Raw genomic sequence first — 72089 nt, 5'->3', positions numbered from 1 at the left:
CCCACCCGGCCCGAGGCACTTAGTCAGACCCTAGGACTCTTGTTTCGTCCTAGTGTAGGAAGGTGGATATCTGACTATGGTTACCCCAAAATTTTTGCCTAGTGTCTAGCTGGTTTTTCGACTTAGTTGGCCTGAGATCCTGCTATTCAGGATCTCAGCCTGGATGTTCTTCTCTTTAAAATGGACTCCATGTACCCTAGGTACATACCCAATTGGTTGGATCACCCTGTCAGCCCCTGTACCAGTGTACACTAGGTACCCAGGGCATTGGTGTACCCAAGGCCTGCCAGGGGCTGAAGCATGTATTATGCCTCCCCCGGCTTGGCCTAACAAACTGACACAACTGGCTGATCACTCAGCTGGGGTAAGTTGGTGTAATCACCTCTTGCTTAGGTGTAGTATACCTATACCTAACCTTAAATGGGACACCTGGTAACCTATAAGTCACTCCTATGGCAGGCCTTAACAATCCTGAAGGCAGAGTGCTTGGTTCCATGTGAGATGGTGCTCTGGCATGAGCTGAGCCTGTCTGCAGTGGTCGGAACAACTTCCTTCTACTGTTTCCAGCTATCGTCATACCATATACTCTTAAGTGCATTATGAACCTCGCGGTTAAATGCTATCTTTGGTTTGGCTTTATCAAAACATGTCGAGTAAGGTGTCATACAAATTGGAATACTAACCCCTCGCCAATTCTGGCGACGGGGTTAGCATTCCACCCTTCTAGAGGGACACGACATGTACAGTACCTGAAACCCGGGTAAAATCAGACATAGCCTCAGCTCCACAGAATGGATGCTGCCACCACAGACACAAGTCTGCCCTCCTGCTGCTGGGAGTCCTTCCAGCTTGGGAGGTGTGGACAAAGGGTTTCCTGCCAGGGGAGGTGCATGCACCACCCCAGACAGGATTTTGTGTATTGGTCAGGTAGGGCTTGAAAGAAACCAGACATGCCTGTGGCTCACAAGGAGCCTCGGTGCATATGCCAGTTCAAACCGGTCCTGGGGCACACCAGTCCCGGGCCTGGGGCGAGCTGGACAAAGGATTGGGGGTGTAACCACCCCCCTTCCTGGTCCCACCCTTAGGGAGGGACCTAGCAGGTAGTCCGGCCCCTAGAATCCGCTTAAAGGTAGGAGCTGTGTCCTAAGACTTCAGACATCCTGGAATCAACTTGAAACTAAGAAGAAGACGGGAACTTCGACATTCTGCTGCACAGAAGACTGAAGGAAATCTCCCCTGTGGTCAGGGAGTGACCACCTTGCTAACGCAAGCACCATCCAGCGAATCAACGTCTGCTTTGCCGCCGCCTCCCGCCGGAGCCCGAGCCCAGAGACTGACAAGACCTGGACCTCCAGACCTCTCACCGCCCGATCCACAGTCCCTGAAAAGAGGAGACCCGTGGAGGCCCCGAGACACGTGGAGCCAGCCATCTTGAAACGACCACGACAAGCTGACAAGTGCAACAACCGAGGCTCCCTCCAAGTTGTGCTTTGGGATCTGAAAAGCCCAACCCTCGAGCAGCATCTGCACCAAAGGTGAGCCCTCCAGCATCTCCACGATCTGCGTGGGGCCCTTCTGCATTTTGCCACTCGACGCGCCTAACCGGTTGCTGGCCCGCTGGCTAGTAGCCATCTTGGCGACGAACTTCACAAAATACACCGCTGGTCTGGCTGCTCAAGACTGGCCCTTGCTCCCCTCCAAAGGAGCAGTCCCTCTGACCTTGCTGGTCAGAACCATCAGCTTATTTCATCTCCTACAACAATTGCTTTTGCCAAGGCTTGTTTGCTTCGATCAAGTCGCCGACACCGCCGACAGCGAGAGCCTGCGTGGGACAGCTCGTGAACCGACTCCTGGACATCGTTGACCTCCAGGGACCACGTGGCTGCAGAGACAAGCTACACCTTTCTTCCTGTTTGCACCCGACATTGCCTGGTACCCACCTGGTGCCACGCTGGTCACTGGCTAGTGACTGTGAACACTGTCCCCTCTGCTTACAGGTCTTCAACATCTCCGATCCACTCTTGGATCCACCGCATCTCTCCCGGACCGACCGCCTGCAGCATCTTTGTCTTCAGGCTCCACGGAACAGATAGAAGAAACCCGACGCACTTCGAGGCCTATGCACCCGCTTCCTGTGGGTGAGGTAAAGCTGGGACTCTGGTGCCCAAGTGTAGTATTACATCTCTAGTGCCTGTGTTCCAAATCTTGAGTTCCTAGTCCATCCGGAAGATCCTCTTTGCAGTAACTTTGTACTTTTTACGCACCCATTGAAACCTATGGGAGCACGCGTGTGACTATTTGCTCTGCACACGCCACCCGTGGACCTCCTGGTCACTAACTGAAGTTAGCTCCTTGTAGGCCCAGCGATTCTAGAGGCCCTAGGCCTTTTCCCTTTTCTGTTCGTGGTACTTATACCACTATTTTAGTATATGGTTCGAGCGGCCACCAGGGCCTATCCATATAAAGTGCAACTTCTGTGTATTCTACTGTAATCTTGTTTGACGATTTGTGCTCCTGTGCTCATAAAGAGACTAGGGGTTACTTTGAGAAATAAATACATATATATTTTGAATATATATCTGTGTGGTGTCCTTTCATTGGTATAAAAGGGGGTTGCATTTGGTAAAACAGCTGGCTTAACACGCTTCACGAGTTTAGCCTCAAAGACTGCTTAGCCTACGCTACCACTAGGGCAGCTAGTCCGAAAAGGTTGACTTACAACCACACCATAAGGGTTGCTTGGCATGGTACAAGGTGATCACTTTAACTAGTGAGCATCATATACCAGGCCAACTTCTCACATTGGTGAGCAGCGGTTGGATTTGAGCTTGCTGTGTTTTACCATTGTAATCTCTTGGTTACCAATTGAAAGATCACATAGGTACCTGTAGGTACATATAAAACAAGATTAGATATACATAAGTTCTACTGAACTTAGTTGTTGTAGAGCAAAGGGAGTAGCACACCCTGACTACAACTACTAGATAGGTTTAGTAGGTAAACCCAAGTGTAGGTAGATTGCAACACATCCACCCACACTTAAGAGCAATGGCTGGGGCAGAGGGGTCCAATGTACCTATCTCTGTTGAGAGTGACCCCCAGAGGGCACCATCCATCTTTGCTACCCTTAATCAGAATGAGCTCAGGCATTTGGCAACTCTTAGAGGCCTTAAACAGCCCAAGAACCCTACCTCTGCTGAGCTCAGAGAACTCTTGCAAAATGATGAAAATCAGAGAGAGCTCAAGAAAGCTTCCCAGTTAGCCCCCTTAGGGTCAGGAACAGGAGGCCCCCCTTCTGAAGATGCTACAGAAGTACCCCTTTCCAATAGCCATCCCTTAGATGAGAACCATACTACAGAGGAGGAAAGTGGAGAGGATACAGAGAGTAGTGATGATGAAGGGAGAACCAGCCCAGTGCCAAGTGTTATACTTGGCCCAGCTAAACTAAGGCTATTGGGGACTGACAATGGGATCATCCCATTGGATCTCCCCAGTGGACTTAACCAGGGGCTTGGGAGGCAAAGGAATCGCTCAGGTGACTCTAATGCTTCTCATGCCTCTAGAGGCTCTCAAGGTCACTCCAGGAATAGGATGACCACCCCTCAGAGGAGGGAACATGAGGCCAGAATGCAGGAAGCCCAGCTGAGGATCAGGAAGCAGGAGCTAGAAGTAGCCCTGATGGAAGAAAAACTGAGGAAGGCTAGGCAACCTAGAGAGAGTGGGTCTATACCCACTGGTGGCAGCATTGTCCCTAAGGACAAAGATAGGGTCTTTGATAATAGGAACCTGTCTAAGGTCGTGCCCCCCTACAAAAGTGGGGATGATATCCACAAATGGATAACTGCTCTTGAGAGAGCCTGCAAAGTACAGCAGGTTCCTGAAGACCAGTGGGCAGCAATCCTCTGGCTCTCCTTTGAAGGAAGAGGCAGAGACAGACTCCTCACTGTTAGGGAGGAGGATGTCAGAAACTACAGAGTCCTGAAGAGTGTTCTGATTGATGGGTTAGGCTTAACCACTGAACAGTACAGGTTAATGTTCAGAGACACCCAGAAGACACAGACTCAGGACTGGTCTGAATATGTTGAATGTGCCACTAAGGCTTTGGAGGGTTGTTTGCTGGGAAGTAAGGTATCTGATTATACAGGATTGTACAATTTGATGATGAGAGAACAGATTTTAAGTAACTGTCAAAACCAGCTCCTCCATCAACACCTGGTAGACTCAGATTTGACCTCTCCCCAAGAATTGGGAAAGAGGGCAGATAAATGGGTCAGGACCAGGATCAGGCCTAAGAATCAGGGTGGTGACCAAAAGAAAGATACCACCAAACCTCAAGAGAAGGGTGGGGATAAAGCAAAAGAGAAATCTTCCTCAGGGCCCCAAAACTCCACACAGGGTGGTGGGTCCCAAGCTCCCTCCTCTACCACAGGTAAAAAGCCTTACTGCCATGAGTGTAAAACTCCTGGGCATTGGAAAACTGACAGCAGTTGCCCAAGGGCTACAAACAAAACTGTTCCTCCAATTACTCCTGTCACACCACCTATTACTGTCAGCAGTAATCCCCCAGGTGGTGGGAGTGCCCCCAAAAATTTGGGTGGGTTTACTTGGGAAACACAGGGGGACCCTGGCTTAGCCAATTCCCCTGCAGCAGATACTCTTGTCTGTGATGGTGGCATGGGGTTTGCCAACTTCACTGCCTGTCCCAACACTTTGGGTAGGTACAGACAGGAGCCCTACATCAATGGTACAAAAGCTGAGGCCTACAGAGACACTGGAGCTAGCATCACAATGGTGGCCCATTGGCTAGTTCCCTCTGAGCAGCTTTTGCCTGGTTTTTCCTACCAGGTGACCAACATTGATGGCAAACAGAACAGTCATCCCATGGCAGAGGTATGTCTCAGCTGGGGAGGTGTCACTGGCCCTAAAAGGGTGGCAGTGTCCCCAACCTTGCCTGTAGACTGCTTACTGGGGAATGACTTAGAACTCTCAGCTTGGGCTGGAGTTGAACAAGACACCCATTCTAAAATGGTAGGCCTTTCACAAAAGGGTAGTGGGGTTGTGCCATTCACAACCCCTGTCCAAATAGATTTCCTCCCTGGAAAGGTTGGAAGGGCAGTGGTAGCCACAGCCCAGGCACAGACAGACTTCCCTGTAGAGACTGGCAGAGCTGTGACAGTCACAGCTCAAACCCAAACTGAGTGCCTCCCTGAAAAGGTTGGCAAGGCTGTAATGGTCTCAGCCTATACTCAGACTGACATAGGTGTAGTGAAGCCTGAAACTATGGATCACTCCACACAAACAGAGAGTAGTGGGGAGGAAGAAAAGTCTCCCTCTCCCCAGACATTAGGAAAAAGTCAGCCTCCTCAGGGAGCTGACCTCACCCCTTGTGAAGGAACTACCCCAGAGGTAGCCAGGCCTGGCCTGGCAGAGCCTCTGATGTCAGTGGCCCCTTCCAAGGTGGGACCCAGTCTGGTGCAGGTAGCCTGCCTCTCTCTACCCTGCCTCAGTCAGCCCAGGGCTGCAGAGGTCAGGGAGGCCAGTGGACCCCAAGAGGGCCCCTGTCCACAAGAACCCCCCCATCAAAAGAATGAGGATTGCCTGGCTAGTAGCCCTAGTCAGGTGATGGGTAAAAACATTCCTGAGGGATCTCCTTTACAGGTAGTTAGGGACCTCCCCCAGAGGGATTCTGTTGGGCACAGGCAAACATGGGACCTTAGGGCCCCAAACCTGACCTGTCCCTCCAGTAAGCCCACAAAAGGGACCCAGCCTCCAGCTTTAGGTAGCCAGAGGCTGACCCTGAGAGCACAGTGCAACTCAGTTAAGGAAAGAAAGGCATCCATGGTGGAGAATGATTGGAGGAAGCTGAGACCTCACTTTGAGGAGACTCACTTCAGTACTCCATCTCAACACCAGCCTTTTACTTTGCCAAGACACACCAAAGGCAGAGATTCCCTATGGTGGAGACCCTCTGATACCCTTAGGGTGAGGGATTGCTTAGTGGACCATGAGACAGGGGGTAACCATGCCAGTGCTGGTTCCTCCTTATATGGCCACTTGGGCAATATAGGCTTACCTGGTCAAGGTCAGCCTTATCTCCCTTCGTTTGGGGGGGGGTTGTGTAGGAAGGTGGATATCTGACTATGGTTACCCCCAAATTTTTGCCTAGTGTCTAGCTGGTTTTTCGACTTAGTTGGCCTGAGATCCTGCTATTCAGGATCTCGGCCTGGCTGTTCTCTCTTTAAAATGGACTCCATGTACCCTAGGTACATACCCAATTGGTTGGATCACCCTGTCAGCCCCTGTACCAGTGTACACTAGGTACCCAGGGCATTGGTGTACCCAAGGCCTGCCAGGGGCTGAAGCATGTATTATGCCACCCCCGGCTTGGCCTAACAAACTGACACAACTGGCTGATCACTCAGCTGGGGTAAGTTGGTGTAATCACCTCTTGCTTAGGTGTAGTATACCTATACCTAACCTTAAATGGGACACCTGGTAACCTATAAGTCACTCCTATGGCAGGCCTTAACAATCCTGAAGGCAGAGTGCTTGGTTCCATGTGAGATGGTGCTCTGGCATGAGCTGAGCCTGTCTGCTGTGGTCGGAACAACTTCCTTCTACTGTTTCCAGATATCGTCATACCATATACTCTTAAGTGCATTATGAACCTCGCGGTTAAATGCTATCTTTGGTTTGGCTTTATCAAAACATGTCGAGTAAGGTGTCATACGAATTGGAATACTAACCCCTCGCCAATTCTGGCGACGGGGTTAGCATTCCACCCTTCTAGAGGGACACGACATGTACAGTACCTGTAACCCGGGTAAAATCAGACATAGCCTCAGCTTCACAAAATGGATGCTGCCACCACAGACACAAGTCTGCCCTCCTGCTGCTGGGAGTCCTTCCAGCTTGGGAGGTGTGGACAAAGGGTTTCCTGCCAGGGGAGGTGCATGCACCACCCCAGACAGGATTTTGTGTATTGGTCAGGTAGGGCTTGAAAGAAACCAGACATGCCTGTGGCTCACAAGGAGCCTCGGTGCATATGCCAGTTCAAACCGGTCCTGGGGCACACCAGTCCCGGGCCTGGGGCGAGCTGGACAAAGGATTGGGGGTGTAACCACCCCCCTTCCTGGTCCCACCCTTAGGGAGGGACCTAGCAGGTAGTCCGGTCCCTAGAATCCGCTTAAAGGTAGGAGCTGTGTCCTAAGACTTCAGACATCCTGGAATCAACTTGAAACTAAGAAGAAGACGGGAACTTCGACATTCTGCTGCACAGAAGACTGAAGGAAATCTCCCCTGTGGTCAGGGAGTGACCACCTTGCTAACGCAAGCACCATCCAGCGAATCAACGTCTGCTTTGCCGCCGCCTCCCGCCGGAGCCCGAGCCCAGAGACTGACAAGACCTGGACCTCCAGACCTCTCACCGCCCGATCCACAGTCCCTGAAAAGAAGAGACCCGTGGAGGCCCCGAGACACGTGGAGCCAGCCATCTTGAAACGACCACGACAAGCTGACAAGTGCAACAACCGAGGCTCCCTCCAAGTTGTGCTTTGGGATCTGAGAATCCCAACCCTCGAGCAGCATCTGCACCAAAGGTGAGCCCTCCAGCATCTCCACAATCTGCGTGGGGCCCTTCTGCATTTTGCCACTTGACGCGCCTAACCGGTTGCTGGCCCGCTGGCTAGTAGCCATCTTGGCGACGAACTTCATGAAATACACCGCTGGTCTGGTTGCTCCAGACTGGCCCTTGCTCCCCTCCAAAGGAGCAGTCCCTCTGACCTTGCTGGTCAGAACCATCAGCTTATTTCATCTCCTACAACAATTGCTTTTGCCAAGGCTTGTTTGCTTCGATCAAGTCGCCGACACCGCCGACAGCGAGAGCCTGCGTGGGACAGCTCGTGAACCAACTCCTGGACGTCGTCGACCTCCAGGGACCACGTGGCTGCAGAGACAAGCTACACCTTTCTTCCTGTTTGCACCCGACATTGCCTGGTACCCACCTGGTGCCACGCTGGTCACTGGCTAGTGACTGTGAACACTGTCCCCTCTGCTTACAGGTCTTCAACATCTCCGATCCACTCTTGGATCCACCGCATCTCTCCCGGACCGACCGCCTGCAGCATCTTTGTCTTCAGGCTCCACGGAACAGATAGAAGAAACCCGACGCACTTCGAGGCCTATGCACCCGCTTCCTGTGGGTGAGGTAAAGCTGGCACTCCGGTGCCCAAGTGTAGTATTACATCTCTAGTGCCTGTGTTCCAAATCTTGAGTTCCTAGTCCATCCGGAAGATCCTCTTTGCAGTAACTTTGTACTTTTTACGCACCCATTGAAACCTATGGGAGCACGCATGTGACTATTTGCTCTGCACACGCCACCCGTGGACCTCCTGGTCACTAACTGAAGTTAGCTCCTTGTAGGCCCAGCGATTCTAGAGGCCCTAGGCCTTTTCCCTTTTCTGTTCGTGGTACTTATACCACTATTTTAGTATATGGTTCGAGCGGCCACCAGGGCCTATCCATATAAAGTGCAACTTCTGTGTATTCTACTGTAATCTTGTTTGACGATTTGTGCTCCTGTGCTCATAAAGAGACTAGGGGTTACTTTGAGAAATAAATACATATATATTTTGAATATATATCTGTGTGGTGTCCTTTCATTGGTATAAAAGGGGGTTGCATTTGGTAAAACAGCTGGCTTAACACGCTTCACGAGTTTAGCCTCAAAGACTGCTTAGCCTACGCTACCACTAGGGCAGCTAGTCCGAAAAGGTTGACTTACAACCACACCATAAGGGTTGCTTGGCATGGTACAAGGTGATCACTTTAACTAGTGAGCATCATATACCATGTCAACTTCTCACACCTAGTAATTCCGACATCTCAGGCCCCGTCCCACAGTTGTGTCCTTAATTCTTCACAAGGCTTCTCCACCTGACGTTTTGTAATGGGGACTGTGATTCCTATTTTTCAGTATTTTATTTCTCCTTTTAGTTAGGTCTGCAGGGATTTCCAATATTTAGTCTCATGAAATGTAGGGGTCTCAAACTGGGTCTGCCCGATGTTTAATCTCAGCAGTCGGGGTCTGAAAGGCAAGAGAGGGTGATTTATTTGGCTGGCATGGTAGTCTACTGCATCCGCTCTTTACATCTAGGAGGAGATTTCCTCCACCTCTCCTCTGTCTTATTCCCTGCACACATCTGCGGGAATTGCCTTAACTGAAAGGGAACAGGACCCGTGGCCAGGCTGACGCACTGGGCCTTGCAGCTCGGACCACCCCAAACCTGTCCACCTCATATGCCAGAGGATGGAACCCTTCGCCCTCCCACTTCTGGTCTGAACACCGTGGACTGCTGAAGGAAGACAAGACCTATGCCCAATGTTTGTGTCCACTGGTTGTGGTAGGCGCTTGTTTGTAGTTCACACCTACCCTGTCAAAAATACATTCTTGATTCCTTGTCAACATCTAATCTCTCTTCACTGGGAGCTGGGAGGTGGGCTTTGGGTATGAGATTGTGTTTTTTATTGTTGATAAAAAAACTAAAATAACTTTATTTAAGTTTTTTGCTGGGCAAATTACAGGGTTTACCTCACGATAAGAGCAATATGATGAGAAAACCATTTTTGCATTCTTCATTCCCCCAGTTCTCCTCTTGCTGTCTGTGGGATGAGAGTCTCCTTTTGTTTCCTCCTGCATCTTTTCCACCGCTGACCAACAGGCGCAGGACCAGGATGCTTGGAAGCGGAGAGATTCAAGACCCGATGTTTCCCAATTATGAAGGGGAGAGATACAAAGAGTCAATATTGAACTATATTGAACTATGTTAAAAACAGAACAACCTTCTACCCTCCCCCACACAAGCCACTGTACCTGCCAGAGTAGCCCCCGGAACAGCTGCTTTTGGCACCGATGAATGCGGCAAACGTCACCTGGAAAAAGATTATCTGGAGTCAAATTCTCCTTCAAGGTAAGAATCGTGATGTACCCCATCCCACTTTTCCTAACTCAGGCAGTGAGAATTGATCTGTCCCGCACAGACAGATGACAAAGCTTTGGGCTCCATCACAGAATATATTTCTGTTGCTGGAGGCAGGGACTGAAATGTGAACGCAGTGTCACTTACTCTTCTATGGGCATCTTCTAGTTACAGCAACGCTTCTAATCCCTTGCAATTGGTATCAGTGGTGGCTGTGCATTGTGTCTGTGAAGAACTTTGTTCTACAGCAAATTCGTCCTCGAATTGGTTTTATCCTGCAAATGTATTCATATATGTGGACTAAATTTGACGTATTTTTAGAAGTTTTATATAGCGCTCGTTAGGCCCGTGGGTATCTGAGCGCTTTACAACATGAATGAATAGAGTAGTGAAAAACATGGTATAGGATACAAGATGAGATATGCATAAAAAAATAAACATTTTGAGACAATACATTAGAGGGGTGAGTCAAGAGGTGGCTTAGGTAGGTGAAACTGTCAGACAAACCACCAATCCTTGACGGTCAAGGTAGTAAGGATAGTCAACTGGGTTGTCGGAATCTGGTTCAGTTGGCTTGTCTGTAAAGTATTTGTCAAGGAGATGGAGTTTCAGATCCCTTTTGAAGCAGGAGAAGATGGGGTTGCATCTGAGTTCAATAGGGAGAGCGTTCCACAGCCTGGGTACATTACCCGAAAAGAATCGGGACTGGGTGGATTTTTTTTCAATTTCGGAGGGATGAGAAGAAGTGAGTTAGAGCTTCTCAGAGTTCTGGCTCGTCCTGCTTTTACGATTCTGCTGTTTAGGTAGTTGCGGGGATGAGTGTGAAGGGTTTTGTGCATGATACATGCCGACTTGTAGATACATCTACCTTCAATAGGAAGCCAGCTGAGTGATTTAAGAGTTGGTGTGATGTGTTCAAACCGTTTCATGCATGTGACGAGTCGGGCTGCCATGTTGAGGGCTGACCTTAGTGGGGCTAGGTGGGATTTCGGTGCCCCTGTTAGGGTGGCGTTCCCATAGTCCAGTCTAGAGAGGACTAGGGATTGAACTATTGTTTTGAAATCATCATGAGGATGAAAGATTTAATTTTCTTTAGGTGTTTCAGGGAGTACAGTGCACCTTTAGCAGATTGTTTGATGTGAACTTTCATTGACAAGTTCTTATCCAGGGAAATGCTTAGTGATTTTACAGAATCGGAGAGGATGAGGGAGCAATTTGAAGCATCCAGGTTCTTGAGCCAATCTTGTATTGGTAGGTGGTTATTTTTTGGTGAGAACAATATTAATGCAGTTTTGTCCAGGTTCAGTTTTAGGTGGTTTGAGCAAAACCATAATTGTATCTTGGTTAGAGTGTCATTGAGGTGTCGGATGTCACTGGCAAGTTTGATTTTGAAGTAGAGTTGTGTGTCATCTGCATATAGGCGATATTTAACTCCAGTTTGCTTTAGTATGCTTGTGATTGGTTCCATGAAGAGATTAGAAATAGGTCTGAGGTTGTTTAGATTGTTAGGGTTAGTCCCTGTTTTTTTTTAGAATAGGTGTGACTTGTCCAAGTTGGAGGGAGTCAGGTACGCAGCCTGAGGTGAGAGAGGAGTTAATGATTTTTGTCCAAAAGGGGGCGATGATGTGGTTGAGATTTTGTACTATTGTGGAAGGGGGAGGGTCAGTGGTGTGGAAAGTGGGCTTCAGGCTCGCAATTATGTTGAAGACTTCTATTTTGGACATGGTTTTGAATTCCAGCCAGTTGGCATCATTTTTCGTATGGGTGGGTGTATGGTTATCCTTGGCATGAATTGGTTCCGTTTGGTCTGAGTCGAGCATGGAGGGGCAGGATCGGGGGGAGGTAGGTTCGGGCGTTGGAGGAAGGATTGATCAATTTTTGTGATCTTCTCTGTGAAGAATCTGGCCATTTCTTCACAGAGTTCATTGGTGGATTTTAATTCCTGCAAAGGTGCGTGGTTAGTTTGTCTTTTAAAAATGTTGAAGAATTCCCTGGGTCTATTCTTAGCCTGGTCAAGCTGGCTGTGAAAAAAGGATGCCTTTTCTCTGAAGATGTGTGTTTTATATGACACCCGGGCGGCTCTAAGTAGATCGAGGTGTATAGTCGAGGGGTTTTGTCTCCAAGACCTTTCTGCCTGCTGGAGTTGTTGTCTTTCATATTGAGAACCTTGTTGAACCAAGAGTTAGATTTGATGGATCTCGGTTGTTTGAGTTTGAGTGGAGCACCTTGATCTAACACTTTAGCCATTGTTGTGTTAAAATGACAGTGAGGTCCGCGGCTGTGTTGGTAGGGGTGTGGAGTTGTAGTTGGGCATGAAGCTTGGATTCTAGTTCCGTGATGGGGACTTTTTTGATGTTCCTGGTCCAATGTTTAGGTTTGGCAAACCGTGTTGGCTTGATTCTAGCGTGTGAATCGATATTAAATAATGTGAGGTGGTGATCGGACCAGTCAATGGGAGAAATCGATCTTAGAGATACCAGCTCATTTCTCGTGATGATCGCATCTAGAGTGGTTCCTTTGATGTGGGTTGGTTCATTGCAAAGTTGTTTAAAGTCATTGATTTCCAGCAAGTTGGAAAGGTTATGGGCTGTTAAGAAATAACCTGATATAACCTTACTCTTCGCTACAGGTGCATCTACAAAGATTTTTACAAATCTATTTTTGGGTTGTATTCTTTCCTCGCTGATTTTGTGACTCAGATATGTCACACTTTTTTCCACAAACCTATTGTTTGGAAAACTCCCTTCTGCAAAATTACTAATACTTCCTCCTGTCTTTGAACATGCTCTTCCGTGGTGGATCCCATTAGTAAAATATAATCTTGAAAGTATATTATACCTCTCGTTCTCTATAAAAACATATGAATCAACCGTTGTAAAACAGCTGCTTTGGACACCAGTCAGAAGTGCATCCACCTAAACAGAAAGACTCATTGCTGTGATAAATGTTGCTAGCTGCTTGCACTGCAGTAATTTCTGATAAGCTCTGATAAATCTAGGGTGGTAATCAACTCACCCCATAGATCAATATCATTGAATCACCTATATTTGATGAAGATAATCTATCATTCAGTATGCCGCTCTTTAAGTCTCTTAGGTCGATACCCACAATCTCAAGATTTCTAATGGCCCACCTGACTTCTACCAGTGGGGCCAACTACGGAGGCGGTTATATAGGCTCAATCGTGGCTTCCTTTTCTAGTTTTTCCTACTCCACCAGCAATTCATCTCTAACAATTATCCGAATGCCTCTTGCTTTGTGCACCTTAGGAATGACACCTTCCTTTAGAACTGTTTTGTGCATAAAACCTTTCAACCTTCAAATCTGTGCACTAAAATCTTTGAGAATTTTCTTCAGCTTTCTGTTTCCCATTTGCTCACTATCCCAATTAGTAAAATCTGCTGCTGACTGTTGGGATCTAAACCCATATAGAGCTTTCTATGATCCTTCCACCCTAATACAACGAATCCTTTTTGTTTTGCTATGTTATGTTATGTTAATACAGTTTGCTATAGCATGCAGATCACCCCTGAAGAGGTATCTCGGCACTGAACGATGGACACAGGCATACCAGGCAGCAAGATTAGAAAAGATTTTACTTAAGCTGTTTCGTGAATTTAACATAGTCAGGACAAGCATGGATATGATAAGGCAGGTTATTCCAGCAAAACAGAGCCAGATAGGTGAAGGATCTGCCACCTCATCTTATCAGTCGAATGCGAGGAACAGTTAATAGAGCTTTATCCTTAGAATGCAGGTCCTTAACAGAGCAAACATTTTTAAGTTTCTGTGCAGATTCTAAAAAGGTTATCGTAAGCCACACGCTTTGCAGAATGATTTCATTTTCAAAAAAGTATTACCGTCTCTGCGTTTATTTAAAGCAACGCCGTTTAACTACGAAAGGTAAAGATCGTCAGTCTTTCCTTCTTCGTTGTTTGACTAAGGCATTTATTGATATGGGAGATTGAGGCAATGTTATTTTTTGCCCACAGTTGTACAGTCCTATACAGCAATATTGGATTCATTTCCATTTGGATAACATCTGCAACTTTACATGTAAGTGAACAGCTAACGGGTTTAAATCAGTCTAACCCCTCATCTTGCCTCCTCCTTTTCTCTCGTTTCTTTCTTCCTCAATCACAATTTATTTCTCTTTTTTTTTTTTTTAAACACAGCGTATGAAGAGTTCTCCCTTGAGAAATCTCTTCTTTTCAGGCTTTTTCCTGAAAGAGTTGTTCTTTTCTGATTTTGCAGACAGAGTTGGTAGTTGTTATCTGCCCAGCACGATTTTTACGAGGTTTTCCCCGCGTTAAGAGGTGAGTTTGCAGGCGCTTGAGGTGTTCTGTTTGGTTATCAATGCTGTCAGTAACTTTGAAAAAATAAGCAAGTAATGGTCAGTCAATAAGGTTTTGTTGTTTGTCTTTACAGTTATCTTGGTCCTGAAGAGAGGCCCATTTCAAGTGGGATCGAAACGTGTCGACCTTATGTATTGTTCACCAGACAATCTTAGGGCTAATGTATATACCAGTTTTGTATATTATGATTTATAGTGAATAAATTGACGTTTATGTGATTTGTGCATTATAACGGATTATTGTTTGTATTAGGTGATGTTTGGTGTTGACCCCTGGCATTTGAATTTGAAAAATATTGTGGCCAGGCTTTTTTCTGCTTTTTTCTGAGTGTGACTGTAGTTTAGTATGGGTTATAAATGTGGATTGATTGTGACATGAAAGTAGGAAGTGAGACTGTCGGAATGAGTGTAGTGATTTGATGAATTTTTTGAGTGGTTTTTATAGATATTGGTTTGATGTTTTTCAAATAATGAAGTAATTTGGAACCTCAAATTGTTAAATTAGTTTGAATAAAATTAAAATTAAGCAAAAGATCGCTCAAGGTTGCTGTAGATTTGTTCTAGGCACTAACTAAAGTAAAAACTAAATGGATTATCAGTATTGGCACTTCCTTGTTGTTTTTGTTTGAATAGGCTCTGCCTTACTGATTGGAGCCTGGATCCTGTATATGTTTCTTTTTTATATGTAAGGCAGCAGATTTTAAAATTAGCCCTTTCCCTAATTAGCAGCCAGTGTAGAGCTCTCAACAGAGGTTTGGATGCAGACCCAGCAGGAAGATTGCAAGCAAGCCACGCGGCCATGTTTTGTACCACTTGCAGATTAGCCAATAAAGCCTCATTTGTTGAGGCAAGTAATGCATTGCCATAGTCCAATTTTCTGATAATCAAAGCCTGGACAAGAGTTTTCCTGGCAGAGGGTGGAAGGTAAGGAAGAGCTTTCATCAGCATATGCATCATATTAAAACAACTGCCGCTAATGGTGGTGATGTGGTCTTTCATAGATAAAGACTGATCAGTTTTCAGACGAAGATTCTTAACTACCTGCTTGGGCATAGGAGCAGGAGCTAATTCTATAAACCACCCTTCTGGGGTCAAGAGTTGCTGAGCTTTGCCAAATAAGATGATCTCAGCTTTGTCAGCATTCAGTTGTAGACAATTTGTAGGCATCCATTCTGCGACAGCTTTCACGCCGTTGGAAAACTGATCCTTAGTTTCCTCCAGATCTTCATAATAAGCTTTCACCAGTTGAATATCGTCAGCATAAGAAGTAATTTCAAAACCAAAAGCTATGGTGATGGCAGCAAGGGGGGTTACATAGATGTTAAATAATGTGGGGTTAAACAAGAGTCTTGCAGCAACCCCTTGTCAATCACAGTGCGAGACCTGAAGGAGCCCAAATCAATAGTCTGAGTTCTGTTTTAAAAAAAAATCTAGAAACCATTGCAAGGCAGTGCCATGAATCAACCTAGAGTGGGACAAGGCTTCAAAGACTGCAGATAGATCCAATAACACCAGAATAGATGGAATACCTTTGTCCAAAGAGAGTCTTATACAATCAGTAACCGCAACCAAGCAGTCTCTGTACGATGAGAGGATCTGAACCCAGACTGAGATGGGTCCAGAATTTTATTTTCTTCAAGATAGGCTGAGAAATGAGTATTTATTAAGCCTTCCAGTGATTGGGCCAGGAGCGGAAGCAACGAGATGGGGCAGTAGTTTGCTAAGTTGCTAGGATGGGCATTGGCCTTTTTTGCAAAGGTTTTACCTGTGCAAATTTCCAGGGATACTTCCCGTGTCCAAAAATAGATTAAACAGTGCCCGCACAGCGGGTGCCAACTGGCTTGAAAGTTAGGCTGTAATCTCTGGAGGTCAAAGATTCAAAATGGAGCAAGATTTTGCTTTTCCTAGGGTCTTTTGAATCGGTTCAAGAGAGAAGGGAGCAATCTTTTCTAAACTACAGGCATTGTTAAGAGGAGGGGTGCTATAGTTTGGCACCTCATCAAATTGGTCTGCAGAAGTGTTGAATTTCAAATAGATTTGGTTGATTTTGTCCGTAAAACATCAGCTAAGGAATTACACAGGTCTTGTGAAGCTGGAATAGCCTGGGAACAGGTGGAAGGATGTACCTAATCAATGAGGATTTTGAATAATAGTTTAAAAGAGTTACCAGTAACATACAATAAATGTGTGTTATGATACTAGTAGAGTAATAAAGGCCAGCAAGATAGGTTTAATCCTGTAATTATTTAGAACATGTAGTTCAACGCTGGATAATTGAATCATACTCTTAGGTATTTACCTTTAATGTGCTAGATTATATCTCACATGATCTTTAATGCTACAATCTATGTGGCATTCCTCGCACTTTCTACTCCTAAAGATACATTACTTTTATTATATCTGATGTGTGGAACTCTAATGTATGCATATGGCATGACTTAAAATGTGAATGCATCTATCGTGTATTATAATGATTGCAGGCTTCTTTTAGGCAGTCACACACCTGCCTAATTTTATTTTTAAACATTGGGTGTTTTCTTGACTATTGTGCACTCGGTCCTTTGGTGGTTATAGGAATTTCATCACACTTGAATCTATCTTTTTATTAATTTTAAGCTACACAGTTCTGGTCACACGGGCTTCAACTTACCTACTGTATTTTGAGATAAATCAGTTAAATGATAAAGAATTTCAAAAAAAAAATCTATCAAGTGCAGGCCTACAAATACTGTATCTATATGTCTTTTTTGCCTTTTTTGTCCTTTGTAGCGACTCAAGTGACGGCCCTCTGATGAAGGCATTCCCGCCGAAACATGCGTAGTGTCTATACACCATCAGTCTTTGTGCCTATATATTGTCAACTTGCTCAGATATCTAAATCCATCAAATTTGATTAATGTATTGGCGTATTTTGCATTGAGCTAGATGTGCATAAAATGAATATGTGAAGTAAGATTTAATGATGGATAATGATCTTATAATACAAATGAACAACTCTTGTATTGACTACTGTACAGGATATTAAAAATGTGAATTATGTTTTTAATGGAAGTGAAGATTTCTGTTAATTTGGTATATAAAAAGATTAAAAATACTGTGTAATAATAATATAAGCAGTACTTCAAGTCATTTAATTAATTTTAATTGCCTGCTGTCTGTAAATCAATATGTTGTATGCCTGCACATATTTCTGTATATTGTTTTTTGCCCACATTTGTTTCTAAATTATTATTTAGAACATGTACATATCTTGCAACATCTTATGAACATCAATCATATTTTAGCAACTCAATGCTTTCAGTTCATTTGTGAGCATAAACTCCTGCTTTTATCTTTCGTTTTTAAAACGATAGGTTTCTTTAAATGCACAAAGTTCTAAAAGATGGGAAATATTTTATTTACTTAATCAAGTTCTAGCTGTTTAATCGTTGATCGCACTGAGAGTAGATTGGCATTTGTATATTTACTATTTTCACAAGAAGTTAAACATTTTTCAGAGTATCAGAAATAAAACGTCTTTATTTGTGTGCTGTCCTCAGACTTTATCTTCACGGGTTTTAACCTCTGTTATTAGAATTAAGGTTCTACAATGTCTTTCTCCGGAATGCAATCATTGTGTGTGCTGGTTTTGGTTAGCACAGTATAGGTGGTAATGTTTGGTCCAATGGTTAGAGGTTGTGTTACAGTAGAGTGTGATTTGTGCTATAAATGTATGTGGATATCTGGTCAAAGTCTTGTTTTTTCATAGTGCAAGCCATTCCAGATGTGCTTTGCTTCACCAGAATATGGAATTAAATTCCGGTTTGGCAAGGAAGAAGACTCGCCAGTCTGGATGCACACTCTGGCATCGTTGAATCCAGGAAGCCATACAAGAAACTGTGGAAAGAACCGAAAACCACTCCAAGCTGCCTAGAAGATGTGCCAGTGTGGAAATTACTACCGCTTGACATATACGTGTTCTAACGCATTTCATTGTAATTGTTAACAGAGCCAGTCAACTACTAGAATGAAGTCCACAAGTTTATTTTTTTAAGTATCAGCATATTTATGGTTGAGCGAAGGATATTTGACATGATTTATGGAGTACCTCATGGCCTGACTTGGGATAAAGAAGATGCTGCTGCACCCAGTGTCTCCTGACTACATCTGTGAAAGCCCTCCTTTCAGCTCTATCAGACAGCTTCGGCTGACACACAGCTAAGGAGCGCTTCACTCCTTCCTGTCCTCATATCACAAACAACTCCGTAAGCATTGATGCCTTTGTATTGAGAGCCTCATTTTTGAAAAGTGAAGCATCGCTGTGCAAAAACAGCAATGCGTCACTTCTCATACCGCCACCCTTACGACACCATGGATGCGCCGTACTTGCAGTACGCGCTCCATGGCGCAAGGATTTACAGATACGTCAGGAATTCTGACGTATCTGGTGGTGCAAGAATGACGCATTGCTGGAGTGTGTCAGAAAACTGACGCAACTTCAGTAATGTGTCATAACCCATCGGCGAGTCCCATGTGAAAAGACATGTGTCAATCCTCAAACATTCTTACTAAAAGGAGCTCTTATGGGCCTCCAACTACGACCTGGGCATGACATTGGGCACAGAGCAAGAAATATGTCACAGGGTTCATGACAAAAAACATGCAGGCATATTTATAAGCCCCTATCGCCACCACAACGTCACTTTTCAGGACACTGTAGTGGCGATAGAGGCTTTGCCTTGTTTACAAGGCAGCGTTAAGCCACTTAACATCGCCTAACGCTGTCTTGTAAATAAGGCACCCTTTCACGCATTGATTTTGACGCTGCCCCATATATTTGGCGCAGCGCCAAAATTAAGACCAGGGAAAATCTGGTCTTACCCTGGCGAAACAAGGATAAATGTTTAATTTCTCCTCGTTTTTGCTGTTTCCATGCGTGCTGCGTTGTGCAGCACACATGGAAACAGCAAAACGCCAATGATTGTTTATGTGCTGAAAGGAGGCAATCTTTAAATGGCGTATTGTAACTTCTATGTGTGCTGCTCAATGCAGCACACATAGAAGTTGCATAACGTCATTTTTTTTTTAAATGAGTGTTTATGTGCAGAAAAGGAACACCTTCCTGCACATAAACAATCATTAAAAAAATGACGTTTTGCAACTTCTATGTGTGCTGCATTGAGCAGCACGCATAGAAGTTACAAAACGCCATTTAAAGATTGTTTATGTGCAGGAAGGGACACCTTCCTGCACATAAACAATCTTCCCCTGCAACCAAGACACCCTTGCACTATGGTGCAAGGGTGCCTGCGTTGGCACTAGGCAGCTAAATTTAGCGCCAATGCAGGGGCAAAGGCAGGGTTGCACCGTGTTCTTGTAAATATGGTGCCGCCCTGCGTTTCTAAAGTGACGGAGCGTGTCGTTAGCCTTCTTGGCTTAAGGACATGCTTTCCACGTTACTAGTAAATATGCCCCACAGTGTTTAAACCAAGAAAATGTGAAGTGTATTTGGCAGGAAACAAACTGCAAACGTCAGGGGAAGAAACATGATACAGTGCTAAGGGAAGAGCAAAGCATGCTCCATTCAAGGAACAGAAGACAAGATTCTTGGTAAAATAAATGTTAATTATAATGCAGGCTTAATGGCAAGAAGCAAGATACAGAGATCAGATCAGGACACAATTACAGGGCCGAGCAAGAAACAACTTCAGACCTAGGGTATAGGACAATGGAAGATACACAATTGATGACTTCTTTTGTTATGGGTTTTTTATCACAAGTGTAGGCCCCGGGGCAATGAACCCAGCCTTTTAGCCCACGCAGCCATTTAAATACAAGGGGTTTGCTTCTTTAGCCCTGCCTGGCGATTCTGGTCTCAGGCAGAGATTTGCACCCCCGAGCCCCTGACCTGGCCTCAGTGGCAGAAGATCTTCATTTGGGCAAACCCTGGGTCAGCAAATACCCAGCTGGACTTAAAACGTCCTGCTGGGGTAAGACTGCCCCCCCCCCCCCTGTTTGTGACTCCTAGTCCCCTTACTACAAGCCGTAGCCCTAATTCTGAAGACCGGAACCCCATGCCATATTTGAATCCAGTGCATTTCATTTTAATATTTGTCGAGAAATGCCAGTGGAGGCTAAGAAAACATGTTTAATGTAGGCAAGAAGGATAAACCATGTCATGCAGCAGAAAATAACCTTGTTTCCATTGCTTTTGCAAAGATTCCAGAACATTTATATATTTTTCCTGTTGCAGTTGCATCCCAATTCATTGCTGAATGATTTAAACTGAAGCTCGTGTATCTAGAAGAGAAATAAAAAGTGAATGCCGTCGGCAGCGCTCTCAGGTGGCCAAGAAAACGGAGCTGAGAGAACAATGGTGAGGTGACTTCCAAGCAGGCGCCGCCTCGTTATCCCGCGTGAGCCACAGGCCTCGGCTGCGCCTGGCTGACAGGATCAAATGTGTCAAAATGCGCCATTCCCGGCCCCGGCAGCGCAGCCGCAGCGCCGCGTCTCTCCCCGCCCTCCTCGGCTCAGCATGGAACCGCAATATCGAGTTTCAACCATCATGCTACAAAAATGTTGCATCACGAATATCGACAACGAAAATATCATGGAGGGCAGCATGTGTAGGTGTACTCCACTTAACTCCACGTATATTTTTCTTGAAGATATATATCCACAAAGTACGCAGATGCGGAGCTAAGATTAGGAACAGTAAATCCACCGATACATGTTTACCTCCAATATATCGGGTGTCTATATCTTTTCTACAGTTTTCTTGCAGTTCCACATTTCTGTAGTCAATACTGTGACATGCCACCCTCCCTCAGACTTCACCGCCGTCGAGACGGTGATAAAACGATACAACCACAGAGGCAAAGGCCGCAGAGGCACGACCTCCGCCCACTTCGCCGCTCTGGCATCACCCGTCTCCTTGAAAACGAAAAGAAGGGCGGGCGGAAGGACCTCATGACAGACAGCCTAGTGTCTCAGGTGCAGCCTGCTCTATTCTTAGCACTAGGGCTCTTCTGCAGAGCAACCTGTTCACTGTGGGAATAAGAGCGCCAATTAAAGGGGCCTGTGATTTATAGCGCGCCGCCTGCAGGCCTCATCACAGGGCCCAGGAGCTGTGCGGGGCTTGCATCTGGCGTGCACCGCATAATAGGCATCCACAGCAAGTCTAGAACTCTGTGGTAATTCACCGTGGCACTCTTTGTTCATTACGTCACACCCTATAGCAGTCAGTCAGTGGCGGCTGGTGACATTTGAAAATGGTAGGGCGTAAAAGTTTTGTATTAGAGCCCGGAGGCGAGGGAGTGTAGCGAGCAAGTACAGCCACCATATGGTGGGGTTCAGGGAGATACGGGGGAAAAAAGAGCAGACAAATGGTGCATTTAAGCAAATTTAAGGCGTAAAAGTTTTGTATTAGAGCCCGGAGGCGAGGGAGTGTAGCGAGCAAGTACAGCCACCATATGGTGGGGTTCAGGGAGATACGGGGGAAAAAAGAGCAGACAAATGGTGCATTTAAGCAAATTTAAGGAAGCAAGATAGTTGATAAAGCAATTGTGAAAGTGTAGTTATGAAATAAAGAGATTTCATATGATAATGGTGTAGGTAGCATAAAAAAAAGCACGCACTTTTAATTCCAGCCACGTGCACATCATGTTTTTCCACTTAAACAAGCCTGTTTTACTTTCAAGATGCCCGCGCGTTCCCTTGTGTGCAAGGAATGGGTGCTTCTTTCTCGCACATAGAATATAGATGGCATCACTCTACTAGAGAGTGGTGGGTGAGAGGAGAGAGAATGTAGATCTAGGAAAGGGGAGCTGGGTGGACAGAGACTTAGCACCAGTGTTTCTTCGGGTCTCAGAGAGATTGCACAGGGGAGGGGGCAATATGAGGGGGTGAATGTTATGTGATTTATGTGCCACGTAAATCCCCCCCTAGATTATTTCATAAAGCCCTCTTCTTCCTGCCTCCAGCTCTGCTCCGTCGGAGCGGCCCATTTCCCTTACCATAAAGGTATGGAGAGCCACCGGCTTCAATCTTTTTGTCTGGGGGTGGGGGAGATCTGAAATAAAAATGTCTGAACTCCTCTGTTGTAAACAGTGGCGTAACAATAACCCACGCAGCCCCCCTCAAGTTTCGTTACGCCATAGGTTGTATAGGGTACAGTGCCGTGCCACATTCACAGTATAGTAGAATCACACACACGCACAAACCACAATGCATCTGTGTTGAGGACGCTAAAGAAAATTCCATAATGGCGGATGCTTACTATGGAAAACCTCTGTGAAGCCCTAATCTCCTATCTGGATATTATAAAACATGTTACTATAGAGTAAATGAAAGTAGAGCGGCAACACGCCCTGCCTTCCTAAACATTGGTCACGTTCGCGCTTAGTTTGTATAAATACATTTAAAGCACAAAGCCAGCATATTCAGAAACCACCCTGGTTTTATGAAAGAGAGTCCATTTGGTGCAGTGTTAATAAATTAGGACTTTTCTCCAATAACAATGCCAACAATGTATTCTTTGTGAGCCCGCATCTGAATGTGTACAATGCAACCGCTGAAGAGCCTGGGGGGGGGGATCTGAAGGGTCTTTCATTAGTGACAGCGATTAGCACAGCGGCGGCCGGCATGCTCGAGGGAGGGGAGGGGGGGGCCGCGGGGGGGGGGATAAACTAACGAATTGAAATCTAACATTAAACCTACCTGAGTGAGTACCGCACAGCCTCCGCTCCAGGACGGTCACTGGTGAGTCCTCGTGTTCCTGCTGCAGGAAGCAGGCAGCTTCCTGCTTCCCTATCCCTCCCCTACGCAACGCACTACGCACACGCACCAATCTAAGCGCTGGTAGGCGCAGCAAGCGAGCGCCCCGGCCGGGACATTTTCTCTGCATAGAGAAACACAGAGAGTGGGCGGTCCTGCTCGAAGGCAGGGGGGAGTGGCTTACCCACTATTGTGGGTATTGACTGTTTAGTCGGCTCAAGGCCGACGGCCAAACAGTCAATACCCACAACAGTGGGTAATCCACTCCCCCCCTGCCCTCGAGCAGGACCGCCCACCCTCCCGCCCCCAACCAAGCACAGAGGCACTGCACTTCTGCTTTCTCGCAATGCGAGAAGGCAGAAACATAAATGGTCATTTTTATTACCATTTATGTTTCTGCCTTCTCGCACCGCAAGAAAGCAGTGGGGCAACGCCCCAACGCCCTAATGGGGGAGCCGCCACTGATCACAGTGCTGTGGTACCGTCCCTGTGCTTGAATATCGTTTCTAGCAGTAGATAGAGTACTGTGCAGAAGCCCAATCAGTGTTTCAAGATGTCTGCGTAGCAGTGTAGTAAAAGTGCTGCAGTGTAGCCTGTGCTACTATACAGTGTGTGCCATCCATCTGTACCATCACACACACAGTATCAAATCAAATCAGGGACATTGTTCAGCGCACATATCACTCGGAAGTCTCATGGCGCTTGCAGACAGCTCTGAAAGATTGCTTGATTAGTTGTCAAACAGCCATGGCTTTAATTTCTTGCGAAAGCAGTTGTGATCTGTGATAGTGCGTAGGTTTAAGGGCAGTTTGTTCCAAGAAGCAGGGGCAAGAAAAGGAGGTAAGGAGGAGTAAAGGGGCACATCAGCCGAATGACCTCGCTGACCGTTCTACACCACATTCATCAGATCAGAGCAACGTGCAAGCGTGTGTTAGGACATTCTGAAAGATCCTCATTGGCTTTGTGTCCAGTCACTCGCATTCTCTTGCTTTCTAACCTCAAGCTTTATTTGTTTTAGCTCGTCCAGCTTGTGTTTGTCCCTACCATGGACCATAGCCTCTTTAATTTCTGCCTAATTCGCTCTGTCTGTGCTGCCACCAGTGTCTACTTTTTGAGAACTATTTTTTTCTTTTCCAGGAAACACTCATAGAGGGTTCATGTGATTTCCAGCTGTCTCCTTTGTGGCCTTCTCTTCCCACCCCCAGTGCTCCAGGCAGTGGTCGAAGTGGGGGGAAAAAAGTAGGGGAACTGTGGGCAGAGAATTAGAGGGCGGGAATAACCCAAGGATTTAATCAGTGGGCAGAGCCAGAGGTGTGGCCAGAATGCGCAAACATCTCAATTTTTAGTATCTCTTTGGCATTTCACTGCCCAGTTTAATCAACCAATGGATACACATGCTTATTTAAGGTTATAATGAGTTATTGACATTAAAATACATTCACAAAGTGGGATATGCTTCTAATCACAGAATGTCCCAAATACAATAAAATGTGGAAGCACATGCCATCTGTCGCCGAGCCATGGAGTTTCTGTCATCAGCACTACTCCTTTTTTCAACAACAGCAGTGCAAAAATGAATGCGAAATATCCTAGTTTGAAAAACGTTTTCTATATAATTATGGCTCTGCCATATTTGCCTCATAATGCAAGATCTGCTGCATGATTTGACCATTTAAACTAATAAATTGTTTGTAGCTCAAACGTATCAAAAGTTAATAAAAAATGGGGGCAGCTGAAGCGCCAGAGCAGAAGTGGACACTGTCTTTGTCTTCTCTGGACAAGAAAAAACAGACAGAGTCCTGTTACTTCTCTGCCGCCCCGCCCGTCACGATCGCCAGGAACGCCGAGCTTTACTTATAGGCGATGGCGATTTCTTGCATCCTGGGACGCATTTTCAAAATAAATAAGTAGGGGAACGGAATCCTTGGAATTAAAGAAGTAGGGGCACGCTGTGCCCTGCCGATCCCGCCCACTTCGACCACTGGCTCCAGGTTATTTCCTCTGCTGTCCCACTTCCCACACTCCACATTGTTGTCTCTCACCCGAGTCTTTCTCCCACCCGACCCATGTGTTTCTATACAATGCTACACATTCCCTCCTCCCTACATTAAGCATCTAACCTATCCGGTCCCACCCTCCCGCCGTTGTCGGTGTTGTTTTTTCCTGCCCACCCTACCTCCGTTGCCACTGTTGCTTAGTTTCCGCACACCCTCCTTCCGTTGCTGCTGTTGTTTCTGTCCGCCTACCAACTGTCCATTCCCTCCATTGCCATTGCCACTTTTCCCCTGCCCGCCCTCCCTCTGTTGCCGCTAAGTGCCTGCCCTTCCTCCCTCCCTCTATTGTCGGTTAGCGTTTATGCACTCTTCCTCTGTTGCAGTTTAGTGCCCACCCATCCACCCTCCCACCATTGCTTTTCCCAGCCCATCCTCTGTTGCCACTTTTCCCTCGGCCCACCCACCCTCTCTTGTTGCTTCCTCTCCTGCCTGCCTCCCCTCAGTTGTTGCTTTCCTCACACTTCCATATTTAGGTTGCGCCTACTAGACAGCTCAAACGCGAGGCATATTGTGGGTTACCATGAACATAGAGGAGTCTGGAGCCCGCCCATTGCTTACCAAGGGTTGGATTTCCTTGTCACTCTCATTTGCCTGCTTCTTATTCATGTCTTAACTTCTCGACCTTGTGTTTATCCCTCCCATGTAGCATTGCCTCTTTATCATGTGTGTGTTTGTCTTGTGTCTTTGCTTGATGTTAGGGAACTACTTTTTACTTTTTGTCTAAGCATGAACAGAGAGTGTATGTGTTTTTGAGCCGTCTCCCTTGTGTTCCTCTCTTCCCCCTTGTGCTGCTGCCAGTCACTGTGTGCTTCTCCCTGCTGCTCTCCCTATTGTGCTCACCTAGGTGCTTCTCTGTGTTGCATACCCCACCTTCCACTGTGTTGTTTTTGTGTCCCTCTGCCATCCCCGTGTTGCCCCGTGTTGTGATTCCTTGACCTCTTGGTCCAAGGCTAGCACTCTTCCCAGCAGCTCTGCCGTACAGCCGGACCACTCCAGCATAGAGTCCTCTCCCAGCAGGGTTCAAGCTGGCAGTCCGTCCCTGCACTGCAGGTTCTCCTTTGCGTCTCAGTGAATATTTGTCCTTAATTGTATTAATCTGGATTTCTTGACTGTTGCTCATTGTTTTATTATGTTTTATTGTATTTACTGTGTTTTTTTTTCCCCCGCGTCACCTGGTCATACCTTTCCCGCCACTGCTGCCCCTACGGCCCCGCCCCCCGATCCAGCCCCGCTCCCGCCTCCCTTCCTCTGCTCCCGCCCACCTCCCCTATATATGGCACGCCTAAGGCAAGCCCGTCTGCGCCCGTCTGCGACCCGACCATGACCCGACCACGACCCGACCACGACCAGCACCAGGAACCCCGGTTCTCCTAGACTGCACCGCTACGACCCAACCACCTCCACGCACTCAACCCCGGAAGACACGCCGACTGCGCAAGATCCTTGCTTAACACCACCCACGGGTAGTTCTCATGCAAACCCTGCTGCAGATCTTTCACCACCGACAAAGCTCCCATGACCGCCTAATGCACACCGGATGCCCGCACCACCGAGTTGCATCCTTCTCAACTTGCGCTCCCTGCACCGACACGCTGTAGAGATCTGGGACCTGATCGACACCCTCTCGCCTGACGTTGCCTTCTTGACGGAGACCTGGACCAACACCACCTCCGGCCCCGCCATCACCACCACCATCCCCGACAGCTACAAGATCCAGAGAAAGGACCACCCGCACCGCCCAGGAGGGGGACTCGCCATCACACACAAGACCCCCCTCCGACTCTCCACCTCCAGCACGAGTGATCACCAGTCCAACACAGAACACCTCCACTTCCAGATCCAGACCAGCCCCAGGACCACGCTATGCGGCACCCTCATCTACAGACTGCCAGGACCTCACATCCAGCCCGCAACGACCATCGCCGAGCTCACCGCACCCCATGCCATCACCTCAACGGACTACATTCTACTCGGGGACCTGAACTTCCACCTCAGCAACGACCCCGACTCTCCTCGACAACCTCGTCAACCTAGGACTTAAGCAGCTTGTCAACACACCCACCCACAGAGCAGGTCACACCCTCGACCCCATCTTCACGGGAGGAACAAACATCCGATTCAGCCACACCACTGCATCCACTTCACCGTCAACACCACCACCGCACACAAGCCCGCCCCACGCCTGCTACAACGGAACTGGAGCAAGGTCACAGAAGAACTCCTCAACACCACCCTCCGTCAAAACCCCCCCCGCCGCTACGACCGACACCAACACCACAGCCAGGGATTTTTACCGCTGGGTCTCCTGCTGCGCGGACAAGCTCGCACCGCTCCACCTCCCTGCCAAACAACACCATCTGAAGGCCGCCTGGTTCACCACAGAACTCCAAGAAGCCAGACACTCCTGCAGACGCCTAGAAAAAACCTGGCGAAACCAGAAAACTACGGAAGCACGGAACAACCACAAGAGCGCCCTGAAGGAATACCACCAGCGCATAAGAGACACCGAACAGACCTTCATAAAAGACAAAGTCCAGACCAACGCGACCAACGCCAAGGAACTGTTCAACTTCATACAGCAGTTCGCAAATCCCGCCTGCGAAGGCACGGACATCACACCTTCCCATGAACTCCGCGACAAGCTCAGCTCCTACTTCCATCGGAAGATCAAGGACCTCTACGACAACTTCAGCAAACCAGCTCCAGACACCACCCCCCTACCCACCACCACCGACAACCCGACCGTCACGTCTTGGGATCCCGCTACCGTCGAACTCATCACCACGACCATGAAGAAAACTCGCTCAGGAGCACCAACGGACCCCTGCCCACCGCACATATTCCACAGGGCCGCCGCCGTCATAGCACCCGAACTAGGACGTACCATCAACGCCTCCCTCAGATCCAGCATCTGCCCAGATGACTGGAAACGGGCGGAGGTGAAACCCCTCCTCAAGAAACCAACGGCCAACCCCACAGACCTGAAAAACTGCCAGCTCATCTCTCTCCTCTCCTTTGCGGCCAAAGTCACCGAGAGACTCGTAAACACCCAGCTGACGGCCTTCATCGACGATAACTCAATCCTAGACGCCTCCCAGTTTGGACTCCGCAGCAACCACGGCACCAAGACTGCCCTCCTCGTCGCCACTGACGACATCCGCATGCCACTGGACCAGGGACACACGGCGGTCCTCATCCTGCTAGACCTCTCTGCAGCCTTCGACACCGTTCCACATCGCACGCTCACAGCCAGACTTCACGACGCGGGGATACAAGGAGCCGCCCTCGACTGGATCCAATCCTTCCTCTCCGGTAGAACCTAGAGGATTCAACTCCCCCCCTTCCTCTCCGAACCCACGGAAATCAACTGCAGAGTACCCCAGGGATCATCTCTCAGCCCCACGCTCTTCAACATCTACATAGCCCCCCTCGCCGCCATCGTCAGACAGCATGGGGTCAGCATCGTATCCCACGCCGACGACACACAGCTCATCCTCTCACTCACGAAGAATCCCGAAGACACCAGACTCTGCTTCCAGGAAGGAATGAAGAACGTGGCAGTCTGGATGAAAGACAGCTGTTTGAAGCTCAACTCAGAGAAAACCGAGGTCCTCATCCTCGGACCCTTGTGGAAATATGGAATTTTATGATCAGTTATGTCCCCTATCTTGGACCCCAACGGTTTCATGTATAAATCACAAGTACATGTATGTTCCCTCCAGTTCCAGTTATGAAGACGCAAACACATGTGCGTCCACCGCCAACATGTCCTCTTTCAGATCCGCCATGAATGGGCCGGATATTCCATTCCTGAGTACGAAAGGCCACCGGCTTTATATGGTTCACTTATGACATTTTACAGTCCAGGCAAGTAGGCCCTGAGTCTGCCATCAAGCCTTTTCCTGCCTTCTGCCTCTGAAAGCTCCAGTCTGAGCTCGCATCTGTATCCATGAACTTTGCCCTACTCTCTGCGCAGCTAACGGTGCCTGACATCAGCCTGTTGCCTGCCAAAAACTGTATTTCACCTTCGAAATTATCTGCTCCGCTCCCTACCCAATGCATTCCTGTCTAGTAGTTTAAGTAAACATTCTTCCAGCTACCGAGCAAAAGGCCCGGCTTCTCTGTCTTTATGCAAGTAATTCATAGCCCTGTTACTATGGAGGATTTCTGCCCCCGCATATTATGTAGACACTTAGACGCTTGTACACGCACTAACAGTCAGTATAGTCAGTATAGAATAAGATTCTACTCTAAGAGACCTCTCTTTTGGATAACATAGTTCTCTAAACATAGGATGTTAGATATGATTTGGGATTAGGTTGACTTGACCCTCCAGACTTCTGTCGCCACATGTAGAGCTAAATGTCAAGTCCCCTTCACCCCCTAGTTGCACGTCAATCACACGTCATGCTGCTGCGCGCGCATTTCTGCCAAGTATTTCTGCTGACATTGCGAAATTCTTTCATGGAACCACCCTATTATGACATCATACCTGATGACGTTCTTTAGTTACGCCCAGTTACACCCACTCTAGCTACGCATGTATGTTTTATCTTTACTATCAATTGTTACGCCTCCTGCATTTGCTTCACTGTAATGCCCATTGTATAAAAATGATTACTTGTCAATAAAGTAACGTCTTCACTTCCTGAACCTTCGTGGTGATGGAATATGGAGCGCCAATTTAAATTGATTCTGGAATAAAGCCCGTTCCGAACCTCTAATACCACGGATTCTGCCTCTTATTTTACTGAGCTATTGTTATAGATTTTCCGCATCAAATTAAGTCCCGGTAATTAAATTATTTACCACATAAATGGCGCCCGAACAGGGACACTTTCTCATCTCACGCGCCGGCGGTGCGTTGCAGGCCCGGTCTCCTGTCACAGCTGGACGGACAACAACGCGTACCCACAGGATTTCCTGTATCTCCCTCCTGCCGAGCGGGGGTAACTGAGGCTGCGATCAACACCCAGACGAGGCGGTGAGAAGTGCGAAGTATCCCGACCAGAGCCTAGCTGAGAGAGCAAGATCCGAGGTATACAGAGGCCCACCAGTTTCCGAAGTTTCCAAAGTTCCGAGTCGAGTCCAGTCCGGTTCAAGTTCAGTTCAGTTCCGAGGCCTTCCGTTCCGAGCTACCCGGTGAGTACCATTATCGGGGAGGCGTTCTGACGTGCACATAGGTTGTGCCGGTCAAGACGGGTTTGGGTACACAAATCCGGTCTGCACTGTTTCAGCAGTGTATCTGTACTGTTTAGCAGTATATCAAGTATGTCTAGTATATAATTCAGATTTACCTAGTTAGTATCGAGTATTATGCTTAGTGACTAGTTCCCTAAATGACCATCATTGTTTATTCATTAAATGTTAAATGTTAAAATGTTTTAAATACGTTCTGTATACTGTGGTGTGAATGACTGTTCATTATTGTGTTTTATGGTATTAAACGTGTTCAAAATTAGGTATCAGATCAGTTCTCAATATGCCGCTCTTTTCGAAATTAAGACAGATCAAAACCAGAAAAGGGGTACTCGAAGAAGCTGTTCCCATTCCTCCTAGGGACACTCCAGGGTACTTCATGTATCATAAACATGGCCTAGACGCCATATTATTTCTTGATCTATGGGTAGACTACACCAAGGAATTACCAGAAAGTCAGAGGTGGCCCGCAGCTGGGACCTGGGATGCAGGTTGCATTATGAAAGTAGAAGAAGAATTATGGAAAAGGAAAGCTAGACAGTCACAGAAAGATGCCATTGAATTATGGCGTAAAGAATCATACAGACGTACAGAAAAAGCGCTCAGACAGGAAGAGAAAAGTAAGGAAAATTCAAATAAAGTTCGAGAAAGTGTATTAATTGAAGAAGGTACTCGAGTGAAGTCAGAACAAACAGACAGACAAAGAAATGCCCTTGTGAATGGTATGTATCCTCTTCTGGCCGAAGGATTACCTAAGGCCATTCCGGAGATACCAAAAGACTTGCCACCCCCATTGTTTCCGATAAAAGTACATCCCAAAGGGCATCCCAGAACCGCAGAAGATGTTTTTCTTTCCTCTTATTTAGACGACGCAGCTCCCGAGTATGCTAATGCTGCGCCACATAGACCGTCTGCCGTGGGGGTCCATGCCAAGACCCTCCTCCGTCTGTACCTCTGCAACAGCAAACCCCGACACAAGTTCCGGCAAGCACATCTGTTTCTACATCCGCATCCACACCTATGGTTGCTATATCCCGTTCAACGAATCCTTTCACATCCAGCACCCCAGGTGGTGCTACCGGAGGTACATCAAACATTGTTTCAGCCACATATAGAAATCAGACGTTGTAGTACATTGAATCCTGCCACACTGTTACCTGTAAATGGAACAGACCCACTAGCACATGATTGTATTGAAGTTATCACTATCACGACGAAACCCAGACAAGATTTGACAGACGTCCCATTGTCAGACCCAGACCTGACGTTGTATGTAGATGGTTCATGTATGAGAACAGGTACAGGAGAGCTAGTGGCCACTTACGCAGTCACAACAGACACTGAAATCATTGAAACAAATTGCATAAATACCTTGTCCGCTCAAGCAGCAGAGCTCATCGCTCTGACACAAGCCTGTATTCAAGCAACAAATAAAAAAGTCAACATATACACTGATTCACGTTATGCATTCGGAGTTGTACATGACTTCGGCATGCTGTGGCGAGAGAGAGGTTATTTAACTTCTCACGGTGCCCACATTCAGCACGGACCCCTTATTCATGCCTTATTAGATGCAATACATCTACCCACTGCAATATCAATTATGAAATGTAAAGCTCATACGAAAGTTACTGATATCATTTCTCAAGGCAATGATCTAGCTGACAGAACAGCTAAACAGACTGCTCAAACTCAAACATCCGACATGACAAAGACAATAGTCCCGACACCAACACATTGCATGATGGTTAAGGATCCCGCTCTTGACGTAATCGACATACAGACACATGCTACACCAGACGAAATAAAGAAATGGACTGAATTAGGAGGGATCCAAACGGATCAAGGATGGATGACGAAGGAAAAATATGTGTGGTTCCTTCCTGATTCAATGGTCCAAGTCGTTATTAACACTGTACATAGTCCAGCACATCTAGGAGAAAAAGCTATGCTAGACAGCATCCAACACATTTGGTTCAACCAACATTTACGAGCAGCAGCTAAACAAAAAGTCCGTACCTGTATGATCTGTTGTCAGTTTAACCCAGGTAAAAGCATTCCCGTAGAACAGGGTGGATTTCAGCCTCCTGATCACCCTTTTGAAGTCCTCCAGATGGATTATATCCAGATGGAACGATGTCGAGGATTCAAATATGTTCTCGTAGTTGTCTGTGCTCTTTCCCGTTGGACAGAGGCATACCCGGTTTCAGATTACACTGCCCCGACTACTGCCAAACAGTTAGTTCGAGAATTCTTCCCACGGTACGGTTTACCACGTGTTGTCTACTCAGATAACGGCCAGCCGTTCGCATCCGAATTAATGAAACACGTTTCACTTTTGTTAGGCTATCAGTGGAAATTTCACTGTGTCCGACACCCCGAGGCAGCAGGTCTCGTGGAAAGACATAATCAGACCCTGAAAATTAGATTGTCCAAAATATGCAGAGAGAAAGGTGTCGACTGGGTAGTAGCCTTACCCGTTGCACTCTTTTACATGAGAATGGTAGCACACTCTCGAACAGGGCTATCCCCGTATGAGGTGATCTTCGGTAGACCACCAAATATGTGGGGGACGCCTATACCACGCAAAATAACTGATATTGACTGTAATATGCTGACAGATTACTTGGCTTCCTTGATGTCTGCACTACAATCTTGTCGTTCACAGGTAACTGCAGCCTTTCCTGACAACACCGAGGTGAAACCCCATGACGTAATTCCAGGGGATTTAGTTCTAGTGAGGAACTTTGATCGGAAGTCTCAGCTGGATCCTAGGTGGAAGTCGCCTCAACTCGTATTGCTAACGACGAGGACAGCCGTAAAGATCGAAGGACGAAAAGGCTGGATACATTCAAGTCATATCAAGAAATTTCATGGACTACCGTCAGACGTAAACGACACACCTTGCGTGTCTTCCCCGATTGACTCTAAACTTCCTTTGGTTGAACTGACTAACCATGAACAATATAAACTAAAACTTAGGTCTAACCAGTCAGGCAATTTGATTGTTTAAGTCCTCTCCAAGGTGAAGCGGTCGAATTTGTCTCTGACATGTACCCCTTAGACCTGTATAGAGAACGAAACAGAAGGATAAAGTTGAAACGACATGCGTACTGTAAATCACTGCGTAGTCATTGCACAGTGACGTTATTAATTTTGTTTTTCCTAAGTCTTTTAATAATTACTGCAAGTATATTGTTGCACACATATTATCCTATTTCTAGACATGTTTACAATGTTACTGCTGAACATTCTTTTAGTGAATTACCTCCGCATGAATTGTCTTATAGATTTGCGCTGCGCAATAACACTTTTATTAGTATGTTACATCATTCCCATCAGGTTAGCAATGCTACAAATTGTTGGATATGTGGCCGACTCCCTCCCTATCAGAACTATAAAGGAATTCTACCTCTCTTTCCATACCCGTTCACACACAACGGCTCCTGTGGAGCATGGTTTAGTTTAATTAATTCCCTAGATTCGAATTCTGCAGTTTACCAGAATAACTGGGTATGGGGAAATCTGAACTTAGTTTTACTCAAAGTCTGCCACCCCAACAAGGAGGGACTTCCCAAAAGAACAGGAACTGATCTAGAAAATGAAGTGTATGGATTAGGTAATTTTACGCTTAATCTCATGATCCTGAATGTCGAATCCGAAGCTACTCCAATTTTGCCCGCCATGTCAGTATTTCCAGTTAAAGGTGAATTATGTGTAAGAAAGAATGGTTCCATACATATGGGCCATAGTAGATGCACCACTGTAATAGAATTTAGTGATCAAGGCAAGTCTACATTTAGAGCTTCCCGCCATTCCTACTTCATATGTGGTCAGACGGCATACATACGTTTGCCACTAGATTGGGATGGTACCTGCTACATCGGATTCCTTTTGCCACCTGTTTTCCTAGCTCCTCCTGATTATCACAGAAATACTCATTTAGTACACAATAGAGAAAGGAGAGATCTCCCAATAGTCGATTACACTGAGACAGCATGGGAAAAATACACAGATTTCAATAAAGGTCTCTTTCCCTATATAGGTACAGTTACCAATAGTAAGCTGATACGTAGATTAACTAGAACCCTTGAAGCAGTAGTGAACGAAACTATTTCCGCCTTAGGCAATTTAACAGAAGAGCAGTCTGCTATGCGGATTGTTGTGCTTCAAAATCGTCTTGTCCTTGACGTCATCCTGGCCGATAGGGGCGGAGCTTGTAGGGTCATCGGATCAAGTTGTTGCATTTTCATACCAGAAAATTCGCCATCTGTATATAAAGCCATAACTCGCCTTCATAAGATTGTAAGCCAGATACACCAGAATCCAGGCACCTGGACTTGGTCCGGTTGGTTTTGGAGTGTATTATCTACCTTTGGATGGAAGGTCCTATCCTTCCTAGGTATTGGCTTTCTCATACTATTCAGTTGCTGTCTATGTCTACAATGTGGACCAGCGATCTGTGGTCTGTGTGCCACATCGTGTATTCCACCACCAAGATTTCATTCATCACGGAAGAAGAAAGAAGAACAAATGATGCTATATGAACAGATCGATGGATTGATGAAGATTGATATCTCTTAACGGGCAAGTAGGGGACAAGGAGGGAATGTGGAAATATGGAATTTTATGATCAGTTATGTCCCCTATCTTGGACCCCAACGGTTTCATGTATAAATCACAAGTACATGTATGTTCCCTCCAGTTCCAGTTATGAAGACGCAAACACATGTGCGTCCACCGCCAACATGTCCTCTTTCAGATCCGCCATGAATGGGCCGGATATTCCATTCCTGAGTACGAAAGGCCACCGGCTTTATATGGTTCACTTATGACATTTTACAGTCCAGGCAAGTAGGCCCTGAGTCTGCCATCAAGCCTTTTCCTGCCTTCTGCCTCTGAAAGCTCTAGTCTGAGCTCGCATCTGTATCCATGAACTTTGCCCTACTCTCTGCGCAGCTAACGGTGCCTGACATCAGCCTGTTGCCTGCCAAAAACTGTATTTCACCTTCGAAATTATCTGCTCCGCTCCCTACCCAATGCATTCCTGTCTAGTAGTTTAAGTAAACATTCTTCCAGCTACCGAGCAAAAGGCCCGGCTTCTCTGTCTTTATGCAAGTAATTCATAGCCCTGTTACTATGGAGGATTTCTGCCCCCGCATATTATGTAGACACTTAGACGCTTGTACACGCACTAACAGTCAGTATAGTCAGTATAGAATAAGATTCTACTCTAAGAGACCTCTCTTTTGGATAACATAGTTCTCTAAACATAGGATGTTAGATATGATTTGGGATTAGGTTGACTTGACCCTCCAGACTTCTGTCGCCACATGTAGAGCTAAATGTCAAGTCCCCTTCACCCCCTAGTTGCACGTCAATCACACGTCATGCTGCTGCGCGCGCATTTCTGCCAAGTATTTCTGCTGACATTGCGAAATTCTTTCATGGAACCACCCTATTATGACATCATACCTGATGACGTTCTTTAGTTACGCCCAGTTACACCCACTCTAGCTACGCATGTATGTTTTATCTTTACTATCAATTGTTACGCCTCCTGCATTTGCTTCACTGTAATGCCCATTGTATAAAAATGATTACTTGTCAATAAAGTAACGTCTTCACTTCCTGAACCTTCGTGGTGATGGAATATGGAGCGCCAATTTAAATTGATTCTGGAATAAAGCCCGTTCCGAACCTCTAATACCACGGATTCTGCCTCTTATTTTACTGAGCTATTGTTATAGATTTTCCGCATCAAATTAAGTCCCGGTAATTAAATTATTTACCACACCCTGCACCGCCACCTGGGACAACACCTGGTGGCCATCTGCCCTCGGGAGCCCACCCACCCCCACAGACAATGCCTGGAACCTCGGCATCATCCTCGACTCCTCCCTCTCCATGAACCGCCAGATCAACGCCGTCGCCTCCACCAGTTTTAACTGCCTCTGCATCCTCCGTAAGACCTTCAAATGGATCCCCGCTGACTGCAGAAGGACCGTCACCCACACACTCATAACCAGCAGACTTGACTATGGCAACGCCCTCTACGCCGGAATCAACAGAACCCTTCTACACAGGCTCCAACCCATCCAAAAGGCCGCAGCCAGACTCATCCTCGGGACTCCGCGGCACGAGCACATGATCCAACACCTACGCGGCCTCCACTGGCTCCCCGTCGAGAAGAGGGTCACTTTCATACTCCTCATCCATGCCTACAAAGCCCTCAACAACATCGGACCTAAATACCTCAACGAGAGAGTTTCCTTCCACGTACCCAAGGGAAACCTCTGCTCCGCCGACCTCGTCCTGGCAGAGGCCCCCGTATCCGCAGAAACAAAACTGGAGGAAGAGCCTTCTCCTACATTGCAGCCAAGACCTGAAACGAGCTCCCTGTGAACATCAGACGCTCCACACGTTCAGGAAGGACCCCAAGACCTGGCTTTTCGACTGATCCGGAGCCGCTTCCCCCCCCCCCCCCAGCACCTTGAGACCCTCACAGGTGCGGAGCGCGCTATATAAAATTGTTAGCTAGTTAGAAAAGGAAGGTCCACAGGTAGAGAATTGTAAGCTGTTTTCCTTTATTTTAATACCAGCAGAATGATCGTGACAAAGTCTATGGGGAATATTGCCTCTTATTCTCACATATACAGCTTCCTTGTTCTATATAGTCCAGTCTGAAGGTCCTTTCCGATTTCTGCTGGTCCCTTGAGACTCCGGGTTCCCTCGAGAAAACAAAACAAACATACCGCGTTGGTTAAAAGCTTTTATATGACCCCACCGTCACCCAAGGAAAAAGGAGTGAGGGGGCACCCGGTGCAAACAAAATATGCGACATCTTGGGAAAGGTGAATACGGAGGGTGATTTGGGGAATTAGGACGTGCGGAGAGATCTTAACAACGTTCAGTGCCCTTCTCCCGCCTCCCGGTCCACCCCGCTAATTTCGCACGTTTCATGCGAAAGCCACGCTCCTCCGAGAGCGTGGCGGGACACAAAGCGGGATCGTGGGTCTTCTATCTTCTCTTGGGCTTCGTTTCGCTCATCCGCGGCCATTAGGAGGAACACCCTGTCGTCTTCCTTCACCACTCCGGTCTCGAACATCCGGACTCTGCTTCCCGCATTTCCGTCTTCCTCCTGGCGTCTTCCGGGATTCTCTCCCTCAGCTTCAGTTCCTCCCCTTTCAGTGGGAGTGGGAGTGATGACGTGTCTCCTGGGGGCGGAGTCCTCCAAGCATTGTTCCCAGTTAAAGGGGTCCGACCTGACGATAGGCATATATACTTCCTCATCTGGCTCCGATGACGTAAACCAATCCGAGGAGTCTCCTGGCTGGGGAAAAAGGAGAGGATCCTATCGGTCAGGTACACACCACCAGTCTTGTGTTGCTATAGTGGAGGTCGGGTCCCTGTGACAAAAACCCTGATTGATTGTTTCCCCCATGCCCTCCAATTTTGCTTCCATATCCCTCACACTCCCCTTGTTTCTTGTGACTCCCCCATTGCTTCGGTCCCCCTTTCATCCCCCAACCACTTACAAAAAACACCCCAAAACATTTTTTAGTCACTTATCTGACCCGGATCAGTAAATAAAAACAAAAAAAAGCAGCAACGTAATTTTGTAGGTGCACACAAATGTGGTACGCGTGCCAACAAAATGACGTAGGTGGCCGCTTAGAAGTCTTTTTTTTTTTTACTTTACCCATACTTCACAGCATCAAGAATGCTGTGCAGCGTGGCTAAAAACCACTGGTACAGTCGCTAGGTCACAAAGTTGAAACCAATTAGCTTTGCCAATGCTTCTATTTTTTCTGATGCAGCCACTTCATATCAGCACATTGAACTACACAACAGGACTCGTATTGTAGTCTGACATAGCAATTGGCTGTAGTACTCTGAAATATTCAGTGAAATTGCAGCAGTCCATATCAAGAGGATGTGTGGCTGTGCGCAGAAAAGGCAGTTTCAGAATTTAAATTATTCAGTATTTGCTCCCCATGGAGTGGCACTCCAGTGGATTCTGCTGTTTGCAGGCTTCCCATCACAATCCTTTAGCTGTTTTCTCAATATCTAGGGCACTATCACTTTGCAGGTAAGCAATGTTATGAAACAGGGATTTGTGTAGCGCTGCATTGGGTATTTGAACACAGGTTGTAAATTTTGGGAGACGGAAATACTGGGAAAAAAATCGTGATACAAAAATATTGTGAAGTAGGAATATCGTTGTCAAGCATATTGTTGTTGATAATATCGTTTTCAATAATATAGTTGTAAAGAATATCGTTTTTGAATTATTTGCATGTATTTTAGTATATACATTCATTTTATGTTACTATTGTTTGTATAATTGTTATAAATCTTTTTAATATAGTTTGTAATTTTAAGTGATTTAGAATTTGTTATTTAATTGCTTATAGTAATTTATAGTGTTGTAGCAGGTTGGTGGGTTTGTAGGGGAATAGGATGAGAAGTTAATTTAGCAACAATTAGGTATTAACTAATACAAAAATGTAAAGTAAGTATGTGATTGATATTAATGATGTATATTATGTCACACTGATTTATTTTCCTTATATTTTAGGTGCAGGTTGCTACGTTTGTATGGGTGTAAGGTGGGAAATTATTTAGGTAATTATTAATTAACAAGTCATTTATATGTATTATTTAATTGATTATTTATTATGTAAAATGTTGTAATGATCATATATTTACTTATATTTTAGGTGTGGGCTGCTGGGTTTGTAGGGGCATAGGGTGGGAAGTTATTTAAGTAATAATTAATTAACAGTTAATTATTGATTTATTATTAATGATTAGTTGATTATTAATCATGTCATTATGTAATATCAATTTATTTTAATTATATTTTAGTTGTGGGCTGCTAGGTTTGTGGGGGTATAGGGTGGGAAGCTGATTAAGTAATAATTAAAAAAATATTATTATTGATGCATCATTAAATATTTAATTGATTAATAATCATGTAAATTGTGTAATATTTATATATTTTCATTATATGTTAGGTGTGGGCAGGTGGGTTTATAGGGTTGTAGATGTTTCCTTTTAATGGTTTCACAAAAAAGTGTGCTAAAGTATTGGAAAGAGGATGCAACCCTCCGATGATTGGGGACCGTGATAAGCCCTTTTGTGATATTGCATTAAAACCGGCATGCCGTGTGATCAGACCTTGTTAGGAGAGATTGAAAATTTTATATGGTTGCGCTTAACTTTGCACAGATCCCATTGAGGATGGATCTGTTTGGACATAGCCTTGAAAAAGTCCCATTGTAGGGACAAAACACATGTCGGCTGAAATCGTCTATTAAGCAACAAACACTGTCAATACATCTGTAGTTTTTGTGAAAAATTGTAACCATAGCAGTGATATTGTTTGTATCCTTGTGTGAAACCATTAATAAGTAAAAATGTTTTTACTACAATATTTTCAAGTTTCTGATAAATTTCATGAGTATCCAATCAAATTGGTATTAAACATGCCTTAAACATTATACTAATTGTACCTAGACTAATAAGCTTAATATCACATACACCATAAAAGTGTTCATTTCTTTATAATTTTGATTTTATACTATTTGTTTATAGTTTTATTTGTTTCTTTCTTTATTTGAGCTTTCGAAACGTGTCAGGCAAACCTACACGGAGGCTGTTGATGGCTGCAAGCGGTATCCGTCCATACCATGGAAAGAGAGTTCTCTTGCTGCTGCTGGCCGAGTGCAGCTCAACTGATGGACACATCTGAGCTGAATTTATTCACGGCCGTCCTGCCGCGAATAAACTGGGGGCCACTCGACAAGGTATTCACCAAATCGATTATGTGGGCCAACAGCAGAGGATTTAGGACGGACCCGCTTGCGGGGTCCATGTGACTTATTAATAACAGAGTATAATATGTGCATCCATTTGGGGGATGATCGATTACGAACTATACTTCCCATAATGCACAGTTCCATATGACCATCCCATAGGAGGGAGTGCCGTATTTAAATGGGAACGTCATATGCACACATCCTTTCCGTGAAAGCCTCTGAAGAGAAAGCTGAGGAGCTTTCAAAACGCGTCAGGCAAACCTACACGGAGGCTGTTGATGGCTGCAAGCGGTATCTGTCCATACCATGGAAAGAGAGTTCTCTTGCTGCTGCTGGCCGAGTGCAACTCAACTGATGGACACATCTGAGCTGAATATATATATATATATATATATTTTTTTTACAAATCACACATTATATATATATATATTAAGTATGTTTACAATTTTATAATTGGTGCACAAATACCCTCATATTGTATATGTATTTGCATTATGCTGCTAAAGGGCACAAAAGAAGACATCTGAATAGTCTGTCTTCACAGTCGTTCATTTGCACTAGCACATTAAAAAGGGAGAAATGGAGGATGTCATGTCATGTGATCAAGGGCGTTTGAGCCCGAAACGCGTCATGGCGGCATTTTGCACTGAATAAACAGCAATAGCACTAATGAATGGGTGTCCGTTTCCTGCTTGAAAGCTTCGTGCAACCAGAGACTTTCAACAAGTTGGAGATTTGCTTTAATATATTCCAAGGTGGCTTACTTGGATCAACGGACCCCCTCTCGATTTGGGTAACGGGACGCGAAGCCGAATCCGATCTTGAACCTGAAGTAACTCCTTTCCGTGAGGAAAAGGTCCTGTAACCCCCAGACGGCAGAACAACCAACTGATTGCGGTGAAGAGGAACCGGCCGGGTCGAAGGACACGTACGTGTCCGAGAAGCACTGCAACAGGTAGGAGACGCCGAGATTGTCTGGTGAGAGGTGTGCTGCGAGCAGGTTAATTTACCGAAACTCACGCATAATTTGAACTGCAAATAAAAATGTCAGCCGACATGTTGCGATGCAGGGAGGAAGCAGCGGATGTAATGTTCACTGAGAGCCCCAGTTCCCAGGTACAAATGCAAGTAACAAATACGGGAACGCGCAGTCAGCCCTCAAGTCTAAAAGATCTGTACAAACAATTGGAAAAGCTCATGAAAACAGAACAAGCGAAATGGTGGGAGCATAGGTCACTATTAAAATACTTGGAAGTAGGCAAAATCCCGCAAGGTCTCCGCATTATGCTCGCTCCAAGTTATGAAAACCCGAATCCGAGCATGCTGCAGGAGTGGGCGGAAAGCAATTTGGAAGCTTCTAAGAACCTGATGTGCATTCTCATCAAATACGCTGATAGCGACAGAGTGGAATTACAAAACAAAATCGATGAGATCAATGAACAGATTGTGGCTTTGGAAACCAGCACTGGTTTATCAAAATTAAGAGAAGAAATGAGTATGAGACTCAAGAAAGAAGAGGACATAATAAAAAAACGAAAAACATATAAATTTCAACGTGGTAAACTAGACTATGAAAGAGGACAAATTTTTACATGTGCTCGCAAATATGATGTTGTCAAAACTACTCGCAAAGCAGTTAGATTTCAAGCCAATCAAGATTACAGAGCGGGGCAAAGAAATGAAACATCTACAGTGTCATTAGTGTCAGACCTCAGCTCTGCCATTGACAGCGAATCAGATGCAGAGCAAAGTAGGGGTGTCGCAAGTTCCATTATTTCCAAACACACCCTAAGCGAAGAGATTGTTTTTTTACAGGAAGAACGACGTTTCAATCTGCGCCCAAGGAATACAAACATGAGAGGAGGCAAAGGAGGAACATCAAACGTCGGGAAAGACGTAGAGCAAGGCGCGAGCGAAACAACGCGCCCTCAATACAACAACAAAAAATCGGCAAGAAAGAACTGGAAGCAGAAATAAAATCCAAATTGCCTAATGCAAAATCAGTCATCAACCTCTCAGATGTCACCCTAAGTGAGGCCGAACAACAGCTCCTCTCCTTGGGGTTCTCATACTGTCCAGAATCTAACTTTCAGTACACACAAACTAGGGTGGATGTTTACAAATATATACGGAAACTAAAATTAAAGAAATTTCACAGCTTACAGCAATCCAAAATAGCTCCTACAATCTCGAATTTTAGAAAGCAAGGAACATCTCAACTCTTGGCAGTATCAGATACTGCTCTTTTGTGCGACATGCAAGCTCTAGAATTGGACACATCTCCAACGTTGGATTCCCAAAGTATAAATCAAATTTTTGAGCAACAAGCTATTGAAACCAATGCCACTGTCAATTCGGGGTTCAAATTAAAGTCAACTTTTGTTCCCATATTACCACGTGATTCCAACGACGTAGTCAATGAAGCGGTTTTAAACGAAATAAAAAGACTAAACTACAAAACCCAGGCTACTTTCAAATATCAACAAGCATTTACAATGCAATGGTCTCGGCATTGTTAAAGTTAGAGCTATTGGCATTGCTCATGACATTATTTTTGTTTATGTTTTTATTTTTAAAACATTTAAAGAAACACCATTGTTATTTACAGTGTCAATAGCTTAATCTATCTCAAATGCGAGACCTATTGCATTTGCACCCACACACAGAGCCACACACACAAAGCCACCGACAAACACAGAGCCACCCACACAGAGCCACCTACACAGAGCTATTCACATAGAGCCACCCACACACAGAAAGAGCCACCCACGCATAGAGCCACTTACAAAAAAAGCCACCCACACAGAGCAACACACACAGAGGCACACACATACACACACACACATAGAGCCTCCCACACACATACAGAGCCACACATACATACACAGAGCCGCATACACATACACACACAGCCACACACACATACAGAACCACACACACACACACACACACATAGATCTAGACACATATACATTGATCTTGGGAGCCAAAGCAGAAGTGGCACCGTTGTTTCTAGATCTTTGCATTTATCACTAAAAATTAAGCATTTAAAAAAATAAATGACAAATAAAAATTGACAGATTATCTGAAAGGTTTCTGAGGAGCCTTCTGGAAGCATGACACAGCGTCAAATAGTTACATTTTGCAGAATATTGCACACGTTTACGTTAGAACCACTGTCAGTAATGAAAATGACTTTCCAGCTCACAGTATTTTACTATATCTAACTTGAAATCTCTACTCCACCTAACTTTAATGCACTTGACCCATTAACTTTTTACACAATTTTGTTTTAAACATAAGCACCCGACATGCCCAATAAACTGTAGGTGACTATACTTTTGGCAAAAAGAGGTCAACTTGTCACTTAAGTACTTCCCTGAGAAATGACCCCTGTCTTTCAAAGGTGGTGGAGGGTTGCCAGGACACCAGCAAGGTAAATGCATCAATTAGAAAATCCTAAAGATTGGTAAACGATAAAACATCAACGTGCAATGTTTATAACAGGCCTTGGCTTGTCAGTCAAGATGTTAAGTACAAAGGTCATGCCTTTCCCACCTCGAGCAATTTGCTTAGTTGTCTCTTCCAGTTCATACCCTGCAAACTTCAGGCAAAGTAAAGCTCAATCTACACACAGCTTGTTTTCTGCATAGCTCCTGACCAACCCTTGGATATGGCACACCTCACATCTGGAACAACTTATCTCCTCTATAGAACAGCTCATACCCTGTACACCTCATAGCTAATAATTCCCTCATGCACAATACCTCCTCTTGATTGAATGATGTCCAGCACTGCTCATGTAAGGTGTTCAGTCATATCCTTCATAGGTCATTGCAAAGATTCTGTAATGCATAGCCTTAGGCACCCTCTACCTATATCGTGTCGGGGACACCACACACCAGGCAATTGATACCCAGCATTACTCTTGCCTTGCATTTCATGCATACTGCACAACTCAAGCGTCAGCATAGCCCACTGTTGTAATCTGGTCCTTTTCCCGTTGTTCCTCTTTCCCCCCCCCCCCCCTCTCCCTCCCCTAATGGGCTCGCCCAGGCTTAGAATGTTGGAGCTGAAGCTCCGCTTAGAATGTTGACAGACCACTGTGAGAGGCTGTAGGATCCTATCGAATAAACTACAACCTCTATCTATTACTGCATTCTTGAGGTTATTTACTACATTTATTTGGCGACGATACAACTCACCGTACTGGGGACGGTCCGGATCCTTCCCCCAGTATTCTGCTGCCTCTCATCGGAGTTTCCTGCTGGTTGTCGCCCCTCCGCATCCCGTTCTACCTCACTGGCCGCCTCATGAGGGATTTGTATGCGGTATACACCTTCGACGCTGCTGACCCCGTGGTGGAGAGTTTCACTGTGAGACGCCTGCGCTGGTTTCCTCGAGTCCCGTCAGCTGTGGTGATCGATTTCCTGTTTTCTGCCGCTCCAGTTTGGGACGCCTCCCCAGCTTCCCTCCCGATGAACCATACTACGGTGGTATGAGGTGATCGGCGCTGACCTGGCATTTATTGCGCGGCTGTTGGTGTTCGGCTGGTATCCAGAGCAAGCTGCTGTTGGTCCCCGCTTTCAGCGCCACGTCGTGAGAGAAGTTGTGTGCCAATTACGCGTGAGCTGCCTTTCCTCAGCGATGAGGTCTCCTTCTGATTTCCTGTCTCGTCAGTGTAGCGTCCTTCGTTCCTCCTAGTGCCGGTGTCTCCGCCCTCCTCTGACTGAACTCCCCAGAGGCCGCTCCGTGGAAAGACACTGCTCTTTATTTTCTTCAGGACTGCTCCCCCTGCTGGAAAAGATTAACTCTTTTTTCTAGTTTTTCAAGATCTTCTAGCCTGCCTCGTTTTTCGCTGACAGGCTCAGCACACGCAAGTTTCTGTTTCTTCTGCATTGGGTTTTCTCCTTGGGTCCTTTCCTATTACACTTTGGGGTGTACAACTGGTTTTGTAACTTATTCCCTTATTCCTTATTGTCATCCAGTACCAGTCTACCACCCGTTTCTTTCGTTTCCTCACCTCATTTTTCCTCTCTTCTCTTTCTTTAGTCCCTTTCTCCCCTCTTCTACTTTTCTCTTCCTCTCTGATCTACATAATGTCTGCATTTGCCATGTCCCAACCCCCTCCATTCCTGGATGAGAGCGGGGATCCTACTATTCCCTGGAAAAAATGGGTAAACCTGTTTGAGTCCTACCTTATTGCCATTGGGGGGGACAGGTTTTCTGCAGTGCGTAAACAACATGTCCTACTACACAATCTGGGAAAGCATGGGAGGGATATCTTTGATGATTTGCCTGATGCTATTGTTGAAAATGCTAATGAGGGAGTGGGGGGCGAGGGAGATATCCAACATGATGTATATCAGTTAACATTGTTGAAATTGGAAGCTCAATTCGGAGATAAAATTAATATTGTGTTGGAACGCCACAAATTTGTTATGCGTGTTCAGGGAAAGAACGAAAAGGTGATAAATTACATTGCTGTTCTGAGGGGTTTAGCCTCTACGTGTGAGTTTGGTGTATTAACGGAGTCACTAATTAGAGATCAGCTTGTAAGGTGTACCAGTAACAAGAAGATCCAAGAAAGACTTCTTGCAGAAGCCCCTGATTTAAAACGTGCTATTGATATTGCTAAAAGCATAGAGCATACAGCTTATTGCATGAATGAAATGAAGGAAGCCGTGGAGGTAAAACAAGTTGCGGAGAGCAGTGTACACAAGATCTCCGTTAAAGACCACAAACACAAACCTTCATCTTCCAGTACTGAAGTACATACTGCATCGGGGAACAAGTTGAAATGTTACAGATGCGGAAATCCCAATCATCTAGCAAACAGCGTTAGCTGTCCTGCAAGGGGTGTTATATGCAGCAAGTGCAAGAAAAGAGGCCACTTCTCCAAACTATGCCACAATGCGAAAAACAGTGTCACCCACATGATAGCCAGTGAGCAGGAACAACAACTACCTAGCGAGGATATAGTGTTCCAAGTTTCCAATGGTTCAGAAAGCAACGGCATTTCCTACCCCAAATGTGAAATATTTCTGGACAACGTCAAGTATGAGGTCTACGCTGATTCCTGTTCCCCATATACACTCGTCAATGAAGCCACGTTTCGGGCTAAGTCGGGAACAGGAGTGTATAGTCTGTTAGCTCCAGACATCAAACCAGGGGGTTATAATCAGGATCCTATACCACTGGTAGGAATGCGTCTCATGAACATCAATTTTAAGGACAGATCAACTGTGGGGAAGGTCTACATCACAAAGAACGGTTCCAACCTACTAGGGTGGAAACACCAAAAGGATTTAGGAATCAAACTGGACCCCAACGCGACGGAACCGGTGTACCTGATCGACAGGGCCAGTGTGGGAATGGAAGTCTGCAATCGTTTCCCAGAGGTGTTTACGGACAAGCTCGGACTCCTGAAAGGCTTCCTCCACAAAATCAAACTTAAAGCCAATGCTAGACCCATCATCCACAAACCTAGGTCTATCCCGCTGTTGACGAGGGAACCGCTTAAGAAGGAGCTGGACAGGTTGGAAGAGTGTAAGATCATCGAGAGGATTGAGAGCTCTGAATGGTTGGCGCCCATTGTGGTAGCAGCCAAAGGGGGTAACAAGGGGATCCGTCTGTGCGTTGACCTCAGGGACTTGAACTCTAACATTTGGGTTGACCGACATCCCCTCCCCAACATCAACGAAATGCTGTCCGCCATCCATGGAGCCAAGGTCTTTACTGTCCTAGACCTATCTTCGGCGTACCACCAAGTCGCTCTCCACCCGGATTCGAAGCCCCTCACTTCATTCATAACCCCGCATGGAGCTTATCAGTTTTCCAGATTACCTTTTGGCCTGGCATCGGCGGCAGCGGTGTTTCAACGCGTCATGCAACACATACTACAAGGTTTGGGAAAAGTTCTCTGTTTCCAGGACGACATCTTGATTCACGGTGCGTCAGTTGAAGAACACAATAAAACTCTGGAAGCAGTGTTGACCAGACTCAGTAGGGCAGGTTTCACCACTCAGAAGGACAAATGTAAAATTGGGGTGGAATCTGTAGTTTATCTAGGTCACACCATCTCGAGTGAGGGAATCAAACCCAAATCCAGTCTGGTGGACTCTGTAAAACTAGCCCCTGCACCCACCAACAAGGATGAACTCAAATCATTCCTGGGGTTGGCGGAATACATGTCAAAGTTCGTCAAAAACTTTGCAGATCAGGTGCGTCCCCTCAGAGAGTTACTGAAGAAGGGGGTTGAATTCGAGTGGAAACAAGATCACCAATCAGCTTTCCAACTCATCAAGGAGGCCATTGGTGATGCACCCATTCTGAGTGCCTTCAATCCTAATGCAAAAACTACTCTCACCACTGATGCTAGCGCGAAGGGTTTGGGAGCTTCACTAACGCAGAGGTCTAACGGTCAAGAGAGTGTAATCGCCTTTGCTTCCAGAACGTTGAGAGACGCAGAATTGAACTACTCGACAATAGAAAAAGAAGCTTTGGCATGCTACTGGGCCATAAACCACTTTAAGTATTTCTTATGGGGCATCCCGTTTGTGTTGAGAACGGACCACAAACCTTTACTACCGTTATTCTCCACTAAACGCTTGGAAAATACCACTCCCCGTATCTCTAAATGGGTGCTGAGTCTACAAGGGTTCAACTACACCATGATATATGTCCCAGGAAGTGAGAATAGGGTAGCGGACTGTCTTTCCAGACTACCAATGACCAATGGGAACCCGATGCAAAACCCACCGGAGGAGACAATTCTGTTGGTTGAAATTCCTGCAATCAATCGAGAGGAGTGGGAGAAATCCATAAGTGATGACAGAGATTTCGCTACACTCAGGAATTGGATAAGCAAAGGTTGGCCTGCTAACAAACAGGAGGTGCCGGAATCTATGCGCCATTTTTGGCCATTACAAGATGAATTATCTATTGTTGATAACCAAATTTGTAGAGGAAGCAAGATCATTCCTCCGAAAAACATGTATGAAAGAGTAGTACAGATTGCCCACGAGGGCCACCCAGGGAGGAGCAAGACGAAAAGCAAAATCAGACAACACTATTGGTTTCCCGGAATGGATTCACTAGTGGAGGATCAAGTAAAGAACTGTGCAGCCTGTGGTTGTTGTGACAAAACCAAAGTTGTTCGCAAAGCACCGTTAAGCCCGGTGGAAGTCCCCACCGTACCATGGGAAAAGTTGGGTTTGGACATAATTGGTCCCCTAAACCTACTGAACCAATCTCAGAGGTTCATGTTTGTCCTCATAGATTACCACTCTCATTGGATTGTAACGAGAATGGTTTCTTCCAAAACCACCGCGGCACTATTGAGTTTTTTGAGAGACGTCTTTTCCATGGAGGGTATACCAGGCGTCATAATAACGGACAACGGAGTTCAATTCGTATCAGAGGAGATGAAGCAGTTCATGTCCATGCTGTCCATCTCACACATCAAGGCCCCACTCTACTGTCCCAAAGCCAATGGACTGGTGGAAAGGGCAAACAGGATGTTAAAGGACACCATCCAGCTTGCTTTGAGCACCCAGGTTCCGGTGGAGGAAGCCATTAGGAAAATGCTGTGGTCATACCATACTTCGCCCAATGCTGTCTCTGGAGTGTCACCGTTTGTTTCTCTCAAAGGCAGGAATCCTGGTTCCAAACTCACCCCTAACTGGCTAAACGGAGGAACTCCGGTGTCGGTGGACAGAGATGTGGTGCTGGAGAAAACTCACAAACATCAACAAGAGTACAAGCGCAGGTACGACAGTCGTTGGGGAGCTTCACAGAAAAAATGGAATGAAGGCCAGTGGGTGGTGGTTAAGAGGCCGTCCCTGTCTAAATCCAAGACTTCCTCATTTACCAAACCACTGAGAATAACTCGGGTTAACAACAACACAGTTGTGCTGGAAGACGGAGGCACGTGGAGTATGGACAACATAGCTAGTTGTCCAAGCACTACAGGGGTCAAACCCATGTATGAGAATGAGCGTAGTCCTGTAATGCCCATGAGTGGGGAACCCAAAGTGACAAGGGTGCGTAAACCTCCAACTTGGCAATCGGACTACAAAATGGGACCTTAATTTCCCTGTCCCACTCTCATGCCTTTTGAGGTAGTAGCCTTCAGCTGTAAGGAACTGTTGTAGGTTTACATTGTTCCTGGTGCATTATTCTCTAACTGAAACTGTAAAATGTAACTCTTATTTTTGGCTTGTGGGCTAAGGGGAAGTGTTCCTCTCATATGTTAACTCATGTTTAATTTTCTCTGTTCACAGGGAGATGTGTTGTAATCTGGTCCTTTTCCCGTTGTTCCTCTTTCCCCCCCCCCCCCCCTCTCCCTCCCCTAATGGGCTCGCCCAGGCTTAGAATGTTGGAGCTGAAGCTCCGCTTAGAATGTTGACAGACCACTGTGAGAGGCTGTAGGATCCTATCGAATAAACTACAACCTCTATCTATTACTGCATTCTTGAGGTTATTTACTACACCCACACTTGCACAACTTATTCAGGTTGCACAACCAGCATCCTATCGGTGCCAAGTGTTATGAAAAGAGATCATGATGCTCTGTGATTTACAGCGGCACTCTGAGGCAAGGGAAAGGAGGAAGCCCTTTGAGGGTTTTACTGGTAGAGGCCCCTTCAAAGGTACATTTAGCTTCAGAATTCCACAGGCTTTCATTCACTGAAAGTCTACTGAGTTTGTAATGCACTCTTACTAATGCCCCACATGTTGGTATGAATGCACATAAATACAACAATGAAGCGTGTAGGGGCTGTGGTGACAGCACACGGACACCATGACCCTGCAACTGGCACCGCAAGCTGTGTCTGGATGGATAAGACAACTCCTTTAAGTAGAAATGAGGAAAGCATGCGGAGAGATTTCATCTGATCATTAAAGACAAATTGCGTCTGGGATGATACAAAACATGTGACAGTAGACATGGAATTCCAATTTAACTGAATAAAGTGTGATATCTGGAGATTAAAGGGGCCATTGCCCTAAAATCTCAATGTGTGAATACGCTGTCAGGTAGCCCACATTTTCAAAACTTCCCCCATTGTGGAATGCAAGGGAAGGGGAATGATAGAAGAAAGATATTTTGGGTTATGGGAAATTGTTTTGGGGGAATGTTTATACTTTGGGGGGGGGGTTTAGGGAAGGAAGGATGTCAGGAATGTATGATGAATTACTAGGATGATTTTATGATGTATTTCAATATCAATAAGTTGAAACCACAAACCTGCCTCAATAAAGTGGATTGTATGCTAGCAAATGTTTGTGGTACACTGTTTAATTGCACAACGTGAAAACAGCTAGATGGTGAATGACATCGTCATTCGCAATCCTGCCTATTTAAAGCTGGGCTTCGAGGTACAGAAGCAGTGTCCAAAAGTTTTTTTTAAATGCATTTATCAAAAGGCTAAAAATTCATAAAACAGCGGTTAGTGTTTAATTGGTTATTATTCACAAGGGGTTTTTCAACTAACCCTGCATCCCCACTTTCTGAGTACCTGGACCCTCAGGATAACCAGGTCACACAGATTGTTTACACTCGTAAAGGCAAACACGCATCCACTCAGCTACATCCGGCGTTTGTAGCCCTTGTGCATCTTGGACTAGAAGTAGCATTGATGTAGAATACTTCTGCTTGTGATTGTGACACCTCTGTTCTCCATAATAAGTTCATATGACATCTTGATGACATAATCAAGGAGTGTTGAGCCTAAATTGTAAGGCAAATTACCACATTTAGATGGGATCATGGGATGGACTGACCCTTGCTGACTAAGGAAGGACAACCCAGTAGCGTAGCCAGTGTATCATGGGCCCTAGTGCAAGGAAGGAAATGGGTACCTTGGCTGCTGTCTGAATTATGAAATACATAAACAATCAGGGTTCAGTGTTCCCCTCTGTGCCCGAGTCTCACTGCACCTGCTACACCAATAGAACCTACCATAGATGCTAGCAGACAAGATTCAGGTGAGAGACTCCCTATTTTGAAAGCCAAAAACGGGTTTATTTTAGCCATCTTTCACCTAAAATTGCTTACGTTTCAATACTGGTCAATAGAGAAAAAAATCCCCCCCAATGTTTTTCCTCTAGCTTCCATCTTTCCTGTTTCGAAATATTGGCATGTATGAGCTACGCCTGTGACCATCAACCCACCAGTCAAGCCTACATATACTCTGAGTGAAATGTTTAGGTATAGGCAACGTGTGTGATATCTGCGGCATAGCCACATAGACGTGGTCTGGAACAAGCTGGCCACAGAAGAGCTGTCCAGTGATGGCTCGGGATCCGCTTAATACTGGAATGTCCTGACCTTAATTTTCCTAAGGATTTGAGACACCCACCTCGTGTGGAGATCACGTGCAACGGCCCACGCCACGAGGTTCCGAGTGGCAGAGGAGTACATTGCTTCTGTCCCGAGTGTAAGGCAGCCCTTCTTTTCACTCACAATATCACCGAGAACATTTGTCTCTAGTTAGACAAGCCACGCCCCTGCAGGCACGCACCCAATAGTACACTTTAAAGTGGTGTGACTCACTCCAGATTGAGCCCTTTCACACGCTACTCGCACTTCTGGGCTACCTCAATAGGAAATATAGTTTGATAAAATATTTGTGAGACCTAGTTGCCTAACACACTTAATCTGATACCAGTTGGCCAGAGGTCCCCGCACGACGACGTTAACCTTGTGAAATTCGTATCTGTGCGAATCAATTTACATGTCCACAAAAATTTCCTACGATCATGAGATCCGTGAGCTTAGCCGCTTACACATTCGGGATCTTTAACTAGTCACACAGTATCTATTGCAATGACCAAAACTCGGCAAATCAGGATATCGGAGTGCACATTTCTACCTACAACAGTGCCTAACAGTAGAGCTAATATTTTCCCGGAAACGTAATTTACAAATCGAATATTTTTCACATAAATTAAATACAGCCGGGATTCACCAAACTCTGTACGCCAATGTGAGTTTGCGCTGAGGCATGACGATGTCCCCACACCAGGCTCCTCTGCGGGCTGACGGGCTCCGAGGCGGAGAGGGCGGCCAGGAGGCAGAGACCGGCCAGGGACGGAAGCAGCGAGGAGAGGGGATGCCTGTTTGAAGAAATCAGTCCCAGCGCCGCCGCCTTTCTCCGAGGCGAAGCAGAAATGCCTCGGAGAAAGGCAGCGGCGGTTTCGGATTCGGGGGCGTGTTTTTCTTTTCTCTCCTCTTGCCATTGGCTGGAGGAGATAATTAGAAAAGTAGCAAAAAACACGCCCCCGAATCCAAAAAGGACGGGGCCTTTTCGGAGAGACAAACCTCTTCTCCAATGGCTGGCCAGCATTCAAGAGGCCAGCCAATGGAGAAGAGGGGAGAAGAGGGGCGGGTTCAAGCCCCTCTTCTCCAAGTCATTAAATCTCAGAGCGAGACTGCGCAAGCGCAGCCCTCGAGTCGAGACCTAAAAAGCACGTCAGCACCAGTATCACCAACTGATTAAAAAATTACAAAAAGATGATTCCCTCATCATAAGAAACTCGGACAAAGGGAGAAATGTGGTGCTTTGGCCCAAGAATCTGTACCTGGAAGAGGCACTCTTGCAACTAAATGACCGGTCGTGTTACAAACTCAGCAACAAACTAACAATTCTAGCGGCACAGAACGAACTTTTCAAACGACTATTGGCATGGAAAAGTGCAGGTCTTATAAACCTAGATGAATATAAGTTCTTAAAAAAAGACTACCCGGTCACGCCTGTGATTTACTTTATCCCAAAGATACATAAGGACACTAATAAACCTCCGGGAAGACCTATTATCTCGGCTAAACAAAGCCTGTTGGAAAACATATCCATCTATATTGACTCATTTTTACAGGAGCATGTGAGAGCCTTACCCTCCTTCATACAAGATACTACAGACTTTTTAAGGAAAATCCATGAATGTCAATGGTGCAATGATTACTTATTAATAACTATAGATGTTTCAAATCTATATACCAGTATACACCACAAAGATGGCATGCGAGCTCTAAAACATTTCTTGGATAGGCGACCCATTCAGTTCTTTAACCATAACAAAATGTTAATCAGTTTAACTGAATTTTGCCTGAATAACAACTATTTCCTCTTCCAGAATCAAATCTACCACCAAGTACGAGGCGTGGGTATGGGGGCGAGCTTTTCGCCTAGTTATGCCTGCCTCCACATGGGGTGGTGGGAGGAGGAAATAGTTAATGCTCTGTATGGTGACATCCTGAAAAAGCATGTAATCAAATGGGTCAGATATATAGACAATCTTTTTCTGATTTGGCAAGGCAATAGAGAAAGTGCAGAAGCTTTTATTACCAATCTCAACGACAATGACATAAATCTACATTTCACATATACCATTAGCAAGCAATCAGTTTGCTTCTTAGACGTTGAGATATTTGTAACTAATAACAAGCTGGAAACAAGATTATACCGAAAACCCACAGCGGGCAACACCATCCTGCACGCATCCAGCTTTCACCCAAAGCACACGATTCACAGCATCCCATATGGGGAAATGCTGCGGATACGTAGAATATGTAGCAGAGACCAAGATCTTGTGCTCGCTCAACAGGAGTGTAGAAATCATTTCTTAGCGAGGGGCTATTCCAATCATTCAATGTCGGCAGCAATCAACAAAACCAACCAACTATGTAGGGATGACTTGTTGTTGGTAAGACCCAATAATGAACCTATTCTCAATCCTAGAAAACAAATACTAGAATCATCCAATCCGAGACTAATCATGACATACAACAAACAAAGAGATGAAATTAGTCGGATAATAAGAAAAAACTGGCACATTGTGCGTAATGACTCGAAAATTGGAGAAGATCTCTCTACTAGTCCAGTCATTACATACAGAAAGCTCCATCTTCCAGTGATTATCTAGTAAAAAGCAGCCCAGAAATCTCTTTGAACAAAAACTGGTTAGCTGATTCTAGAGGGTTTAAGAAATGTGCTAGTTGCAAAGCGTGCAAATTGAGTTTTAACAAAAGCTCCTACACTACTCCTTTCAAATCAACACCCACCACAATATCTAAATCGCTAACTTGTAAATCGGAATATGCAATTTACGTGTTGGAATGTGCTTGTGGACTTAAATATATTGGCAGCACGAAGCTACAAGTCCACAAGCGAATTCTTCAACACACACGAGCGATCTCCAATTCTGATCCAAGCTATCCGGTGGCCCGCCACATTAGAGAAGTCCATAACAGCCGATTGCAAGATCTTAAATATTATGTTGTGGACTCCATACCACCCTTGAGGAGAGGGGGAAACGGAGAGGCTCATTTGAGAAAATTGGAGACGAAATACATTTTAGATTTTGATGGTAAAAATCTGAATGGTTTAAACACTACGGAAGACTTGTGCACCTGGCTGTAACAATACTCAGTCAATAAATGGGGGATTACCTACTATAAGTGGGCACCTGTGACAAATAATAGTAGGCCTTAAAACCGCTATTCAATCTCCCATAATGTGATTACTACATCCCAGCTGACTCCTTGTACTCTACCATTCCTTTTCTCTTTTTTACAAAAAGGAATATAAGTTTTAATCATCACATTGTTTTGAACTGTTTTTTCTAATTTTAAAACAGTTTTATGCACTGATGCACTTTACTCACACTGGTGATGCACTTTGAACACTCTACAAAAAGAACGACTAAATAACAATGCCTTTGTTTCACTTGTATGGGGATATTAGAAGTCATAAGAGAAGAGAGGGAAAACAAAAACTAAGATATACATAACTGTTCTTAACCAGTGCGTTTTATTTATAGTATTTATTGATTGTTTCTCTTTTACAATTAGTATTTATAATCTATCTAATACACAATGCGTCTATATTTTATCAATGTATAATGAGGTTTTTTAACTCTCGCTATTTTTGATTTTAAATAGACCTTGTATTACTGTGACAATGCCAACGACCAATATACTGTATTTACACAGTTATTAAGTATGTTTACAATTTTACAATTGGTGCACAAATACCCTCATATTGTATATGTATTTGCATTATGCTGCTAAAGGGCACAAAAGAAGACATCTGAATAGTCTGTCTTCACAGTCGTTCATTTGCACTAGCACTTTAAAAAGGGAGAAATGGAGGCTGTCATGTCATGTCATCAAGGGCGTTTGAGCCCAAAACGCGTCATGGCGGCATTTTGCACTGAATAAACAGCAATAGCACTAATGAATGGGTGTCCGTTTCCTGCTTGAAAGCTTCGTGCAACCAGAGACTTTCAACAAGTTGGAGATTTGCTTATATATATATATATATATATATATATATATATATATATATGTATATATATATATATATGTATATATATATATATATATATATATATATATATATATATATATATATATATTACAAACAACATCTTCGATTCATCCAAGCCATCGAACCACGGCGGGTGCCTTCGGACGGGGGATGAGTCCGCCACTGTTACACAACAACTACAAAAGGAAGGGTCGAAGCACTCACGGGAGTTGTGAAGTGGTTTATTGCTGCAAATGCATTTCGGCATGGGCCTTCCTCAGTGCAGATTAGACCTAACCTTCAACACAGCCAGTGTTCATTTAAATATAAATGTCTTTCCTTATTGGTGGGATAAACAACGAATTGACGGGCGGCATATCCTACGTCAGGAATGTATGCTTGGAAACTGACAGGCATCAATGTCCCACAATGCATTTTGATTATAAAATTATTTTCCCACGTTGGTTTTGTTATCACATTGCCCTTTGTATTCCTTTTTAATGCGCCGTCCGTTATGCTCATCCCTTTCCTCTTATTGTGTACACCGGCTGTGTAACTCCCTCGCCTGCTGCCTTCCCAGTATCTCCGCTGGTATCCCTCCTATATATATATATGAAAGCTTCAGGTGTCCCTCTAGACAAAAGCGCACTCCACAGTAGCTGGTAACACGACCTTTAATAGGTAGAGACAGGCACAGGCATCACGATACAATTTGCAGTGAAGAGTCGATATAGCCTGACACGTTTCAGCGTTAATTCGCTTTCCTCAGAGGCTCGACTTTTTCTTTGTGCTTAGTTCTGACACACCCTCTGTAATTAAGTTCATTGCCTGCCCCCAGATAGGCCGCATGGATTGCTGGGCATTGTAGTGTGTTCGTCAGTTCCATCAAACTCCAAATGGATGCACAATATTGTCCTGCTGACAGATTGAAAAAAACCCTCAGAAGGGCCTCACAACACCAGTCCGTCTTCAATCCTGTAAGCTACAGCAGGACAATATTGTGCATCCATTTGGAGTTTGATGGAACTAACGAACACACTACAATGCCCAGCAATCCATGCGGCCCATCTGGGGGCGGGCAATGAACTTAATTACAGAGGGTGTGTCAGAACTAAGCACAAAGAAAAAGTCGAGCATCTGAGGAAAGCGAATTAACGCTGAAACGTGTCAGGCTATATCGACTCTTCACTGCAAATTGTATCGTGATGCCTGTGCCTGTCTCTACCTATTAAAGGTCGTGTTACCAGCTACTGTGGAGTGCGCTTTTGTCTAGAGGGACACCTGAAGCTTTCATATTGTACACGGCGGTCCCTGCCGTGGAGAGCGCACCACCCCGGGAACAGAGGGGACCACGTGGTTTTGAATTTTCAAAGCCGCATACGTGGAACAGCAGCTTACAGGATTGAAGACGGACTGGTGTTGTGAGGCCCTTCTGAGGGTTTTTTTCAATCTGTCAGCAGGACAATATTGTGCATCCATTTGGAGTTTGATGGAACTAACGAACACACTACAATGCCCAGCAATCCATGCGGCCCATCTGGGGGCGGACAATGAACTTAATTACAGAGGGTGTGTCAGAACTAAGCACAAAGAAAAAGTCGAGCCTCTGAGGAAAGCGAATTAACGCTGAAACGTGTCAGGCTATATCGACTCTTCACTGCAAATTGTATCGTGATGCCTGTGCCTGTCTCTACCTATTAAAGGTTGTGTTACCAGCTACTGTGGAGTGCGCTTTTGTCTAGAGGGACACCTGAAGCTTTCATATTGTACACGGCGGTCCCTGCCGTGGAGAGCGCACCACCCCGGGAACAGAGGGGACCACGTGGTTTTGAATTTTCAAAGCCGCATACGTGGAACAGCAGCTTACAGGATTGAAGACGGACTGGTGTTGTGAGGCCCATCTGAGGGGTTTTTTCAATCTGTCAGCAGGACAATATTGTGCATCCATTTGGAGTTTGATGGAACTGACGCACACACTACAATGCCCAGCAATCCATGCGGCCCATCTGGGGGCGGGCAATGAACTTCATTACAGAGGGTGTGTCAGAACTAAGCACAAAGAAAAAGTCGAGCCTCTGAGGAAAGCGAATTAACGCTGAAACGTGTCAGGCTATATCGACTCTTCACTGCAAATTGTATCGTGATGCCTGTGCCTGTCTCTACCTATTAAAGGTCGTGTTACCAGCTACTGTGGAGTGCGCTTTTGTCTAGAGGGACACCTGAAGCTTTCATATTGTACACGGCGGTCCCTGCCGTGGAGAGCGCACCACCCCGGGAACAGAGGGGACCACGTGATTTTGAATTTTCAAAGCCGCATACGTGGAACAGCAGCTTACAGGATTGAAGACGGACTGGTGTTGTGAGGCCCATCTGAGGGTTTTTTTCAATCTGTCAGCAGGACAATATTGTGCATCCATTTGGAGTTTGATGGAACTAACGAACACACTACAATGCCCAGCAATCCATGCGGCCCATCTGGGGGCGGGCAATGAACTTAATTACAGAGGGTGTGTCAGAACTAAGCACAAAGAAAAAGTCGAGCCTCTGAGGAAAGCGAATTAACGCTGAAACGTGTCAGGCTATATCGACTCTTCACTGCAAATTGTATCGTGATGCCTGTGCCTGTCTCTACCTATTAAAGGTCGTGTTACCAGCTACTGTGGAGTGCGCTTTTGTCTGGAGGGACACCTGAAGCTTTCATATTGTACACGGCGGTCCCTGCCATGGAGAGCGCACCACCCCGGGAACAGAGGGGACCACGTGGTTTTGAATTTTCAAAGCCGCATACGTGGAACAGTAGCTTACAGGATTGAAGACGGACTGGTGTTGTGAGGCCCATCTGAGGGGTTTTTTCAATCTGTCAGCAGGACAATATTGTGCATCCATTTGGAGTTTGATGGAACTGACGCACACACTACAATGCCCAGCAATCCATGCGGCCCATCTGGGGGCGGGCAATGAACTTCATTACAGAGGGTGTGTCAGAACTAAGCACAAAGAAAAAGTCGAGCCTCTGAGGAAAGCGAATTAACGCTGAAACGCGTCAGGCTAAATCGACTCTTCACTGCAAATTGTATCGTGATGCCTGTGCCTGTCTCTACCTATTAAAGGTCGTGTTACCAGCTACTGTGGAGTGCGCTTTTGTCTAGAGGGACACCTGAAGCTTTCATATTGTACACGGCGGTCCCTGCCGTGGAGAGCGCACCACCCCGGGAACAGAGGGGACCACGTGATTTTGAATTTTCAAAGCCGCATACGTGGAACAGCAGCTTACAGGATTGAAGACGGACTGGTGTTGTGAGGCCCATCTGAGGGTTTTTTTCAATCTGTCAGCAGGACAATATTGTGCATCCATTTGGAGTTTGATGGAACTAACGAACACACTACAATGCCCAGCAATCCATGCGGCCCATCTGGGGGCGGGCAATGAACTTAATTACAGAGGGTGTGTCAGAACTAAGCACAAAGAAAAAGTCGAGCCTCTGAGGAAAGCGAATTAACGCTGAAACGTGTCAGGCTATATCGACTCTTCACTGCAAATTGTATCGTGATGCCTGTGCCTGTCTCTACCTATTAAAGGTCGTGTTACCAGCTACTGTGGAGTGCGCTTTTGTCTGGAGGGACACCTGAAGCTTTCATATTGTACACGGCGGTCCCTGCCGTGGAGAGCGCACCACCCCGGGAACAGAGGGGACCACGTGGTTTTGAATTTTCAAAGCCGCATACGTGGAACAGTAGCTTACAGGATTGAAGACGGACTGGTGTTGTGAGGCCCATCTGAGGGTTTTTTTCAATCTGCCAGCAGGACAATATTGTGCATCCATTTGGAGTTTGATGGAACTGACGCACACACTACAATGCCCCGCAATCCATGCGGCCCATCTGGGGGCGGGCAATGAACTTAATTACAGAGGGTGTGTCAGAACTAAGCACAAAGAAAAAGTCGAGCCTCTGAGGAAAGCGAATAAACGCTGAAACGCGTCAGGCTATATCGACTCTTCACTGCAAATTGTATCGTGATGCCTGTGCCTGTCTCTACCTATTAAAGGTCGTGTTACCAGCTACTGTGGAGTGCGCTTTTGTCTAGAGGGACACCTGAAGCTTTCATATTGTACACGGCGGTCCCTGCCGTGGAGAGCGCACCACCCCGGGAACAGAGGGGACCACGTGGTTTTGAATTTTCAAAGCCGCATATGTGGAACAGCAGCTTACAGGATTGAAGACGGACTGGTGTTGTGAGGCCCATCTGAGGGTTTTTTTCAATCTGTCAGCAGGACAATATTGTGCATCCATTTGGAGTTTGATGGAACTGACGAACACACTACAATGCCCAGCAATCCATGCGGCCCATCTGGGGGCGGGCAATTAACTTAATTACAGAGGGTGTGTCAGAACTAAGCACAAAGAAAAAGTCGAGCCTCTGAGGAAAGCGAATTAACGCTGAAACGCGTCAGGCTATATCGACTCTTCACTGCAAATTGTATCGTGATGCCTGTGCCTGTCTCTACCTATTAAAGGTCGTGTTACCAGCTACTGTGGAGTGCGCTTTTGTCTAGAGGGACACCTGAAGCTTTCATATTGTACACGGCGGTCCCTGCCGTGGAGAGCGCACCACCCCGGGAACAGAGGGGACCACGTGGTTTTGAATTTTCAAAGCCGCATATGTGGAACAGCAGCTTACAGGATTGAAGACGGACTGGTGTTGTGTGGCCCATCTGAGGGTTTTTTTCAATCTGTCAGCAGGACAATATTGTGCATCAATTTGGAGTTTGATGGAACTGACGAACACACTACAATGCCCAGCAATCCATGCGGCCCATCTGGGGGCGGGCAATGAACTTAATTACAGAGGGTGTGTCAGAACTAAGCACAAAGAAAAAGTCGAGCCTCTGAGGAAAGCGAATTAACGCTGAAACGCGTCAGGCTATATCGACTCTTCACTGCAAATTGTATCGTGATGCCTGTGCCTGTCTCTACCTATTAAAGGTCGTGTTACCAGCTACTGTGGAGTGCGCTTTTGTCTAGAGGGACACCTGAAGCTTTCATATTGTACACGGTGGTCCCTGCCGTGGAGAGCGCACCACCCCGGGAACAGAGGGGACCACGTGGTTTTGAATTTTCAAAGCCGCATATGTGGAACAGCAGCTTACAGGATTGAAGACGGACTGGTGTTGTGAGGCCCATCTGAGGGTTTTTTTCAATCTGTCAGCAGGACAATATTGTGCATCCATTTGGAGTTTGATGGAACTGACGAACACACTACAATGCCCAGCAATCCATGCGGCCCATCTGGGGGCGGGCAATGAACTTAATTACAGAGGGTGTGTCAGAACTAAGCACAAAGAAAAAGTCGAGCCTCTGAGGAAAGCGAATTAACGCTGAAACGCGTCAGGCTATATCGACTCTTCACTGCAAATTGTATTGTGATGCCTGTGCCTGTCTCTACCTATTAAAGGTCGTGTTACCAGCTACTGTGGAGTGCGCTTTTGTCTAGAGGGACACCTGAAGCTTTCATATTGTACACGGCGGTCCCTGCCGTGGAGAGCGCACCACCCCGGGAACAGAGGGGACCACGTGGTTTTGAATTTTCAAAGCCGCATATGTGGAACAGCAGCTTACAGGATTGAAGACGGACTGGTGTTGTGAGGCCCATCTGAGGGTTTTTTTCAATCTGTCAGCAGGACAATATTGTGCATCCATTTGGAGTTTGATGGAACTGACGAACACACTACAATGCCCAGCAATCCATGCGGCCCATCTGGGGGCAGGCAATGAACTTAATTACAGAGGGTGTGTCAGAACTAAGCACAAAGAAAAAGTCGAGCCTCTGAGGAAAGCGAATTAACGCTGAAACGCGTCAGGCTATATCGACTCTTCACTTCAAATTGTATCGCGATGCCTGTGCCTGTCTCTACCTATTAAAGGTCGTGTTACCAGCTACTGTGGAGTGCGCTTTTGTCTAGAGGGACACCTGAAGCTTTCATAGATATATATATATATATATATATATATATATATATATATATATGGATATATAATGTGCTTTTTAAAGTAGCACATTTAAAGAATGAAACTACAAAATATTATTATGTAAACTATATATATTTTTTAATAATCGTGTTACATTATATATATGTGTGTGTGTATATAAATATATATCAACATGCATACATATGTATGGGTGTTTTCATGAGTATATATTTATATATTGTATTAAATATTAGTGAGACTTATTTAATTAACATTTTATCAATAGTATATATTAAAATATTTAAGATTTACTACTTTAAACTATATATATATATTAAGAAACAACATTTGTGTATGTTTTTTTAACGATATTAGTGTGAAATTAGTTTTTTTTACATTTGTTTGTACTTATCATTGTAAGGACACAGAAACTATATTTTTGTAGACCATATGTTTTTCACATGATATTTTGACACTGATGTTACCTTCGTGTCCCGAAGTGTCGTCTCCAGGATTTCTCGTCACTTCCGATCTTCCGAGGAGCTCGGCTTTTGTAGCATTTGTTCTGCCTTGAAAGCTCCACAGCGTAAACTTAAATTAGCTTCATTCACAAACATGTGAGCACTCTCTTGGGGGCAAACCACCAGATCCTGGAGCCGTCTGGTCTTTTTTGAAGAGAAGGTGCGAGCGCGTTCAGAAAAGACAGCTTCAGCATGTCAATTATTAAGGTATTTTTGCTGTATGAGACCGCACTGTATTTTGGCATTTGCAGTCTTTAGGCGCTGATCCCACTTGAGACCTAAGTGGGTTCCCGGACACGCAGTCTTTCACGTCACAGTCATTCCTAGATTCCTCGGTACTGTCACATTTGAGGCACCCAGTCTCCTTACAGCCTTTACCGATATTCGGGGGAGCTCAGCTTTTCATTTGTTGCTCTGCCCTGAATGTTTGGAAGCAGAAAGATGAAATACGTTCAATCAGAAACACTGGTGTGCTGCAGGAGCAACAATGGATGCGAAGTGAAAGACTGCAAGTACCAAAATGCACTGAGACCAACACCTCAGTGCTACAAATGCTGCAGCTACCTTACATGCAAGGCCGGCCTTTGGCATAGGCAAGCTGGGCCCAGGGCACCAATTTTCTGAGGGGCGCCTGGAGCTGTGTGCATTAAGGTCATGCCAACAACAGTGCCCTCCTCATCTTGCTACAGCCTGTTCGCTTCGGTCTCATTTGCCAGTTTAAAATGGTTCGAGTCCTTCATTATCATACGGCGGGCGATGTTTTTAAACACCCCTTATTTTTTTTTGCAGAGTTTTATATAGCGCGAACTTGACCCGAATCCAATCAGGTATCAGAGCGCTTTACATAGCACCAGTTACGTTACATGAGGACACACATTCATTTTTTTTTTGTTAGGCAGGGGAGATTAAGTGATTTGCCCAGAATCACAGGATGTTTAGTGTCGTTACCGAGACTTGCACCCAGTTCCCCCAGGTCCGAGTTCGAGCGCCCTAACCTTTAGGCCAACTCCTCTCCCCAGCCCCCTTCCTCGCCCTCCCTTCACCCTCTGACCCCTGCTGGCACACAGCAACAAAACCATCATCTGCATGAGGCAGCTAAGCTATGGGTGATTTGGGTGCGCTGGGGGAGTCTGGGGATGTTTGTGTTCAGGGGCCAGTCCCTGCTCATCCAGGTACTTACCAGTGAACACAAAAGGACCCCCTGCTTCCTCATTTAATTCACCACCATCAGCAAAGGCGCCAAATCTCTCTCCTCCCACGCCCTGGGCGCTATCTTAGCAAAGGCCAGCTCTCCTTACATGATACACCTTCTCTTTAAACATAGTCATTGTATCAGCGTAGTCAATGTGTGCCATTCACTGTATGCAGATGCACAGTCAGCGTGCTATGACACAGTCTTTGAAAAAAATAAAGTCAGTGTTGTAAAGTATAGTCTCTAGCAGCAGTAGTAGTGGTGGTAAAAGAAGTACAGACATTGTGCCGTGGTAGAGTGTCTATAGCAGCAGCATGTGTAGAAGCAGTTTGTGAAATGTGGAGTCAGAGTGCTTCTGTATAATGTGGTTAACAGTGTACTACGTGTAATGTACTGTTTTTCATTAGTTAATGTAGGGTAACAGTGTTTATACCCCACTGTAAAGTTTTTTAAGTATAGTTTGTGTTTCAATTTACTTTCTTTTATAATGCAGCATTCCCTTTGTTATATTTTAGGTTGCTTATTGCTTTAGTCTTTCTTTTGCTGTACTGGTTGTATGTTTCAATGACATCTTTGCATTGTTGGTTCTGTTTAAATCTCACTTCCTTTCTGCAGAAAAAGTGTATACCAAATTTTTTGCAGCATAGGTTTTATATTGAATTCCATTTCGTTTTTTTAGATCTTCCCTGCCAACAGCGCATGCGCTGTCACAGTGACGAGTATTGTTTACTATAAGTGTCTTGGATCCTGCTTATTGCTTACCATTCATTGGCTTCATTGTCACTCTTATTTGCTGCCTCCTAATTGGCCAGTGGTTGCCAATGTCGCCTTTGGTTCTTTCGTTCGGAGCATAGACCAAGTACTGGTCGATTTATGGTTTATGGTTCGATCTGTGTTGTTTCTTTCCCTCCCACTCCCCCCTTGCTTCTTTCCCTCCCACCATCCCCTTGCTTCTTCACCACATCAGATGTGTACATAGATCATAGGTTGAGATAATTGGTATAATGTTGTATTGTATTATAATTACATTATTATAGCATTTATTAGACCTGACGAAGCTCTGAAGCGCTATAGGGCAATTCAGTGGCAACTCATGCAACTGAATGCACATGAGAGAGTCAGTGGGAGAAAGCAACCCAACCAAGGACGTACTACTCCCTGTTCATACAAGAATACACAAAAAGTACATCTGGTCTCTTCTTAAAAGGGGGAATGAAGACCCCAGGTGTCTGAGGGAGAATGCTTCTTTAAGTACAAGGACTCTCACTCAACCGAGGGTGACATGCTTCATCATGGGGTTCCCTCCTCACACTAGGACCGCAAGGTACCTGGTGTGGACTACAACTCCCCAATGGAGAGAAGCAGAGGTGTTTTCAATAAGATGAGCAGAAAAATGGTTCTTAGTGAGGGGCAAAGGGAAAGAAAAATGTGTGATCAATAAAACTATTTCCTGATGGTCTGAATCTTCACTTTATTCTGGTGCCACAAGCGGATAGGGTTAAAACGTAAGAGAGGACAGGAAGTTTAGAAAAAATCCCCCCTCTATGTGGTCAACAAGTTTCTGCCAATAACTGACCCAATAGAGCGTTCAAGGGCATTTGTCAGGATCAAGGTGATAGCGTCACTCTGCAAATAGAATCAAAAGGTGCCAGCCTCATAAAGGTATGCTAGGTGGTCTCAGAAATGGCCCACCATGAATCACAGGGTCCACCGTTGCAGTCAAGAATAAGAACAGGAGATTTGTTAAACGCCTTCAAACGGCATGACACTCAACTTGACATATAGTGCTGAAATTCGTAATGTGTGAGCTTGTGTGAATTGGTGTGTGTAGTGCCTGTCACCAGTTTACAAACTCATGCTTAATGAGAAATCCTAGGGTAATCTTACCCAGAGCGTGTCAATACATTACACTCTCACGCCTCAGAAAGCCACCTACACTGCATGATGCAACAGGAAGGAGTTAAAACTCAGTTATTTAAAATCAAAACACAGACCAGTAATTATTAGTTGGTAACAGAAAAAAAGAGGGAATGTTTCATAGAACGCGGTCTCATGTGCAGGTGTTCAAGGCTGCATGGTCGATGAAATGCGTGCTACATGTCACTAAAGTAGGCAGTCAGAACACAAACCAAATCGCTCGTTTTGAACATGTAATCGGTCAACATATGGTAACAAGCATTTACAATGCAATAGGTCTCGCAATGACATTGTTTTGAGCTATTGGCATTGAAAATGTTATTGTTTTTTTTTCCCTACGTGAAGCATTAATCAAGTAATGGCGTTGTAAATGACAATGTCTTTTACCCCTGGTTGACCCCCGCTAAGCTGATCAGCATGTGCCCGTCATCGCTGAGAAGTGTGAGGAACCCACCATGGAGGCAATGCAAGAAGGACACACTGGTGGGCACTGAGAGACCTGGCCCTGCTGGGCACTAGCATGCGTGAGCATCAATTGGCTTACAGTAGTGGAACTGTAAGAAGCTAATACTCCTAGCAGATTTAGCAGCTGCCTCCGGGGTCCTGTGAGAAGCTGGCACTTGGTCCAATGGCATGATGCCGTTTCCCCCTGCAAACAGAATCTTTGCAACCAACCATGCAGGATTGATCATTTGGACTGCAGCGCTATTCCTATTAAGGATCAAAAGCTTGGTTTGTGAAGAACCTTGCATTTTCCCAAACACCGCATCAATTGCATCCCTTTCCATCCTACATCTTGACTGCCTGTGTACCTTCGGAAGGACACTCAGCCAGTTTATTCTCACAAGAATGCACACAATGACTCCCATCCCCTACTGTACCACTTGTTGCAAGTCTGTCAGGTACTGAGTACCAGTACGTCTTTAGTATGAAAGGGAAAGACCAAGCACTGCTAAACAGTGGTAGAGACCAGGGTCAGACTGGGACAGAAAATAGGCACCGGCACCATATTAAATGTGGCCCCCCATTCGCTTATCAAATAGCTCAAAAGTGGTCCACATTTGCAAATCAGGCGAGTTTGAGCTTGAAATGACACACTGCATGAGTATTTTTCCAAAGTCTGGGAGATTGCAGGCATTTATATTTGCTGCAGACAATGTTTGTGCTAATATCAAGAAAATTAACAGTATAAACCGGTCCACAGTGCATAAACAAAGTACAAAAACTGTTAAAAAACAGGCCACGCACTGATCTGTTAGACCAGCCCATTGGGCACTGCCAGATTGCCCTGGGCCAATCCGAGCCTGTAAATACTTTCAGTAGGAAAGTACCCGCACTTCTCCATCACAAGTACGTACTCCCAGGTAGTAAGCACCAGTGAGTCACCATTTCCATATCAAGCAGTACCTGCTACCAAACTGTTGTTGCACGCAACCGTTTTCCCACTTATGCACTATTTTACTAAGATGGTTCTCTTGCCACGAGCGCTCTGGTGCAGGGTGCCCAGCTAGCATGCAGGGTATGAATGCTTTCTATTAAATAAATATTGAGGAATGTATTTAATGTATAAGTAAACAACCGTTTCCTGCCAATGCAAGCACAGAAAGGAATCAGATTCATGATTGCCAAGGGCACCATGGGAGGGGATTTGGTGCCAAAGTGCTCACTGACTTGAAAACGTGCCAGTTCAAACATGTGCACGCACCAACACGCCTGAGTGCCGCTCGCCTCCATATTACATGTCTGGAACAGTAAACAATTGTGATGTTAAAGTACCCTTCCCTAAGTTTGGGAGATTCATTGCAGAGATTCTTAAACAGCATACAAATTTGGACTTCGCCTAGCTATGAAAAGTGGGAGGTCGGAAAACGTGATAACCACCCCCCAACCCTCACATACAAACCATTGAACACGAAATAAGTCTATGTGCATCAGAGCTCTAATATGCATACATATTATCTGCAACTGAGTCACTTCTACTTAAGTGTGTAACTAGGTCACTCACAGATAGAGGAGTGTAGTGTTTGAGAGTTAAGAGATATTCTTGAGCGAATCCTGCAACTGGCTGTGCTTCATTGCTATAAAAAAAAGAAAAACAGAAAACACCCCGTATTTGGTTCTTAAATAATGAAAGGCTATTTATAGTCCCTATTGTCAATTCTATTCAAGCTCAATGACCGCTCAGCAGTGATACCAGTTCCTCTATGGCGTGATTTCGGAAAGGATGTGTTGTTTTCCAGTGGGGTTATAATGTGTTCAGTACCTGGTGGACGATTAAATCAGTTCTTTAAGGGCCTCCCACCGCCCAGCCACTCCTCCCCAGCACATGGTGTTTTGGTTCCAGGGAATCCTTCCCAGCATCTGTTCTAACTACAAAGCCGCATAAAGCATGTTCGGGATCGAGTGACAAAACAGGCCAGCGTGGTGCAGCCCGTGGGGTAGAGGGAGAGCGCGAGGGAGACAGGGAGCACGAGCGGGCGAGAGAGAGAGAGCACGCGTGCACGAGGGTTCACCAAGTCACAAAATGGTGACTGAAAACTAAACGGAGAGAACGTTTTCTCTGTAGACGGTGAGATGTGTTTCTAAAAAAAGACGGGCTCGCCTAACACTGGTTTGTTTTGAAGAGGCTTCTAATTGGGAACCGTAGGATAAACAGAGAGGGGTTAAATAATCTGGAACAATGCTGTACTGCAGTCTTTCTTATCTTTAGGGGAGCCATCTGTTTCCATTTAGCATGGCCGCGCTAAGGCCATGCTAATTAGAAACAGATGCCCCCCCTAAAGATAAGAAAGTGCTTCACTACAGCCATGAAGGAGATGACCCAGTCCGGATGGGCTGTCCAAAAGGGAGAAAGGGCAGTGACCAAAAAGCATCCTTTTCAATGGGAAGCCAGCGTTTAGCATAAACGCTGACGTGACCCAATGAAGATGATGGGCGGGGCTTCAAGTTCCCTTCTGAAATCTCCTCTCTCACTATATGTCTCATCGAGCGTTGCAGCGCATGCGCTGCAACGCTAGGCGAGACCTAAAAAGAGGGACCGGACCTGGCAATCAAGCCGTCTCCTACACTTTGCATCGAAGCATACAAAGTCCATAATCACTGGCTTGACATGCAGACAGAAGAGGCAAAAGACGCCTTGTGGGAGGAGCGCTGTGGAGACATAATGGCTGGGTCCGGGTGGACTAGTTGAGCGCGCCAATTACCAAAAGTAAAGAATCAGTCAGTGTATGTGCTATCAGTCAGCCCTGGTCATCACCAAAAACAACAGTGAAAAAGGCAGCGGTCTGACATGCCATAGATCAAATATAGGAGCATCTAGTATTATAAGGGGTTCACATACTGTCAGAGTCTCTGTCAGTAACTTAAGTGCGAGCCAGGTGAAAGGGAGGAAGTGACCACTGCATGACATTATAAACAGCCGTGAGTCAAAACTCTCGGAAACAAGGGGCAGTGTTGACAGAGAACATAGGATAAGTAGTCCGGAAGGACTCCAACAAGCCAAAACGACACGATTCACCAATGTATTAACTGCCATTGATACATAGGAGGCCAATTAGTAGTAAATGCCAAGAGCTAGTCATTCAGTTGAAGGATCTAACGATGGAAGAAGAATGTAAAAGATGAAATATATAGCCAGGTAGCCTTCCCAGTATCTCTCACCATTTAACATATGGATAAAAGGTACCGAAAGTCAAAACAAGAATAGTCGATCATCAGAGTTCGGTGAGATGTAAAAAAGCAAATACCAAATTGACTAGACACTATCTACAGTCCGGACACACAGATAACGACAACAGGTGGTGTATCTTAGACAAACCCCACTATACAAAACATATGGGTAGTTTAGAGACGATGCTATTCCAGACTGGACAACGCTGGATTTTTAGACTTAAAACCCATTTACAGGGTCTGAATGATGATATTCCATGGACCACCTTATAACCACTATGGTTTGTCAATCAACAATCTGAGTGTATGTGTTTGTAGGCTTTCACCCTAACATGGATCCCACGTTCTCCACTAATACCATTGTAGCTCACATTAGGAACCTCTTGTCATTCCAGTCCACATCACACAATGCCACTGCACTTCACACAAGGCCACTGCACTCTATTTCACTCCACTCCACCCCACTCCATTTCACACAATACTATTCATACTCCTCGCCACACAATGTCACTCCCCTCAATCCACTCCACACCACACAATGCCAATCCTCTCCACTCTGCACAATTCTACTCCACTCCACACAATGCTACTTCACTCCACTCCACACAATGCGCCTCCACACAATGCCACTCCACTTAACACCGCTCCACGCCACACAATTGAATTTAATTGAATTGAAAGGGCATTTATAAAGCGCATGGCTACCCTAGAGCATCCCAGCGCTATGCCACACCATTGCACACCACACAATGCCACTCCACTCTACTCCACTCCACACTATGCCACTTCACTTCATCCAATGCCACTTCCCACTCCATTCCACCCCACTCCACTCAAAGCCAAGCCTTTCATCTCATTGTCACTCACCCAACACAGTGCCATTCCACTACAGTCAACTCCACTGCGTTCCACATAATGTCACAAAACTGCACTTCACAACACTCCATGCCACACCGTACCACTCCACACAATTCCACTCCACTTCATACCACACAATACCCCTCCACACCACGCCACTCCAATCATTGCTACTCCACTCCGCTCAAAGCCACTCAAGACCCTGCATACAACCACCAAACTGGTAGCAGATATGTGAATTTGAAACAGTTCCACAAGCCAATGCACATCAGTGTATGATGCCACCTAAACATCTCAGAACCATCTGGTTTGCTTGGTGAAATGGGTGAGAGTGCTCCCTGTGTGGTGATAATCTGCTGCCACCTCTAGCTTGGACACCAGAGGTCGTATTATGTATTTGGCACACTTTCCCTCTTTGCACGATGGTACACCTTTCAAAAGGTGTGCCAGGTACAAACAGGGATAGTGCGCCATATTAGAAAGAATGCGCTGCCCCCAGGGCAGTCACAAACTTGTGCTGTCCTCAGGGTAGCACATTCCAGTGAAATACAGATCAGCTGCTTTAAAGTCGCTCCATGTTTCACATTGCAGGCAGCATGCCACCTGACTTTGAAGAGGGTAAAGAAGATCCCTTTGCTGGAAGGTACAGCGAATGACTGCACTAGCCTGGAAGGGGATGTCTTGGGGTTCCAGAGAACCCCCTTTTCTCCATTCTAGAGGGCTGCCTTTAGGAGGCGCATAGAAAGTTTGCCTCTGCACCTGCGTCCATGATACGATGCGGATGCAGAGGCAAAGTGGTTCCCTCACTTGCATGGGGCCAAGCCCCCATGCAAATGAGAGAACGCCCTCTCATGATAGCACTGGCACTACATGTGCACCAGTGCTATCGGTATTATAGAAGGGGACGTACACGTATCTCCGGCCCCTTCTGCAATACTATTTTGCCCTGGGGGCGCACAAAGCAGGAGTACACGTCCGTTACGCCCCCAGGGGGGCAATGTATAATACAGCCCCTGGTGGTGAAGATGTAAGCCCCCGTCGTGCGTCTAAGAACTGGTGGGACCCTGCCCGATACTTATCTGAGGAGCTCAGCATGCTCAGACTCTGTGATTTCATCCCTGGTATTCAGTGCCAGTCTGGTCAGTGACCGCTATCTACAAGGATTGTCTGTGTTGACAGTTCAGTACACAAGCAAGTCCAGCTTATGAGAGATTTATCCTCAGCTAAGCAGAGCAAGGCCCCAATGAAGCCATTCATGCTGTTCAGGCCCACGTGCAGGGCTCAGCCCTTACATATGTGCTTGACAACCCGGAGGAAGAAATCTGAGCTCAAATAATACAGGCCCCACACTCTTCTCAACTCCGGAAAGAAATCCTACCTCACCAGCCGAAGGTGGCGTTGCCAGCCATGCTCATCCTCACAAACTCCTACAAACTGGTAATTGCAATGCTGCCCACACCGAAGCTTCCCTTGCAGCAAACCCAGTTGAGACAGAACCAATGGAGGCAGGCAGTAAGCTGAGCTGAGGCTGCTGAGCAGAGCAGTTTGCAAACTATTCATCAATAAACAAAACAGAAATGGGTGGATACTGCAGTAACCCAGTTCACCAAGATCCAGCGTACCCAGCAAAAGAAAAGACCTGCTCAGCACGCGGCAAGGAGAAGCGCTTTGCCGATATCTGCTGATTGTCTACAGGCACCAGGCAGCCACAGCGAAAACACACTCCAACATCTGTTAAGCATCTAATGACTGGTTAAGAATCACTCCAAGAAGTAAAGTCGGAGGTTGACCTCTTATCAGTGGCATAACACAGGCCTCCGCGATGTAGGTGGGCACCCTCAGCATTATGCCCTGGCCTGAGAGCTACTGGTTGAGTCCGGAGGGGGGCCCTTCTTGTACTTTGCAGGGGGGGCCTTCAAGTTTCCTTACGCCACTGCCTCTTATATGCCCTGGGTGGCTCTCAGAATCACAAAGGGAAATCCCAGCTACAGTTCGAATTTACCACCAACAGGACATAACTTGTCAGTCTCATTGACACTGGTGCCACTGTGTGCATAATGTCCTTGAAAGATTTCTGAAACTTGTCCCCATCTTACAATACAGGCCAAATGTCTCTACTCTCCACAACCGGTATAGCACTTAAGTTTTGTGCAGAGCCGGCCTGTGCAAAGCTAGCGCCCTGGGCGTAGGTGAGAGAAATCAGGCGCCCATGCTGATGGTAGTGAATTAAATGAGGCAGCAGGGGGTCCTTTTTTGTGTTTACTGGTCAGTACCTGGATAATATGATTAAACTAGAGAGGTGGCCCCACTGTCCAAGGGAACAGGGCACTGTAAAACAGTAGAGAAATAAAGCTTCCCCTGGATAGAAAATTAGCACCAACACTTCCACTTACTTTCACATCATGTACACCATGCTTAAACCATTAAGTTCAATCCAAGAAAGAGGACTTGATGCTAAATATATACCCCAAATCGAGATGTAGCGC

The sequence above is a fragment of the Triturus cristatus genome, chromosome 7 (assembly GCF_964204655.1).
Source record: "Triturus cristatus chromosome 7, aTriCri1.1, whole genome shotgun sequence".
In the NCBI taxonomy this organism is placed as follows: domain Eukaryota; kingdom Metazoa; phylum Chordata; class Amphibia; order Caudata; family Salamandridae; genus Triturus; species Triturus cristatus.
The sequence above is the reverse complement of the archived record's forward strand: the minus strand, read 5'-3'. Positions refer to the sequence as shown.